We start from the raw sequence: 72,089 nt of genomic DNA, 5'->3' as shown, positions 1-72,089 counted from the left end.
TCATAGGCTGATAACTAATATTAAATCGAAACATGGTTCAACTGGAATGTGTTGAGCCTAATAAAGAAGCAAATATAAACTAAAGAGGCTGTAAAATTAACTTACAAGTACTGTCAGGAGTCAGGGAGTAACCTCCGGAGTGCCTTTTGGGAGTACTTGATGATTGGCCAGAATATAAGAGTGGATAAGGAAAAATTCTTCTGAGGACATAGGGATTTCACACTTAGACAAGGATACCAAGCATCCCAGGGAATAAAGCAAGTTCACTGCCCCAGAAGAATGAAGAAATTAATGTCCCATTAATTAATGTGTTGAGCAACACAGACATAGCTGAATTGCCAAGACAGGATAAAGAAGCTTCAGGAAGAGAGGATGCTGAGTAGCATGGGAGGACCCGCAGTACCCACCAAGGCCATCAAAAATGCATTGATGAGACACCAGCAACGCAAAAAGTTAAGTAGTGGCTCTCCTTTGTAAGGCTCGTCGGTGATAGGAAAGGAGGTAGCAAAGCTGGCATAGCTAATATCTATGCATATGATAGAGGGGACTAAAAATAAGAGGAATGAGCACTAATGTCAGAAAAACAGCCATGGTTCATGGCTTAAAGGTAGCAGTAGAGATAATTGAGTGTGCTATTCCTACAGGCAAAAGTTGACAGGCAGCCACTAAGGCCCTGTTTAACATCTACAATAAGAAAATGGCAAGAATGGAGGGACAGGACAATGAAGGCGGTCACTCCAGTAAAGAGCCATGATCCCTTGCTCAGTTCCCCAAAACTGTGCCAATTTTCAGATCTGTAGCCCATTTTCTGGTGAGATAGCCAGATCGCTAGGAGGAAGGTTTATTCTGACATCATAGTCAGTGCATATTGTAATAATTTCTCCAGTTCTTCCCAAGGGAACTATGGACATTTACTTAAGTGACAGCAAATTGAGGAGAGAGCTGCGGTTTGATTCTCAAGCCTGTCTGCTGGTCGAACTCTCTCGCCATTCAGGGAGAACATTTGTTTCTGATGAAGGCCTTTAATGGGTTGGGTGTGGCCCATCCATATTGTGAAGGATGATTTGCTTTCCATAGTCTACTGATTTAAATGTTGACCTCATCTAAAAACTACCTTCACAGAAATATCTAGAATAAGATCTGGCCAAATATGTGGTTACCATGGCCTAGCCAAGTTTACACGTAAAACTGACAATCACGCCATGTAATATATTTTCTTTCTTCATTTTCTTGTTCTTTTCTTTCACCTCCTCCTTCTCTTTCTTCTTCATATCTTTGTGCCTTTGTCTGGAAAGGATATTAAGAGGTGATGACAAGGAGAGTTATGTGCAAATCCTAGCCAACTGCATTTTTATGATAATCAATACAATTTAAGAAAACAGAAATCAGTTGCTGTCAACCAGGCTCACTAATCATGATAGAGATTTTGTGTGAAATAAACATTTGATTCTGTGTTTCGCACTTGTTTATTCTTAATGCACCTCCCAGTTCACTTAATGGAATCCAGTTTTTACTGGCAACAATGATAAAAATGAAAAAAAAAAAAAGAGCCTTAATCATAGTTTTCCTGACAGCAACATGTAAGAAAAATATTTTGTCTGATAAGTCTGAAACTTATTTAAAAGATACCAATCTTTGCTTCTGTGATCTATGTTAAATGTCAACTATGTTTGACCATTTATTGAGAGCTAAAATTAATGCTCAATTAATGTGATAAGATACAATTCACAGTCTATTTTTCAAGATGATCTGTGGGAGATACACGTAATGTAACCAAAGCAAGTTGTGCTTTTTATCATATGGTTTCACATATTGAGAACTGTTCCTTATGAAAAAAATAATAATCTATCATTCTTATTGTTTTTCTTTTTATCTAAATATGTAACAATGTTCCGAAGAGGGCTAATTTCTACTTTATGCACTTTGCAAAAGAGACAGTCTGGAAAGACAAGACCCTGGACTTTTAACCAATTGGCATAATTCACTCCTGGGGAAATTTTGATATATTCATCTAATCAAGAAATATTTATTATCTATCTGCATTATGCCAGGCGCTGTACTAGACATTGCAATTATTGTTATAAATGCCAGGTTATCTTGTCTGCTGTCTCTTCAAGCTTATAGACTATGGAAAGGAGGTAGTAATAAAATTGTAAAACCAGTTATTGTAGAAAGTAAAGTACAAGGTGCTATGTCTTGGGTCCCTTAAGAGTCAGGGAGCTTGGTTTATTCAGGTGTAAAGACATGTTTGGAAGATAGCAAAAAATATTTATGTCTTATTGGTAGAGAAGTTACTAGTATTTTAGAATATATGAAAAATGCAAACTGCCTTTGAATAATGTTTCTTTTTCATGGTCTGGCCCCTTCTCTGTGATTTAAGGAAGATCAGTTTTTTGTTTTTTGTTTTTGTTTTTTGTTTTTTGTTTTTTGTTTCTGCCCTAGGGAAAAATTCAACAGACTTGTAGCCTAACAAAAGTTACCGCTTCAGAGACCCTTTGTTTTATGAAATAGTTGCAAAGATAAGAGTAGAGAATATTGAGTAGTGTGGAAGATACTCCTTTTAGGGGTCGGAATGTATCACAGATCGTGACCCTGCTATATTTTCTTTGGAGGAGAAACATGATTAGAAGTTTCTTCATTTAGAATTCTTCTCACATTAAAGGTTCTGAGGACCACAGAGAGGCACTCACAAGGAAGAAAGGAGACATCTTGATTTAAGATCCAAACATAACTTCAGGATCTGTAGGTTTATCAAGACTATTGGAATGTTGTGAAGCCTTCAAGTCCTTGCAGGACCAGCCAGCCAGGCCCAGTGACCGTACTGCAGACTAGGGACTGGATGTGAATGTGCATGAGTTCTGACCTTGGACCATAAATAAGTATGGGCCTTTAAGGTATCCTATAGCATATCTCTAGTAATGTGGCTTGCCAGAAGGATCATCCAAATAGAGAACAAGATTCACTAGAGATAGACATTTTTTTTTTCTAATTAAGATTTATTGGAACTCTGTGGTCTAATTTACAATGTTCACATCTCTAGCAATCAAGGAAAATTGTGGCTGATGATTTGGGAATTTGGAGCTTCTGGCAAAAGGGTCCTGGGTCCCTTTAGGGCCACCTAAAAGTGCCCCTTGGGATTTGGGACTTCCCGGGGTTTTAACCACCCTGGCATAACTAGTAGGTGCATTGCATTTATTTTTTGCTTTATTTCTGTTTTGTTTTCTGTTACCTTTATTTTTAATAGTGATATGTTGCATTTCAAATAGAATCAATACTAGAAAATATATCTAATTTACCACCTCTATCTCTGCCAGGAGTATGCAAGCAGGAATGGTTCCTTTGGCCTATCTTTTCAGCAGAGTCCTGAAAATTTGTTTGGAGGTTATTGTAGAAACCACTATATCACTAAACCCCTTCTCATTCTTGAGAACACAGCTCAACTATGTTTGCCAGCCATGTCAATGCGGTTGATATTCCATGCGGCTCCATGGCCAAATTCTCTCAAATAAGAAAGGTACGTCAGCCATATGTTTTTCTTCCAGGTTGGGCACTTAAAAGCATCCCTTGTGTTTTGTTTTTTTTGTTTTTGTTTTTGTCCGCCTACCCCCAAAGTCTTTTAATTTCAGCTGGCTGTCGCCCTCTGGCCCTGCAAGATGGCAGAACCATGGGTGGAATAAACTCCATGTGGAAGAACAGCAACACAAATAACAGAACATCACTCTATAGTGTAAGAGTGATTCTATTGGAGGTTGTTTTGTTTTGTTTTGTTTTGTTTTGTTTTGCTTTTACAGTACTTTAGTCCAAAGTAAGGGTTACATGGTTGTAACGGTAAAGTGGCTTCTAGAAAGCAAATGTAATTTTCTTGCTGCTAACGCTGAGTGGGGACCTGATTAAATATTTTTTTAAATACATCTGAATTAATTTTTTATCTAAACTGGTGAGAAAATTCAAAATCGTTACACAATAACTAATTCCAAACTAAATCGCATTTTAAAAATTTAAGTAAACCAAAAGCTCCTCACAAAAGTTTGACTTTTCAAATTAGCTATGCACTCACAAACACGCATACATACCTACATAAGTAGGTAATAGTTAAGGTCATTTGTAACTTTGCTTTGCAAACCGTGTGCCATGGAAGTTGAATTTCATCACACTCCCTGCTATTTTATTAATTATGATAGTATTATCCATTTGCTGAAGATGGTTTTCAAAGTCAAACAAAAATGGATCAAATTACTGAAACTGCTGAAATCAGTGTGTTCTTCCTTAGATTTTGGAATAAACTAACATTTGCCATGATATACATTCTCTATAAGAAGAGATGACTTGGGGCACCTGGGGGGCTTTGTTGGTTAAGTGTTCAACTCTTGATTTCAGCTCAGGTTATGATCTCACAGTTTGTAAGCCTGCTTGGGATTCTCTTTCTGCCCTTCCCCTCCACATGAGCTCTCTCTCTGTCTCTCTCAAAACAAATAAACACAAAAAGAAGAAGAAGAAGAAGAAGAAGAAGAAGAAGAAGAAGAAGAAGAAGAAGAAGAAGAAGGAAGGGCACCTGGGTGACTCAGTTGGTTAAGCCTCCAACTTTGGCTCAGGTCATGATCTCGCAGTTCCTGAGTTCAAGCCCTGCCTCTGGCTCTGTGCTGACAGCTCAGAGTCTGGACCCTGCTGGGATTCTGTGTCTCCCTCGCTCTGCTCCTCCCCCCTCATAGTCTGTCTCTCTCTCCTCAAAATTGAATAAACATCAAAACTAAAAAAATTAAAAAAAAAAAAAGAAGAGGTGGCTTGAAGAAACACATGTAAGATGTTTTCTTAAAAATAAATTAATATTTTTCAGGACTTATGTTTAATTTTTCCCAAAACTATTACTTCTTAATTTTAACAATGGAAAACATGCACTCAAGTAAGTAATCCTAAAGGCACTAATTTTTTTGGCTCTAACTGTGTATTCAATATTCCATACAAATTGGACAAAATATATCTCTTAAATTAAGCAGAATTATAAACTTGATTATATCTCTTAGAAATATGATATTTAGAGGAGTCCAGGAAGACAAGACGTTAACATTATACGAATCTAGAGAAAGCACGTTTTTGAAAGCACAAACAATTCTGAATGCTTGTATTAAGAGGGTAAGATTGAACTGGGATGGAGGTATGCACCATCGTTTGGGTTAGAAAAATCACTTTAAAGATTTTTTTAAATATATAAGCATATGTATATTAATAATGCATTTGGGGGGATCTGATTAATTTTCATGGTAGCTTCCAAATATCTTGTCAAGCGTTTCAAACTGATTCGCTCAGTGTTCTGTTTACAATTGTAATTTGGGTTTTTCTTTATAAATTTAGATGCCCAGTAAATATTTTCTCTATGCTGGATTTAGAAAATATTGTTTTTGAAAAACAATTATACAAGTGTAGACCTGTACGTCTATGTTTTCTGAACAATCGATTACAGGATCTATTTGTACATTAATCCAGTCTTTGGGAAGACAGATAAGCTGTTCTGACATGTCTAATTCACAGCAAAGAAATAAAGTAAAATTCAATACCATTAATGACAGTACAAAAATATTGGTCACAATTTTTATTTTATAAATAATCATAGCTACAAATTAAAAAATCTTTTTAATATTTGGGGTTGTTTTTTTTAACATATTTGAATACATATCCAAGGACAGCAACAAATCTTCCATCTTTGTATTTCAACATTTTTATTGTGCTAGGGATGAATTTATTTTACAGGATAGTTACTTACCTTGGCTCTGTTAGATTCACCCGTTATTTTATAATAGGTTTGGTTCAGCTCAACATCTAAATTCTAAAGAATTAGTTCTGCTCATTTCCATTTAGATGAGTACATGATTAAAGTACAATGGCACTCTGACTTCTTAATATAAACCTTTATATTTTTAGATAGGAAAGTGTAATCTTTTTACATAGTTTAAAAGACTGAAATTTGGATGCCACTCAAATACTAAATATTTGTTGTAGTCCACATTTTCATTATGATGTCCTTATATTCTAGTTTGTGAAAGTGCTTAATGATTTCTAGTAACATTTTTTTAGCAGAATAGTATTTTAATTTTTATACAGAACTTGAAAATTAATAGCATATGACAAGAAACATGTGAAAGATAAAGGGGTAAATAAAACAATAAAATATAAGATGGGGTGCCTGGCTGGCTGAAACCATTGAGCTTCTGACTTCAGCTCAGGTCATATCTTACGGTTTGAGGTTCAAGCCCCGCATAGTTCTCTGTGCTGACAGCTTGGAACCTGGATTCTGCTTTGGATTCTGTGTCTCCCTGTCTCTCTGCCCCTTCCCCACTTGTGCTCTGTCTCTTTCTCAAAAATGAAAGCAAACATTTTTTTTTTTAAATCAGAATTGAGGATGTGAACTGAAATATTCGGAAAAAGGGGTGACTCATTCCGTTGAGCGTCTGATTTTGATTTAGGCTCATGTCATTATCTCAGGGTTCCCGGGTTTGAACCCCACATCAGGCTCTGCACTGGCAATGTGAAGCCTGCTTGGGATTCTCTCTCCGTCTCCCTCTCTCTGCCCCTCCCCCACTTCCTCCCTCTCTCTCTCTCTCTCTCTCTCTCTCTCTGTCTCAAAGTAAAAATAAAAATAAACTTTAAAAACTAATTTAAATAAAATAAAATAAAATATTGGGAAACTTCATCATTCTCTGAATAACTTTTCAACTTCCCTGAGTATATACATATTTTCTCGTTCATACCAACATTATAATGGATTTCCCTTTGTCAAAAATAAATAAATTTGGAAGTGCTCTTCTTATTCTCTATTAGTGACTAAGGAAAGAAATGGCCCCTTTGGTTGCTTGTTTTTTCTGTTTCAGTATTATTTTCCTGTGCATTGGATCACTACACCAGCATTCGAATATGCTATAGAATCTCTCACCGTAAATAGAAAAATCAAAGGAGGGGGTGAGGGGAAGACATCCAAATAATTAGCTAAGTCTTAATATCTGGTCCAGAAAATAACCTGATAGGCATTTTGAAACAGATATAGCCTTCTAAAATCCAGCAAAATTTCTTACTTCCCCTCTTTCTTTTATTCTTCCTCCCTTCCTTCCTTCCTTCCTTCCTTCCTTCCTTCCTTCTTCCTTCCCCCTAACCAATTGTTAGCCATTCTCTTCCTAGAACTGGATACTAAATCTCTTCAACCCTACAATTCCTCATTGAATTTATGATCTGCAAATTCCTATCCTTATAATGCTGATATAACTATTCCTTTAATCTTTAGTTTGATTTTATACAAAATAAGGATAATAGCTATGGTAGTCATAGTGATTGCCTACCCAACTTTCAATTTCTCTATTAGGTCATCAATTTTGTTCATGTTTTAATTCTCTTTCATTTGACTCACTGAAAAATCCTGCTTAGTCTAAGCTACTCACTAGAATCTCATTCTCCTTGCCAGTGATAGGGTAGAAAAGATTATGAGACCTTGATCCTGCATAAGAATTAAAATATATCTTACTCACCATTATATTATTATTCTTACTTATTCATATTTAGAAAACTGTGAAGGAAGAATTCTGGAGGAATTCCCCTCATTGAAAAAAGGAAGTCACACAAGAAAAGTTAGAGTTACATTTTCTACTATACATTCTCATGTTTACACACAATCAAAGCCATTTTACTCTCATGAAGAGAGGAAGCTTGGGAACAAAGCTGCTGAGAATTGCAGATCCAAAAGAAGAGAAAAAAATCTGGGTTCTTGATGATATCATTCAGCTACTGAATTAAACAACCCTAGGGGGCCCTGACTTCTAGAGCTTTTTATACAGGAAGTATAATATAATATAATATATATATATATATTATTTTATTTATTATTTATCTACTACATTACATATATTAAATATAATATATAATATAATATAATATAATATAATATAATATAATATAAATAATAAATTTTCCTTATTGAATTGGGATTTCTTTTTTTTCATGCAAAAGAATCATATCTTCTGTAGCACTTACCCACAATTCTAGTAGGATGATTCAGTAATTTAATTCACATACAGCACATAGCAGAGATCTTGAGATATAAAATGCTAAAAAATGTAAAATGTTAGTATTAAATTTCTTCTAATATTGTTGTTGTTATCAGTATTAACTTTACTACTTCATATGGTCTAAGTAAATGTAAATTCCATGATAGTGTTATCATGTACTTTTGTAAAACAAAACAAGAAATATAATAAAAAAATTATATAGCAGTTAAGATAAACACAAATCATCTTATGTAATTTAAGAAACATCTTCTGGCTTAGAAATTTTTAAATGCGGAGGATTTTAAATGCCTGCTCAGTTCTGTATCAGGTTATCCATGATCTGGATATATTCCTCATCCTTACGCTTCATGAATATTTTTAGTTAGGCCTGTATCTCGTCTTCATGCATTTTACTTAACAATGGCAGGTAATAATATAAAATTTAAGCAAGTAGTAAATATGACTATAAGATATTGATTATTTAAAATTTTATGTTTCTCACTCATAAAGGAATAAGCTTTTCAAAATAGGGAACCAGATGGAAAAAATGTGATATTCAAAACCAAATATTTTATTTCAGTTATATTAAGTGTTATATTAAGTCTCTACAGTGTTATAGTACCTTACTCACTCTTGTAAATATTCGATCCTAATTAATTTTACTTAACAATAAGTAATTTCTTATTGATTTGAATGCCAGTGTTATGACCAGAGTGATCAAAATTTCAAATAATATTTGGGTAACTGAGCAGGTATGGAGCGAATCTAAGGTGAGAATGTTAAGCTTAATATAAGGACTGTAAAGTCTAAATAACTCTAACAGAAAATCAGTGAAATAAAATCTACACCATATAAGTAGTGAAGTAATTGTTGCTTCAATCTTACTGTAAATTAAATATAAATATCACTGTTAAATAAATGTTGTTATGTGGTTTGAGTTGGGTAAAGATGTATATGATTTTATAACATCATGGTCGTTGAACAAAAAGCAAACAATTAAGTACATGACTACATTTGAGTCTAAGTATTTTGTTGTTATTGTGACAATAACTGGTAATTCTCCACATTTCAGAAATTATTGCCTAATTATAGTTTTCTTTGTTCCAATGAGATTTTTCAATGTAAAAATTTGACATAAATTTTGATCATTAGATCATTAGACAAAGCTAGCATCAACATAGAAAATCATTTGTTTCATGACCCTTTGTACTAAGAGATAGGCATTATCACTTAGGTTAATTGAGCTTCCATTAAAACTGGCTTTCTATAATTCACACTACAAAATATAGATAAAAATAAGATGGACTGTTCTCAAACTGGCAGAATTGTACTATGCAATTTTAATAAGCTTATTTATATTAATTGCTAAGAAATGTATAAGACAATGAATTTATTTTAATGGTGTCATTTATTCTCCTAACTAAAGAACTTGCATTATTGATAATAGGATGGAAACACCTTTCTACTTAAAAACAAGTAATAGTTAATTGAAAAAAAATACCTGAAGGTTAGTAAAAAGTAAGTGAAAAAAAAATGGAGGATGTTTTACCCATTCACAATTAATGAAATATTATATATATTTTTTTCTTTTCCATTGTTGCCCTCCTATTCTTATGTAATAAATAAAGTTATATTTCTACTAAGTACAATTTAGAACATCAAGAAGAAAATACACTCTACTTTTACTCTCCTTCTATGTTGAAAGTCTGTGTACTGGTACAACTTTCATTTATTTATTGTTAACTGATATTTTCTTTACATTTTTTTATCAGTCTTGCTGAGAGTTCCTCTCAGGTTCCCATTGCTGCTATAACAAATTAACACAATTTTAATGGCTTAAAACATCACAAATTGATTATTTTACAGTTCTGAAGATCAGAAGTTCCTAATGGATGTCGCAGGCTCACGTTAAAATGTTTGCAGGGTCACATTTGTTCTGCACATTCTAGGAAAAAAATCCATTTTCTTGCCTTTCTCAGCTTCTGAAGGCTCTCCGATCCTTGACTGATGGTTCCCTTTCATGATCAAAGCCTGAAATGAAATCATTCTGACTTTGCTTACGTTGTCACATCTCTTTCTGACAGACTTTTTGTCTCCCCCTTCTGCTCTCCCAACAAGGACCTTTGCGACTATGCTGGGCTCACTGTGGTATTCCAGATATTCTATCTCAAGATGGAAACGCTAAACTTAATCACATCTGCACTCTTTTGCCATGTAAGGTAACATGTTCACAGGTTCGGGGAATTAGCACATGTACATCTTTGGCAGAAATATTATTCAGCTGCTACAGAGTTTACCAATTTTATTAAACTTTTTGAAGATTAGTACTTATGGCTATGTTATTTTTCTCTATTTTATATCTTTGATCTCTCGTCATTAAAATGTTCATCTTTCTTCCTCAGGGTTTAATTTCCTTTTCTCTTTATAGAATCTTACGATTGAGACTTTATTTATTTATAAAACTTTTTTACTTAAATTATAAATTGCACCCATAACTTGCCTGAATTACATAAATGTGGGTGCGATTAATTTCTATGTTAATCTTGTTCCAATATATTTTTAATTCTTACTGAATTTCCTTTTAAAAACTGGTATTTAGACACATACTGCTAATTCTCGACGCATAAGGATTTTCTCATTCTTCTTTTTTTTTCCTTAAAGTTGTTTTATTTGTGTTATGGTCACAGAACATATAATCCTTTGTGATTTCATGAGACTTGTCTTACAACACTAAAGACTGTATCTTGTAGCTGTTAGATGTAATAGTCCACAAATTCCTTTTAGGTAAGTTAGATAATAATCTAGTTTAAAACTTCTGTATCATTGCTGATTTTGGCTTCCTTTTTTTTATCATGAGAAAGTGGTGTTTAATATCACCATAGTTGGGTGTATATTTTTCGGCATCTACTGCTAATTCTTCTGCTATGTCACATTTTGCTTTAATTACTGCTTGCTCCAGAAATTCAGCTTTTTGATCTTTAACTCTTCAAAATGACTTAAAACAATACAAATTGGCCATTGTAAAACAGGTGCCATCTGTTTTTGTTTTGGCTTCTTTTTACTTTCCATTCATTCTCCTTCTGTGTGTGTTATACATCCACAATATAGTTTTATTTATTTATTTTTTGCTTTAAAGAGTTAACAGTTAGCTAATACATTTTTCGAATATTACTATATATTTAACTTCACAATTTCCCTTTCTAGTGATCTTCACTTTTTTTCTGCAGGTACATACATGCATGACTAAGTTTATGCTCATTTTTTCCTTTGTTTTGCTTTGTTTTGCTGAACAAGCTGCAAATAGTATTGCTGTAGTCCAGCTCAGCTAGCAATACATTCTCTCTGTTCTTGTTTACCTGAAAATTTTATTAGTTAGCCTTAATTTTGAGACAAAATTATTATTAGATATAAAATTCTGGATTTACACATCTTTCCTATAAACTCATTCAATATTTACTTTTACTGTCTCTGGCTTCAATTGTTTTTGATGAAGGTAACGGTCATTCTTTATATCACTGTGCTAACATATAATGCATCTTTTTATTTTCTTGTTTTTCAGAACATTTCTTTATCTATAGTGTTTGACCATGATGTGATTCTTTCTAAATGTATTTTGTTTGTAGGTTGAAGAGCTTTTTTTTAAGTTTATTTATTTATTTGAGAGAGACAGAGACAGTGCAAGCGGGGAAGGGACTGAGAGAGAGTGAGAGAGAATCTCAAGCGGGCTGCATGCTGCCCGCTCAGAGACCAACATGGGCCCCGAATACTATACAGACTGAGCCACCCAGGCTCCCGGCTTGAGGAGCATTTTCTTGAATGCATTGTTTAGAACAATTTTAAGTTTACAGAAAAACTGAAAGATATTACAGTCAGTTCTCATAGACCAAGCCCCAAGTCACATTCTGCATCCATCCTGGATCCCGTGGACCTCTTAAATGATTTTTAAAATGTTTATATTAATATTTACTATTTGGGCTATAAAACTCTATGGGGATTTATAAATGCATTGTGTCATGTATGTAGAGTAAAAGTATTTTGCAGGATAGTTTTTTTTTTAACGTTTATTTTTGTTTTGGAGAGACAGAGAGAGAGAGAGAGAGAGAGAGAGAGAGAGAGAGAGAGAGAGAAAGCATGAGTGGGAGAGGGGCAGGGAGAGAGGGAGACACAGAATCCAAAGCAGGCTCCAGGTTCTGGACTGCCAGCACAGAGCCCAACTGGGGCTCTGTCCCACGAACCAGGAGCTCATGACCTGAGCTGAAGTCAGATGTCTAGCCAACTGAGCCACCCAGGCACCCCTGCAGGATAGTTTGAACACTCTAAACAAATCCCTGGTGCTTTGGATTACCTTTGCTTGTTTGTAAATATCAGTCGACTCAATTTGTGTGCTTCTATTCCTGGGCTGTTTATATGCTTCCACTGATCTACATTTCTGTCCTTGGGCCAAAACCATGCTTTTTTCATCACAGTGGCTTTACAATAAGTCTTAAAGTCATGAACTACAACTTTGAGGGCACCTGGATGGCTCTGTCACTTAAGTGTCCTACTTCGCACGTTTTGATCTCGCAGTTTGTGAGTTCCAGCCCCACATCTGGCTCTGTGCTAACAGCTGAGAGCCTGGATTCTACTTGAGATTCTGTGTCTCCCTCTCTCTCTACCTCTCTCCGCTCTCACTCTGTCTCTCAAAAATAAATAAACATTAAAAAAATTATAAACAAACACATATTTTGAACTACAACTTTGCTCTGAATCTTCTATTATTGTTTTGCCTTTTCTAGGTCTTTCTCCTTTCCACAGTAACTTTTTTATTTAAGTTTTTTTTAAATATTTATTTACTTTTGAGTGAAAGAGTGCAAGTGGGGGAGGAGCAGAGAGAGAGGGGGACCCAGAATCTGAAGCAGGCTCCAGGCTCAGATCTGGCAGCACAGAGCCTGAAACCAGGCTCGAACTCATGAACCATGAGATCATGACTTGAGCGAAAGTGAGATGCTTAACTGACTAACCACCCAGGTGCCCCCACAGTAACTTTTTATTAGCTTGTCAATATGATACCTTACTGGAATTTTGATTGGGGTTGCATGGAATCTGGAGATCCAGTTAGAAAGAGTAGACATCTTAGTGATACAGTTTCTTTCAATTCATAAAGACAGAATTACTCTTGATGTATTTAATTTTTTATTCATTTTACTAGCATTTTATACTTTTCTATATATGAATCCTATACATAGTTTATTAAATTTATACTTAGGCACTTAATTTTATGGTATAAGTGGTATTTTAATTTCAAACCTCATTTTTCACATATCTATATTTGTGAAATAGATTTATATTTATGAAATATATTTATTTATATATATTTATGAAATATATATTTATTCAGACATCTCTCTCATGAGAGAAAGAAGAGAGTGAGATAAACATTTATAGTATATTATACAAAATGCATATACTAAACCATATTTTCTGTGACCCTGTTATATTCCTTTATTATTTCTAGGATTTTACTAGAATTGTAGTTAGTCTTCTACATAGACAATCTTGCATGTGGATAAAGACAGTTTTATTTTATCTTTTCAGATTTGCACATAAACTTTTTCTTGTCTTAATTCACTGGCTAAAAATCCAATTAAAATGTAGAGTGGGAAGAGTGAGAGAAAATATCTTCCTTTTATTTGTATTTTAGTGGGAAAACATACAGTAACTCAATATTAAATATAAATATATCTCTTTGTGTTGCTTTTATTTGATTTTGCTATCGTGGTAATGTTAATGTCACAGAACAAGTTCCCTCCATTGCTATTTTCTGGAAGGGATGGTAGTAAGAAGTATCATTTCTTCTTTAATTGACTGGTGAAATTCTCTAGCAGAATTATTTGGGTTGAAAGTTTCCTTTTCGGAAGGCTGTTAATTATTGATTCAATTTCTTTAATAGATGTGAGCCTAATGAGATTATTTATTTCTCCTTCTTGTGGAAATTTTAACCATCTGTTGTCAGTCAAGAAATGTTCTATTTCATCAAAGTTATCATAAATCTCTTCATAAAGTTATATGTATATGTTCATAACATATGTATATGTTCATAAAGTCATCATAAAATTATCATAAAGTTGTTCCTTTATGATAAGTATGTCCCCTTCCCTTCCCTTCCCTTCCCTTCCCTTCCCTTCCTTCTTTCTTTGTTAGCCTGGCTAGAAATTTATAAATTTTGCTGGTCTTTTCAGAACACAACTCTTTAGTTTCATTGATTTTCTTTATCATTTTTCTGTTTTCAATTTCAATAACTTATGCTCAAATATTCATTCTTTCTTTTTTTATTTCTATGTAAACTAATCTTAAATTTCACTTCAGTCTTTAGTTTCTTGAGGTGGAGCTTAGGTTATTGATTACAGATCTTCCTTCTTTCCTAATATATGCACTTAATGTTATAAAATTTCCCCACAATACTGTTTCTCTATATAAATTTTGACATGTTTTATTATTAAATTTGATGTAATTTATTTTTTAAGTCCCTCTTGAGACTTTCCTTGACCCACGAGTTATATAGAATAGTGTTATTTAGTTTCCATATATTTGGAAAATTTTCCAACTATCTTTTGTCAGTTCCTTCTACTTTAATTCCACTGTAATCCAATAACATATTTTGGATTATTTCTATGTTTAAATTTGATAAATGTGTTTTGTGGCCCATGACGTGGTCTTACTAGTGAATGATACATTTGGGCTTGTGCATTTTGTTGCTGTTGGAGGAACATTCTATAAATATCCATTATATTAGAATGATTGATACTGTTCAGGTCCAACTATCTCCTTTTTTTGTGTCTGTTCAATCTATCAGCTTTACTTTGCATATGTTTACAGATTGAAGTCACATTTTACACTTTAGGGTTATAATGTCTTTTTGGAAAATTGGCACTTTGTTAATATGTAATGCCCCAATTTTTTCTTGGTAATTTTGTTTATTCTGAAGTTGGCTTTGTCAAAATGAATACAGCTACTCCAGTATCCTTTTGATTTGTGTTAGCTTGATATATCTTTCTCTTTCCCTTTACTTTTTTTTCTCTTAAGCTTTATTTTTAGAGCAGTTTTAAATTTATGGAAAAATTGAGTGTTCAGAGTACATATATATTCCCAATTCCTATATCCTTCAGTTTCCCCATTATTAACATTTTGCTTTGATGTGGTAAATTTGTTGTAATTGATAAACTTACAGTGACATGTTGTTATATACTAAAGTCCATATTTTATAGGATTCACTTTGTGATTCTATGAGTTTTGCCAAATACACAAAGCTATGTACCCATCATTACCATATCATGTAGAATAACTTAACTGTCATAAAAATTCCCTGTCCTCCAACTATTCAGACCTTGCCTCTTTCCTACCTAACCCATGGCATTCACCCATCACTCCAGTTTTCACTGTGATTATGAAAAATTCCAGATTTTCTCCAAACTTAAAATGGCATATCACACTTTAATACATGGAGGGAAAATGTCATTAACATAATTTATTTTTTTCAAATATCATCACTCTTGGTTTATGGCACTCCTAAATGTTTGATAATAATAAAGCATCTTGTCTCTGAGACTTGCTTGCCTGTGTTTAACTCACATAAGAACTTTTGAAAGAGACCACAGGCTTCCAACTCTTGTGCTGGACAGAGCCATTATTATTATTATCTTTTTGTCTAAAGTTATTTCCTTTCCCAATTATTCTTGTGACTTGTGCTCTGTGTGGCTGCATGATACCAATGCTGAGAGCTCATTACTTATTCATTCTCTGCTCATCACCACTGCCCCCATGGTGTGAGGCAGCATCTGTTATGCACTCCTTGCTCCGGTCACAGGATTACTCTGTATAGACACTTACTCTGGGCTAAGTGTGGTTCTTGAGTGCATCATAGGGGCTCTTTAGCCTTAGTTTGATGTTTTGGACTTATTGGTATTGTGGAAGTTTTGTGGAAATCTTGTAACCTAGAGGTGCTATGGTGTTTGCTTGTTTGTTCATTTATTGGTTTGAAACTTGAGTAACACAAAATCTTATTTTTCTGCTTAATTCACAAAGATTGACATATGGGTGAGTCAATTTGTCCTTTTAGTGTACTCAATATACTAACACATCAACATGCTTCTTCTTCCTTACTAGTCTTTGCTGTCTCCATTTAGTACCTACATGGCAAGAAAGATGTTCTATGAGTTTATCTCAAGCTTTACTTGAAAGAAGTTTAAAAAAAAAGCTAAATATTAGAACTATCCATAATGTCAACTACTTATAAGGGGTATAGATACAGACACAGATGTACAGGGTACCTGGGTGACTCAGTTGATTAAGCATCTGACTCTTTATTTTAGCTCAGATTATGTTCTCATGGTCTTGAGATTGAGCCTGGCATCAGGCACCACACAGGGTGTGCAGCATTCTTAAGATTCTCTCTCTCCCTCTCCCCGTTTCTCCCCCACTCACTTGCTTGCTCTCTCTCTCTCTCTCTCTCACTCAAAAAGAAAAAAGATACAGATATACATGTGCATATCTCTTTATATGGATTTATCTAAATGTTAAGATTATTTTTATAGTGAAATGTTAAGATTTCAAGTAACTTTTCCCTTATAAGGATTTCCTAATGTTCCCCAAAATATTCATTTAATTATAAAGGGGGATATATAATCTAACATCCTAAGCATTTATATCAATATTGACATCAAATTCCAACTCTTCATTGATCACTAAGTGTATAAACAATGAGATGTGCAAAATTTTACAATTATATTAATAGCTTTAGATACAGATATTGAAATCTACATGCAAGAAAATGCATGCAAGACAATAAACAGGTAAAAAAAATAAAGTGATAAAAATTATAATAATATCACAATGTGAAATGAATGTTTATATTGGATTAAGTTAAATTTTACTCACTAAATATGAACATCAAAGATCTTTAGTTTCTTTTAGTTGGACAGAATTGATCAGAGACTTGTATTGTTAGTAATGATTTTGTAGAAAGATGCCTTTAATTTTCTGTAAAGTAATCCATAAAGTAGGTAAATTCAATCAATTTTATGTAATTTGCCTCTTTGTAAATAACCTTCAAGCCTGAGAGAAAGGAATTTTTTTTAAATGAATTTTAAATGATCTGAGTGTCTCTTGTCAAGTATATAAAATTAATCCACACCATTTAACATAATAATTCATTTAGTTAGCAAGAATTTTTCTGACCCATTGAAATCCAAGACCATTATAGTGCTGTTGATGATTCATAATGCTAAGGCATTAAGAAATGAATTCTTTAACAGAAAATCTAGATGACAACGAGATTGCATGAATAACAACTGAAGACACTAATTCTAAAAGCAAAGTAGTATTTCTGGCTATAGTTTCTTATAGTTTGAAACATAAGATAGATATTTTCTTTCTCAATAGTGAAATTTATATATATAATTCCTGTTATTATATAACAAAGCTGCTTAACATTAGTTTTTGAACAATATTCTTGGATGTATGTTTGCTGATAAATTTCTGAATCACAATACCAAGTTTCATTTCCTCCTACAGAGGAATATTTTAATCTTCTGATGAGGCTGTATTCTTCCTAATGGCTTTTTAACCCAGTGAGAAATTGAACCGGGATCTGGAGAAGTTTTCTCCATCAGTTGGGCATGAATATTTGTGTAAGTTAACTCGTCCTCATCTGGGCATGATTTCCCCATTTTTATGTTTCTTATGTTTTGCTTAATCAAAGAAACAAGCCTTTGTTTCCTCCCTCACTTTAGAGAGGCCATTGTACTTTTGTCCACGTTGATACAGATTTTGTCAGCCTCTTAAGCAGACTTCAAAATAATACTTGTTTTCCGCCTCACTTTCACCTCCATGCCCTTTGATGACTGCTTCCCAAATGTATGAATCTTTCTGGAGTTCACTTATACAAATCAGAATTCCTCCAAGATTATTCCAAAAATTTTTAAACTTTCATGAAGTTTCTAAATCAATTAGAGCATATCTATTCTCTTTACAGACTTACTCATACCATTGCTGTTATCTTGTTTGCTTTCCTAATTCTTTGTTGGTTTATGCTTTTTTATTTTATAACTTTATTGTTATTATAGTGAGTCTTGAGGGGTAATGGAGGTAAACACATATGTTCAATCCAACTGTCTTTTCCAGATGTCTTTTATTGTTTTTTTTAATATATTCAGTTTCAAATTACTTTGTATATCTCTACAAAACTAATGTTCCATTACTTTCTCCATGTCTTGCTTAATGAATTTTAAAGCACCACTAGGATCTACAGGACAAGATGCAAATAACTTTCTTGTGGAACCACTTTCTGCCACAGTGCTTGATTCCTATTTTGTCAAACTTGACATTGACCATTTCCATCCACAATGGCTAATGCCACACCACCTTCCAGACCACTCTTACTTTTTTCTCACCATTGTCTGGACACATGTGCTTCTCCCACTTCCAATGTGGGTTTCTGGAGGGCTTAATTTATTTGTTCAAAGTCAAATAACGCTAAGTGCCAAAGTCATCATTTGTACCTAAAACCATTGATTTCAAAGCACAAGTTACACCACGATGCTCTGTAACTGTATGTTCAAGTCTGAAATCCTGTGGATTGCACCTCTACTACATTAATATGTTGTTTAACAGATAACCTATCAACTTGAGTTTTTCTCTACCAAAAATTCTCTGTCTTCCCATTTTGCAAGTAAACTTATATGTATAAGAGAAAGAAACATGGAGGGAGGGAGAATTGGCATGCCAAAAAATTATTTAGGGAGAAAAAAAAACCATACAACAGTAACAAAAACCCTTTGCTTATTCTCACTGTAGATTTTTGTCCCTCTTTATGACAAGCATTTTATTCTAAGAAAAATGTAGTATATAGCTGTCTATTTGGGTACAAAACAGTTCTAGTAAACAAACATAATAACATGGTTTTATTTGGCTTTCTGTGATGTAAGCAAATGTCTAAAGTTCTGCCTCTGACACTAAGGATGAAATTTTACAGGTAGAAATATTCAAAATTTTCTGTGTGGCTTGAGTATTTGAGTCTTTTTCAATTAATTAAACTCCTGAAAATGCTTCCCTTTTTAGGGTCGGGGATTCTACTCAAGCAACTGTGTCTCTACCACATGAAAATTAAAGAATGAAAGTTTGTTTATTTTTCTGGATTCAAACGCAAGGTCAAATGTCCCAGTTTTTTGCTTAAAAAGTCTTGCAGACAATATTGCAACCAGCTGGGCCATTCCAGTCTGGAGTGTGCACATTATATGGGGAATTTCTGAGAATGCTGGGTTGTGACAAGAGTAAATATAGAAAGTTGTATATATGATCAAATTATACATCACCAAAGTACAACTGTAAAATACATGAAAGTCTAATCATTGTGAAAGGTCTTCAATGTTTACGTCAAAGATTGTGTTTATGTTGAATATCTGTGTAGAGCAATAATAATCCTGGCATTTTTACTGACTATTTTGTCAAAATTATGTTTTGACAAATTCTTAAATATGTAATGACGGTTAGCTCATTTTATTATTTAACATATAGATATGTACTCAGAGATGTAAAGGACATCGTTCAAGTATGATTAGCTGTCTCTTGGAAGAAATCAGATTGCAACTGCACTGTTAGAGATCTGTATAGTTCAACATACCTACTCTGGGGAGAAGGATACCTCAACATCCTGAGATAGAAATAATCCATTCTGTTATTAAGGGACTTCAGAAAATATTTCAAAAGAGCCCAAATAACACCTTGTCAAATTTTTAACACTTCTTGAACTAAGAAAATATTTTCTATATAAAAATGCCCATTGTGTATATCTCTAAATGCTATTATTATGATCCTCAACAGAGAGGAAAATAGCAGAACTCAATTTTAAATATAATAATCACTGCTACCTGTGGCCTCTCACTGATTAACTAATAATTGTATATCATTAAGAATGCTAGTATTTTTTAATTGTTTTACATTTATTTATTTTTGAGAGACAGAGAGAGACAGAGTACAAGTTGGGGAGGGGCAGAGAGAGAAGGAGACCCTGAATCTGAAGCAGGCTCCAGGCCCTGAGCTATCAGCACAGGGCCCAATGTGGGGCTCGAACTCACAAACCATGAGATCATGACCTGAGTATAACAGCAAACAATATAAATCCACTCTCAAGAGTCAACTGCATCCTCCATTCATTCTACTGTGTGGTGTTTATGGCACGGGTCATGTTTTGATACATTTTTCTTGCGCACAGAAAAAGTGACGTTTTAATGATTAATGAAGCAGAGTCATATCATCTTTCCCAATCAAGAAATCTGATATATTTGTTAGATGACATGTAGGTAAAGGTCAAAGTACAACCCTTAAAGTTACCTCTTATCAAAAAACAATTATACATTTATGTTGAACCAAGATAATATCTCAATGGCAAATATTGGGAAAAAAAACTATTTTTACAGACATGCTGTCCTCAATATGTAGTAATATTTTCTACCCCATGTTGGTGGGCCACAAACTGGAGAAATTTGATCTCACATGATACCAATCATGTGAGTATGCTCACATGATATCAATTTTTACTACAGTGGAATATTTGGCCTACTTTGATTCCTTATTATATTATGTCGTGTTTATTACCCCATCTCTTCAGGGTAACAAATTGCCCTAGTGTGGGTGTGGTTTCCAATATTTGCCCTTGGCCTAAACAAGAAATCAAAGGAGTATCCAGTTGAGAAACTGCCACTGACATTCAAATGAACCATATGCCATTAGCGGGCATTATTTACTCATAAATTCCATATTTATTGGGAACATTTTGAAATTCCAGAAGGTGATCATAAAGTCATCTTGGCTAGGTATTGGAAGACTAGCAAACAGGAATTGCTATCATGAAATCATTAGACTGAAGCTCTATCTCTTGGCCCTGAAATATGGGGCCACCATATTGGGGCCACCATTCAATGGTGTTTGAAAACACCATCAAAGAGCATGGCACTAGGGGCGCCTGGGTGGCTCAGTCGGTTAAGCGTCCAACTTCAGCTCAGGTCAGGATTTCGCGGTCCCGAGTTCAAGCCCCGCGTTGGGCCCTGGGCTGATAATGGCTCAGAGCCTGGAGCCTGCTTCCGATTCTGTGTCTCCCTGGCTCTCTGCCCCTCCCCCATTCATGCTCTGTCTCTCTCTGTCTCAAAAATAAATAAACGTTAAAAAATTTTTTTTAAAAAAAGAGCATGGCACTCTACAAGCTACTAGATGCAAATATGGAAAATGGCTAAGTAGTTTGTCAAAATTTCATATTGATTTTACAGGTATATTGCAGTAAGAACACTTGGATTGTTTTACTTGCTTCATAAATGGATTTTGAGAATGTTACGTTCAAAATACCATTGGTATGTTATTCCAATTCTTTGGAAATCTGTTATTCCAAAGTCACTTGATAAAAACAGATATATCTCTTCTCGAACCATCTTTTATTGATTTTGAAGCTAAGTCTTTAATATCTCACTCATCCAAGCTGAGAGAGAGAGAGAGAGAGAGAGAGAGAGAGAAATAATACACACACACACACACACATTTCTCAAATTATTGAAGTGTTAAAGTATTCAATGAGAGACATCTGTAAAATGGCCCATTTTGCAAGTGGGAGTATAATCAATTATATGCAATGCAATATAATATTGCAATGGAAAGTGGGAGTATATTATGTATGAAAATTGAAAATCCTTTTCTTGGAGTCTGTTCAAACAAGATATTCTTTAAAAAAAGTGTATGATACAAAAATATTTACTACAGTGCTACCTATAGTAAATATAAACTAAAAGTACAATTGTAATAAGTTATTAAATTTATCTAGCTCTTATCTGGTCAACTCTTGTTTATACCTCGTCTTATTTAATCTTGTCAACCTAGTACAGTTAAGCCCAACTATTATGAGTGGTTTAAAAATGAAGTAATTGGGCACGTGGGTGGCTCAGTGGGTTAAGCGTCTGACTTCAGCTCAGGTCATGATCTCGCGGTCCGTGAGTTCGAGCCCCGCGTCGGACTCTGTGCTGACAGCTCAGAGCCTGGAGCCTGTTTCAGATTCTGTGTCTCCCTCTCTCTCTGACCCTCCCCCGTTCATGCTCTGTCTCTCTCTGTCTCAAAAATAAATAAACGTTAAAAAAATTAAAAAAAATTAAAAGCAAATAAAAATGAAGTAATTAAGTCTCAAAAACCTTATCTAAACTAAGCAAGTCTAGCATGTGAGACATAATTTGAACAGAAATCTGATGTTTTGATATTCATGAGTTCTAGAATGCTGTCATTAAACTACAATGTAAACGTCTTTAATAATAAAGTTTATTGGAAAACAACCACTGAGTGTGTTTCCTTGCATTTTGTATGAATTTTGCTTTACAATGAAAAGTGCAAGAAATGTTCATTATGCTATTAGAATCAGTCAGTTCTCTATCCTCAACTTCATCAAGAAATGTGTGTAATGAATTTATTCCCATTCTTGGGATTTCTTGCTATGGCAGGCAAGGCGAGAATGACCTTGGAGTCACAGAGCAAGAGTGTGGGGTCCCACCTCAGAACAGCCTGAACCCAAAGTTCAGTGCTCTACAGCTGCAGTCTTGAAATTCTTAGGAATATTCCCTTTGAATTTGTATTTTGTAAGTGAGTTCTGTTATAATAATGGTGCATGTGTTGGGAACTTGAAGACTCAACTTTTAGGGGCCTACCACTTGTTTCTTCATGGCCTGGGATTCTATATCCCATGGGCTCCAGCCTCACTGCCCTCATCCAGTGATCTCTCTCCTCCACTCCCTGTGTGTACCCGCACCCAGGGTAGGATATGGCATTGGCAGCCTCTGCCCTATGCTAGCATTGCCAAGGTGGGTTTGGTGGGTGACTCAGCCTAACGGAGCCTCTTTCCAGCTCCTAATCCAGTTACTGAGGGCACTGGAGCATGGAGGTCTTTGGCTATTATCATGCCAGAAGATGTAATTTTCAATGGTGTGACTACTGCAAATGCCCTGGCGAGGATCCATGGTTTTCTAACATATCCATACATGCTACAGCAGAAATTCACCATGGAGAAAGCATCACAGAGTGAAAAGAAAGGATCCCAAATGCTAAAGATGCTAACAAAGCAGAGCGAGGGGGGTTATGCCTTGCGACAGGCTTCCTTATCCACTTTTATAAGATTGGCCCCACCTCACCATTTCCTCATCCAAAAAATGAGGTTTTCCTCTTTAATATTTTGTGCTCCTTCCAGTTTCATTACTCTGTGATTATGTTTCTTAAGACATAGTAATAGGAGGAGAGAATGCGCTTAAGTTCAGTCTGCCTTTTCTGAAAATTCATATATGTGGATAGTATATGTGTACACATATTATATATATGTGTGTGTGTGTGTGTATATATATATATATATATATATATATATATATGGTGCTAGCCTATTTATTTTTGTTTCCATATACTCTCTATTACAGCAAAATTAGTTTCTGCAGTACTTCCCACAAAGTCTTGCTCTGTGGTCAAAAAATTCTTATCACTTTTAATTTTTTTCAAAATAAAATTAGATTCTCTCTCTCTCTCTCTCTCTCTCTCCCTCTCTCCCCTCCCTTCTCCACAATAAAATTACTGCTGTTTATTTCTCCCAATTAAAATTTTATTTCTTCCTTGTCTTTCAACTTACATTCACGATCCTCATATTTTATCACTTAAACATTTTTTTTCCAAATACATACACAAAGAGTCTTTAATACACTGGGGAGGGCTTGTGAAGAGAAGACTGGTAAAGGCTGGTTTAAGGTGAATATGCTTATGGCATATTCAAATGGAAAAGAAGAGATAGTTAGATTTTTTTTAAAAAAAAAACAGTCTAAAACTTAGGGGAGGAGATGGAGTTGGAGATAGAAATGAAAGTCTTCATAAAATACTTTATGTGACCTCAGCATTTAGATATTTTTTCTAGGGAGAGCATACAGATAAAGAAGAAGAGATGAGACCTTATGACATAGACCTATGGACATGTCCCTTAAGGACATAGCAGAGGAAACAAATGCATCAAGGGACACTGTAGGAGCACCTGGGTGGCTCAGTTGAGCATCTGACTCTTGACTTTGGCTTAGATCATGATCCCAGTGTTGTGGGATCAAGTCCCACATTGGGCTCTGTGCTGAGTGTGAAACCTGCTTAATATTCTCTCTCTCTCTCTCTCTCTCTCTCTCTCTCTCTCTCTCTCTGTTTTCTCATGCATGTGCTCTTTCTCTCTCTCTCTCTCCAAAAATAAAAAGACACTAAAAAAAAAATAAATTGAGCATTGTAGTGGGATACAAGAGGAAAGAAAGCAGAAATCACAGAAACAATACCCAAAAAAAACAAAAACAAAACAAAACAAAAACAGAAAACAAAGATGAGTGAGTAACAACAAAAACTTGAGAAAAAAATCAAGCAAAATGGGCTCATCAAGTGTATTAAATGCAACCATCAAGTCAAGGATAAAGGACAGTGTAATAATTACAGATTGTAGAAAAATGCTAATTATTTGTGACTTGGATAAAAATTATTTCAAAACTTTGTGGAACCAAATTTGTTGAGGCAGAGAATAGGAGATGTGATGAAGTATGGAGACAGTACATTTATACAATTCTTACTGTGAAGTTTTGTTGTGGAAATTAGCAGAAAAATAACCCAGAATATTATGTGCATTCAAGAGACTGTTGTTATTTTTTTATTTTATCACTGAAGGTAGGTGATATTACATATGTATATATGATGACAGGGAAAGAAGCTAATGACTGTAAGACAATGTCTGTAAATGTAAGAAGGAATGAACCCCAGACACAAGTTGAATGGCTGGGCTAAACACGGGAGTGCTACCTTTCCCAAGTAATAGCAGGCGTAGCAGAGTATGTGGATTCGGATCCTGTAGACTGGATGCACATACAGTAGTTCCCCCTTATCTGTGTTTTCACATTCCAAGGTCTCAGTCATTCACAGTCAATCATGGTCAGGAAAGAGATGATCGTCCTCTTGATGTATGGTCAGCAGGTCAGTAGGAGCCTAACCCTACATCACAATGTCTTTGTCACTCACCACACTTCATCTCATCATGTAGGCATTTTATCATCTCACATCTTCATTAAAGAAGACCAAGTTCAAGGGCACCTGGGTGGCTCAGTTGGGTAAGCATCCGACTTTTGGCTCAGATCATGATCTCACCGTGCATGGGTTCAAGCCCCCATGTTGTTCTCTGTGCTGACAGCTCAGAGCCTGGAGCCTGTTTCAGATTCTGTGTCTCCCTCTCTCTCTGCCCCTACCCTGCTTGCTCCTCTCTGTCTCTCTCTCTTAAAAATAAATAAAAACAGAACAAAACAAAAAAGAACAAGTATAGTACAACAAGATATTTTGAAAGAGAGACCACATTCACATAACTTTTATCGTGGTATACTGTTATAATTATTCTATTTTATTATTAATTATTATTGAAAACTCTTCCTGTATCTAACTTACAAATTTAAATTTATGATAAGTATGTATGTATAAACATAGTTTATATGGGTTTCGGTGCTGACAGTGGTCTCAGGTATCTCCTGGGGATCTTGGAATAGATCTCCAGGAGATAAGGAGGGACTACTTTACTCTTCACCCACTTTGTCTATGAACTATGGAAAAGAAGAGGTGGGAGTTAGCAATGTGAGAGTGAAACATTCCTCTTGGGGAACAGAAAATACCACATGCAAGATAATTGTCTGGATTTCTGGAGTTCAGATTTGAGAATGCTGTCATAAATTGGAAATGAATCCAGTCATCACAGTTGATCGGGCAATAGTCACCTGCTCAGATACAGATTCATACAATGGATAGCTGGGTTTTACCGGAGGGCCATGTTTTGCCAGAGAAAAACAGTAGAAGGGAGAAGATTCAGGGGTGGGAGAGGAATAAAAAGCAAAGAAATCAGTGCTTAGAGGGCTGCTCCATGCAACTGAAGCCAGGAAATAAGATGAAAATGTAACAGGGTGTTGAGGGTCCATCTCACATCCCAATTCTAATGTAACCTACAGGTGCAGTGACCAGGTCACGTGCATGCTGATGGTTTCCTATCCCAATGTCATTTGTTCTTAGTCCATTTGCCTCAAAGCTTTCTCTAATACTTAAGAAGTTTTCTCCACGTATCTTCAGCACCGTGTGACATCAAGTGACGAGAGTTGAGCCAACCAATGCAAACCTTATCAGTGAATATATGGAGTCAGTGGGTAAAATCACGCATTTGTACATCCTTCAATGAAAAAATTCTAAAGTGTGCCTTATGCAGTTTTGCAAAGTGTCCCATGTAAAACTGCGCTCCATTTGTAAAATTGTAAGCATCTCATTACTGCATACTCTATTGGCTCTTCTCCCTTCACTGATTGACATTCCCAACATCTTCAACTGTTCTTCCTGGGATCACCTCCCAAATAATCGACATATACACAAGCACTAGTCTCAATGTCTCCTTTAATGGAGCCCAAAGCAAGAGAATGTGGAGATGGAAAGTGAAGTGCAAGCACAATGAATGAGAAGTACTGCTGGGGTGGAGAATCCTTTAACTTTGTGTACTCAGTCGTATAAGCTGGAGCATCTGGGTTGCTCAGTCAGTTGAGCATCTGACTTCAGCTCAGGTCGTGATCTCATTCAGGTCATGACCTCATGATCTGTGGGTTCCAGGACTGCATCAGTCTCTGCGCTTGGCAGTAAGGAGGCTACTTTGGATCCCCTGTCTACCTCTCTCTCTGCCCCTCCTCTCTCTCTCTCTCTCCACTCTCTCTCTCTCTCCCATCTCTTTCAAAAATAAATGAATGAATGAATGAATGAATGAATGAATAGATAAACAAACAAGTAAAATTGTGTCAGCTGGAAAGGTGGGAATTAATGCTTGGAGAATTAGAGGTAGAAAAGTGATATTTAAGAGGTGATGGGACTCCAGATTTTTAACTCAAAGGTTTTGATTATAAACAGATGCGTGTTTTGCTAGGGGCTGGCTGGAAAATCCTGATGAGAAATATTGGTCAGATTCTCTATATGAATGCTGAAGCTACTAAGAATATAGCAGGGGTTTGGTAGTTAGAATGCAGAGATAAAAATATGATTATTGATGGAGATGACAAGGAAGTTGGTAGAAAATTTAGGCTGGTGACATTCGCTTCATAGAAGGTACCACCTAGGAAGGAAGTAGAAAGGCAAACTGTTTGAACACCACATGAGACTGTGAAGAACATCCAAACCAATGTATTGCCTTAAATTGTTTGAATGTGGATTTAAGAAAATGCTTCCACTGTGAATGTTGAAAGAGATCAACATCCCCTGGAGACAGTAGAATTCTTGGAGCACAGGGCTATTCAGGACACACAAGCACTGTTACTTGCCCCCAGGCACAGCCCATTGCTGGGAATGAAGGTCTGCTACAGATGGCATGCTCTTCTGTCAGGGACTTGGTGGGTAGCTAAGTCGGAGATGTAAGGACTCCAGGACCACCGGTCTTTTTGCAACAGGGATTATCAAAAACTCTGTACAAAGCTATAGGAATTACAAATAGCAAGAGTTCCCAATACCAACATGGCTTCAGGTTCATTTAGCAAAATAAATTAAGAGGTCAAAAACATTAATCTTTACCATGCAATAAATGTATTGTGACCCTGGGCTAGATTCTTAATCTTTATGTTTCCTGTTTTAGTTTCTTCAACTTGTAAAATGTAGATGAGATAATGTTGTGCGAGTTAATTAGTTAGTGTTCCTAAAAAATAGATCATTATTAAATGTAGTCAGAAGTGCTAATTACTCACACTGACGAAAGGGCAAGTTTGGGGCCAGAGGACACTGTGTTCGTGATAAGAGTAGCGAGTTCCCCTCAACTTCAAATTTCATGTAAGTATCTTACCTTTGTTACAAAGATATCTCTTGTTTTGATGAGCATAAATTGAAGCGATGCTTCTAGTTCGTGAACGTTAATATCAGCCAAGTAGATATTGTGAATGTTCTCCATTTAACCTAATACAATTAATCCCATGATAATAGACAAAGTGATGTAACAAATAGTGCTTCTGATCTGGGCTCAAAAGAAGTACATGTAGTGTTCCCTAATTATGTGACCTTGTGCTATTCACTCACATGGTCTGAAATTCAAATTTCTAATGGGTGAAATATGCATAATCATTTCTTCTTCAGGATACTTGTAAAGCTTTGGTGATATCTTAAAGAATTGTACAATTTTTTTTTGAAATTCAAGCAATAAACAAACATTAGTACAATCTACTTGTTCTGATTCTTTCAACCAAACATGAGAAGCGGATTGTTGTGCTGGCCTCTTCTTTCTAGGCACGTTACTTTCCTGAGCATCTCATTACCATGATAGAAAGGACTCCTTAATAAATGCATGTGGAAATTCATTCAATGATCATGTTGAATGCTTCAAAATGTTAATAACTTATTGGGGGATAGGGGCTGCCTGGGTGGCTCCGTCGGTTAAGTGGCCAACTTTGGCTCAGGTCATGATTTCATGGTTCATGAGTTTGAGCCCGCGTTGGGCTCTGTGCTGACAGTGAGGAGCCTGTTTGGGATAATCCCTCTCTCTCCCTCTCTCTGTCCCTCCCCCACTTGTGCTCTCTATCTAAATAAATAAATAAACTTAAAAAAATTGATCGGGGATAAACAAAAAATAATGGACAGGCATGTAAAAAAAGCAATTGTAGAACAATGCGCTATTTAAGAGAGGAAGGTATAAGAAAAAATATTAAAGTATGTTATGTTAGTGTTTTGCATAACAAATTTGTGTGTAACAAATTTCCACAATCTCAGCAGCTTAAAAAATATACATACGTTATCTCATAATTTCTGTGATTCAGGGCATAGCTTAAGCTGATTTTTTTGCTGTCTATCTCACAGAGTTGCAATCAAAGTATGGGCCAGGGTGCATTTATATCAAAATGGGAACAGTCTACTTTTTATATTTTTATTTTTTTTAATGTTTATTTTTGACACAGAGAGAGAGACACAGACCGTGAGCAGGGGAGGGGCAGAGAGGGAAGGAGACACAGAATCCAAAAGCAGGCTCCAGGCTCTGAGCTGTCAGCACAGTAGAACAAGGTGGAGCTTGAACTCAGGAGTTGTGAGATCATGACCTGAGCCGAAGTCGGACAGTTAACCAACTGAGCCACCCAGGCACCCCATGATCTCCTTTTTGATTCACTCAAAAGCAACTGATTCGTAAACTTAACAACACTTGCAAAATCTCTTCATGTTTTCCATATTGGCTGGAAGCAGTCCAGGTCTTGCCCACAACAAGGGCGGCGTGGATTCTATAGGATGTAAACATCCTGGGAACTTCCCTTAGGATCTGGCCACCGCAACCATGGAAGCAATAAATAAATAAATAAATAAATAAAGCAATAAATAAATAAATAAATAAATAAATAAATAAGCTTCAAATAAATTTAATATTAACAATAAAAATAACAACTAACATTATGAGCCCCTACACCCCCCAAGATAGATTCTATATTAATAAATAATTCAATTTTAAGTTCGTGTCATTGAATCTATATCACAATATGAAGTAATACTGTACAACAAACAGAGCAGGAAGCAGACAGGAAAGGGTGTGAGTGAGAGAAGCTCTTGTTTTATAGAACATGATCAGGGGAAGCCACTCTGACACAGTTATATTCAGGCAGAGACCTTAAGAAAGCCACCCATTCTAGGTTGAGTAGTATGCTTGCTGAGATGTCAGCTTTGGGTGAAGAGGTGTGTAAAACAATGGAAGTAGTAGGCGATTATGTGATAGAGGGGGTAGGTCATCCTGGGCTTGCAGGCCACCATTATGTCTTTAAATTTTACTCTAGAAGAGATCGGAAAGCATTAGAGATGACCATTTTAGAAGGATGGTTCAAATGGCATCACATATAAAGAGCGACCTTGGGAGTGGATGTGGAGGCAAGATGCTCAGTGAAGAGACCACCACAGAGATATGGTTGAAAGGTAAGGTCAATATTGGGGATTGAACATGTGTTAAAGAGTGCCTACATCCCCAATATTCAATATAGAGCTGGGAAGATTTGTCGTTGAATTGGATGTGGGTTGTAACTCCAAGGATCCTTACCAGAGAAACTGGAAGAATGGAGTTACAATTTACCTAAGTGGGGAAATCTGTGCCAGAAACTTTGCATGAGAAATACATGTTTAAGCCTCAATTCCTGGAGCTTAGAGAAAGCTGAAAGATTACGAGGACCACCAAGGGAAACTGCATAGAAATGGGTAATACATAGTAAAAGAGATGACCTAAGCGGAGTCCCAGAAACCAATAAAGAAAGTTTTTGTAAATCTAAAGATTGTTTAGTATATTTTTTGTTAATTTCTCCAGCCACCTTCAGGTGTTAGAACAGTTGGAAGAAGTGTTAGATTAATCAGAGTTGAAGTTCTGCAGGTAATTATTATGGGTAGAGTTATGTGATAAGGACAAAAGTTTTGAGGAGGTGTGTGAGACAGTGAGTATTATGGATCATGGATTGATAATTTGGAAGAAAAGGAAAGGAGAACAGAGATCGGGGGAAGGAGAGGAGAAGGACAAAATGTTGCTATGTACTGTAATGTGCCAAAGAGAACTGGAATGTGCATACAGAAATGCAGCTACTAGGAATGGTGAAAGTGGGACTTAAACCTGGCTGCTACTGGGGCTCCCACTTCCGCTCTAGCACAAGGCAGTGCTTGACATGTTTACATGGCACCAATGTATCAGGAGGACAAACTCCCAGAGGTTCCGTTACTTGGGATCCATGCATGGGAATTCAAGTCACTGTGACTCCTCTTGGGCATGCATCCAGCATCCATATTGTTCAGTTCAGTCCTTTCCCATCAGCCCAAGCCCATCCCCCACGGCACCCCCAGCAAACTGTGGAAGCCAGAGTCTTCAAGTCCTTCCAACCTATTTCAGCCTTGAGGAAACCAACCAGTTGCTCCCTGGCTTTTTGCAGGTATCATCCTCTTTGTTTCAACTTAAATGCCTATTTCTTACTCTGTTTATAATTTTGTAAAATATTTAAAGAGTCTTTGGCTTTCAGCAGCTTCTTTCTGCTTTCTTACGACAAATATCCATGAAGCAAGAAAACAGAAAACAATTATCTGCTAGAAACTGTAGTAGCAGATATATGTAAACAAATACGTATCTAAATACCACCCCCTTTGCGCATATACTTCTGATCAGAAAACTTTCATATTTGGGAGTTAAGTAGTGTGTGGTAATATTCTGTATCCTCAGAAAGGTTTTAAAAAAAGAGATCTTTGAATGCTTTGTCAAAATGGGCTGCATCTTGACTATGAATTGTTCATTCCTTTGGCGTAGCATGGAGTCCCTACTGAAATGCAAACATTTCCTGGGAAAATAGCACTGATGTTACTAGTTACTATGCCTTCATGTAAATGAATTTGTCAGCTTTGAGACTATGACCACTGACGGCGGTGGACTGCAGCTAGTTAAAGTTGGATATAAAGTAGCGTTTTTGCTAGAGGGTGGGAAAGAGGAAGTGTCTGAGCCTAATTGATATTCTTAGCCTGATTCACTATGTAGAAGAAGCCAGACTGAAGAAGTCTAGGAATATTTACCTCCTCTGCTCCTTTTATTAGTTCTAAATATAGCTCAATTTTTGAAATAAAGGGCCATATAATATTTTCAAGATTATCTTCATTAATAGTATCAGTAAAGGATTAATTATTTCAAATTAAAAGTTACCCTGTCACAAAGGGGAAATCATTTGTCTGGAATGAGGGAACAGCCTGGCTTTTAATATAAAATATTTTTTACAAAAAGAAAATTATGTTGAGTTGCACTCAGGGTAATTAACTTTTCAGATGCAAGAGCAATTTGTTGCAATTTTTTGAGCCACAGCCCAATTGCTATGGGTATTATAGAAGCAACAGTTGCTATTCAGGAGGGTGATGCTTTACACTCTGTCCTTTCATCAACTCCTGCTTGCAAATACAAGCACAAATTTAGAAAATTTGTACCTGCTTTGCTTTTAACATCATCACGGTGCCTATACGCTGTGGGAGTCAGGCCAAGTGTTTGAATCTGCACTACAAAATCTCTTAGATCTACCTCACGCAAATTATTTCTTTCCCTTGGTTTATAGAGAGCCATTTAGTGAAATGAAATAGATATCCCATGGATAAAGATGTAACAAATGTCTGTTACAGCCTGGGACGTTAAAGTTCTATCTTCTAGCCTTTCTCTCTTGGTGCCATGGGTTCAAGTTAGTGATGTGCACATCCATTCATAGTTTCTCATCCCAATACATGTAAGATCCCCGAAATTGAGGGCATGACTTAGCAAAACTTTCTTCAAGGACCAGACATTCAAAATATGAGTGGTAATTTTATTTCATAATTAAATTATTTTTTCTAATATAAGCCTTATGTTTCCCTTTAACCTTCATGCTAAGAAGACGTGATTCACATGATTTGACAAATACCTACCTGATTACGTGTTTACTCACATATGACTTTTTGACTGCTATTGTAGTGAACAGCTACAATTGTGCAAACAAAGGAGAAAAGGTACTTCTATCAAGGGATGCTGATAGCTGGAGGAAATACAAGAGGCAATTTAGGACAACTCAGTGGTTGAGCTGAGAAGGCTCTATATTCCAGTAACGTTTGTTGTTGTTCCATTTTTTTCTTCTTCAAAATGTGTCTGAGCAGCAACTCTATGATTGGTTAAGCATTAATTTATTAACTAGTAATTATCCAATAATTATTGATAAGTAATTGTTAATGCAACATATACATTTTGTAAAAAGTTATATACATTTTATAAAATATCTAACTTATTTCTTAAAATATTTTTGTACTCTGTAAAAAATATTATCAAGGGTTTGAATGATGATGTAATCTTTTTATACCAAATATAACCTGGACTTTTTGGGAAAAGAACCGTTTAAGGGTATGCAATTTTCCTGAATTGTGGATGTCAGGCTTGGCAAACTTGTTATTTCCATAAGTATATGAAAGCTACGATGTCGAAAAATGAGTCAAAATTATAATGGTGCAGATTGGAACCATTACCAGATGGAGTAGGGAAGAATGGCTCATTAGTTAAATATTAAATTTGTCTAGGGGCACCTGGGTGGCTCAGTCGGTTGAGTGTCTGACTTTGGTTCAGGGCATGATCTCATAGTTTGTGGGTTCGAGCCCCACATCAGGCTCTGTGCTGACAGCTCAGAGCGTGGAGCCTGCTTAGGATTCTGTGTCTCCCTCCCTCTCTGCCCCTCCCCAACTCGTGCTCTCCCTCTCTCTATCAAAAATAAATAAACATTAAACAAATTTTTTAATAAATTTGTCTAAAACGATCTAGAAGGCAACACCTTTAAACATGACATTCATACAGGTGACATAAAAAGGTGTAGTAATTTTATTTTTCTAAGTTTTATTTATTTATTTTGAGAGAGAGGGAGAGACAGAGCGAGAGGCTGAGAGCATCTCTCTGAGTATATAGCTTGCCCCATGCACAGCTTGATCCCAGGAACCATGAGATCATGACCTGAGCCCAAATGAAGATCTACCTGCTAACCCACTGAGCCACCCAGTAGCCCTAGGGGTAGTGTTTTTCAAATTTAGTTCAAGATAATAAATCAACTCCGGAATCATCTGTGAGCTACACCTAATCACTGCCTGTTGCTCATCCTTTTGGGCCTAACTCTGAGAAACATATTTTGGAAGGACAAAAGACAAAGAAGTTTGCAACACTAGGCTTATGAAGTAAGCCCTGCCTAGATTCTCCTCTTTAATTGTACTGTGTACTGAGATAGCATATTTGAAAACATTTCATATAATCTCCACACCAAACAATTCACACTGAAATGTAGTTATTGTATTAAAAATATCTTGCCAAAAGCAATCCTTTACAGAAGAGGAGGGAATGTGTGCTTTCAAACTTACAACTCAGAGTAATACCTTTTTAAAAGCCTTTGAATATTGGATGTGACCAGTGTGTAAACCAGTCTCCAATTCAAAGATGCTTCAGGGAATTTCCTCAAATAGATGTACTTATTTGGGTTTGCTATGTTTCTCACCATCCCATGTCTGGATTGCAGCAGTAGCCTCATAATTAGCCGGCCTGATTTGGCCCTTGTCCATCTCCAATGACTTCTCTACACAGTAGCCAGATTATCATTAAAAAACATAACCTTAGTCTTTCACTGTCACTAAAAATTTTGAATTAGGTCCACATTTCACTCCGAGTATAATCCAAACTCTTTAAAAAATTTAAAAAATATAAAATGACTTAGAACCTTGGGGCACATGGGTGACTCAATCTGTCAAGTGCCCGGCTCTTGATTTCAGCCCAGGTCATGATCTCATGGTTCATGAGTTTGAACCCCACATCAGGCTCTGTGCTGCCAGTGTGGACCCTGCTTGAGATTCTCTCCTTCTCCCCCCTCTCTCTCTTTCTCTCTCTCTCTCTCTCTGCCCCTCTCCTGCCCTCTCTCTCTCAAAAATAAATAAACATTGACAAAAAGATTAAAACTACTTAGAAGCCTGTATGATTCATCCCCTTTAGGGCTCAGACATCTGACATCACTCTCCCTCTCCTTCTGCAAGAGCATCAGAGTGCTCTCCAAGTATGCCATGCAAGTTCCACTTTTAGGATTTTGCTCTGACTCTTTTTGGGCCAGTTTCCCCCAATCATCTTCATGGTGAACTCCTTCACCTGTCAAATTTTTGGTCAAATATCACCAAAAAGGGGCCTACCCATATCAGCTGACATAAACATGTAACCCACCAACAACCCTTACTTTTTTATTATTTTTTTTTAATTTTCTTTTTTATTTTTTAAAATTTACATACAAATTAGTTAGCATATAGTGAAACAATGATTTAAGGAGTAGATTCCTCAATGCCCCTTACCCATTGAGCCCATCCACCCTCTCACAACCCCTCCAGCAACCCTCAGTTTGTTCTCCATATTTATGAGTCTCTTCTGTTTTGTCACCCTCCCTGTTTTTATATTATTTTTGTTTCCCTTCCCTTAAAGTCCTCATATGAGTGAAGTCACATGATTTTTGTCTTTCTCTGACTGAATAATTTCACTTAGCATAATACCCTCCAGTTCCATCCACATAGTTGCAAATGGCAAGATTTCATTCTTTTTGATTGCCAAGTAATATTCCATATATATATATATATATATATATATATATATATATATATATATACACCACATCTTCTTTACTCATTCATCCATCAATGGATATTTGGGCTCTTTCCATACTTTGGCTATTGTTGATAGTGCTGCTGTAAACATGAGAGTGCATGTGTCCCTTTAAATCAGCACACCTGTATTCGGTGGATAAATCGCTAGTAGTCAATTGCTAGGTTGTAGGGTACTTGTATTTTTAGTCTTTTGAGGAACCTTCTTACTATTTTCCAGAGTGGATGCACCAGCTTGCATTGCCACCAACAATGCAAAAGAGATACTCTTTCTCCGCATCCTCGCCAACATCTGTTGTTGCTTGAGTTGTTAATTTTAGCCATTCTGACAGGTGTAAGGTGGTATCTCACTGTGGTTTTGATTTGTATTTCCCTGATGATGAGTGATGTTGAGCATTTTTTCATGTGTCCATTGGCCATCTGGATGTCTTCCTTGGAGAAGTGTCTACTCATGCCTTTTGCCCATTTCTTCACTGGATTATTTGTTTTTTGGGTGTTTAGTTTGATAAGTTCTTTACAGATTTTGGATACTAACCCCTTATCTGATATGTCATTTGCAAATATCTTCTCCCATTCTGTCGGTTGCCTTTTAGTTTTGCTGATTGTTTCCTTCACTGTGCAGAAGCTTTGTATTTTGATGAGGTCTCAGGAGTTCATTTTTGCTTTTGTTTCCCTTGCCTCCAGAGACGTGTTGAGTAAAAAGTTGCTGCAGGCAAGATCAAAGAAGTTTTTCCTGCTTTCTCCTCAAGGATTTTGATACCTTCCTGTCTTATGTTTAGGTCTTTCATCCACTTTGAGTTTATTTTTGTGTATGGTGTAAGAAAGTGCTCCAGGTTCATTCTTCTGCATGTCGCTGTCCAGTTTTCCCAGCACCACTAGCTGAAGACTGCCTTTATTCCGTTGGATATTCTTTCCTGCTATATCAAAGATGAGTTGGCCATACGTTTGTGGGTCCATTTCTGGGTTCTCTATTCTGTTCCATTGATTTGAGTGTCTGTTCTTGTGCCAGTACCATACTGTCTTGATGATTACAGCTTTGTAGTATAGCTTGAAGTCTGCGATTGTGATGCCTCCTGCTTTGGTTTTCGTTTACAAGATTGCTTTGGCTATTCGGGGTCTTTTCTGGTTCCATACAAATTTTAGAATTATTTGTTCTAGCTCTGTGAACAATGCTGGTGTTACTTTGTTAGGGATTACATTGAATATGTAGATTGTTTTGGGTAGTATCAACATTTTAACAATATTTGTTCTTCCTATTCAGGAGCATGGAATCTTTTTCCATTTTTTTATGTCTTCTTCAATTTCTGTCATAAGCTTTCTATAGTTTTCAGTGTGTAGATTTTTCACCTCTTTGGTTAGATTTAATCCTAGGTATTTTATGGTTTTTTGTGCAACTGTAAATGGGATCGATTCCTTGATTTCTCTTTTTGCCACTTCATTGTTGGTGTATGGGAACGCAACTGATTTCTGGGCATTGATTTTATATCCTACAACTTTGCTGAATTCATGAATCAATTCTAGCAGTTTTTTGGTGGAATCTTTTGGGTTTTCCATATAGAGTATCATGTCATCTGCGAAGAGTGAAAGTTTGACTTCCTCCTGAGCCAATGTGGATGCCTTTTATTTCTTTGTGTTGTCTGATGCAGAGGCTAAGACTTATAATACTATGTTGAATAACAGTGGCAAGAGTGGACTTCCCTGTCTTGTTCCTGACCTTAGGGGGAAAGCTCTCAGTTTTTCTCCATTGAGGATGATACTAGCGTTGGGTCTCAAGGTATGATCTCGAGCTTTTATGATCTTGTGGTATTATCCTTCTATCCCTACTTTCTTGAGGGTTTTTTCAAGAAAGGATGCTGCATTTTGTCAAATTCTTTCTCTGCATCTACTGAGAGGATCATCTGGTTCCTGTCCTTTCTTTTATTGATGTGATGAATCACGTTAATTATTTTGCAGATATTAAACCAGCCCTACATCCCAGGTATAAATCCCATTTGGTCGTGGTGAATAATTTTTTTAATGTATCGTTGGATCTGGTAGGCTAATATCTTGTTGAGGATTTTTGCATCCATGTTCATCGGGGAAATTGGTCTATAATTCTCCTTTTTAGTGGGGTCTCAGTCTGGTTTTGGAATCAAGGTTTTGCTGGCTTCAGAGAAAGAGTTTGGAAGTTTTCCGTCCATTTCTATTTTTTGGAACAGTTTCAAGAGAACAGGTCTTAACTGTTCCTTACATGTTTGGAAGAATTCCCCTGGAAAGCCACCTGGCCCTGGACTCTTGTTTTTATTTTGCAGATTTTTGATTACTAATTTGATTTCCTTACTGGTTATGGGTCTGTTCAAATTTTCTATTTCTTCCTGTTTCAGTTTTGGTAGTGTATATGTTTCTAGGAATTTGTCCATTTCTTCCAGATTACCAATTTTATTGGCATATAATTGCTCATAATATTGTCTTATTATTGTTTTTATTTCTTATTATTGTTTTTATTGTTTTATTTTAATATTTCTTATTATTTTTATTGTTTTATAATTGCTTTTATTGTATATGTTTCTAGGAATTTGTCCATTTCTTCCAGATTACCAATTTTATTGGCTTATAATTGCTCATAATATTGTCTTATTATTGTTTTTATTTCTGTTGTGTTGGTTGTGATCTCTCCTCTTTCATTCTTGATTTTATTTATTTGGGTCCTTTTCTTTTTCTTCTTGATCAAACTGGCTAGTGGTTTATCAATTTGTTAATTCTTTCAAAGAAACAGCTTCTGGTTTCATTAATCTGTTCTACTGTTTTTTTTTTTTTTTTTGGTTTTGATAACATTAATTTCTGCTCTCCTCTTTATTATTTCCTGTCTTCTGCTGGTTTGGGGTTTTATTTGCTGTTCTTTTTCCAGCTCCTTAAGGCGTAAGGTTAGGTTGTATATCTGAGATCTTTCTTCCTTCTTTAGGAAGGCCTGGATTGCTATGTACTTTCCTCTTATGACCGCCTTTGCTGCGTCCCAGAGGTTTTGGGTTGTGGTGTTATCATTTTCATTGACTTCCATGTACTTTTAAATTTCCCGTTTAACTGCTTGGTTAGCCCATTCATTCTTTAGTAGGACGTTCTTCAGTCTCCAGTATTTGTTACCTTTCCAAATTTTTTCTTGTGGTTGATCTAAAGTTTCATAGTGCTGTGGTCTGAAAATATGCATGGTATGATCTTGATCTTTTTGTACTTACTTAGGGCTGATTTGTGTCCCAGTATATGGTCTATTCTGGAGAACATTCCATGTGCACTGGAGAAGAATGTGTATTCTGCTGCTTTAGGATGAAATGTTCTGAATATATCTGTTAAGTCCATCTGGTCCACTGTGTCATTCAAAGCCATTGTTTCCTTGTTGATTTTTTGATTAGATGATCTGTCCATTGCTGTGAGTGGGGTGTTGAAGTCTCCTACTATTATGGTATTACTATTGATGAGTTTCTTTATGTTTGTGATTAATTGATTTATATACTTGGGTGCTACAACATGTGGTGCCTAAGTGTTTACAAATGTTAGGTCTTCTTGGTCTACAGACCCCTTGATTATGACATAATTCTCTTCTGCATCTCTTGATACAGTCTTTATTTTAAAGTCTAGATGGTCTGATATAAGTATGGCTACTCCGGCTTTCTTTTGTTGAGCATTAGCATGATAGATGGTTCTCCATCCCTTATTTTCAATCTGAATGTGTCTTCAGGTCTAAAGTGGGTCTCTTGTAAACAGCATATAGATAGGTCTTGTTTTCTTGTCCATTCTGTTACCCTATATCTTTTGATTGGAGCATTGAGTCCATTGACATTTAGAGTGAGTACTGAAAGATATGAATTTATTGCCATTAGGATGCTTATAGAGTTGGAGTTTCTGGTGGTGTTCTCGGGTCCTTTCTGGTCTTTTTTTGCTTTTGGTATATATATATATATATATATATATATATATATAGTTTCATCTTTTCTCCCCTCAGAGAGTCCCCCTTAAAATTTCTTTCAGAGCTGGTTTAGTGGTCATAAACTTATTTAAATGTTGTTTGTCTGGGAAACTTTTATCTCTCCTATTTTGAATGACAGCCTTGCTGGATAAAGAATTCTTGGATGAATATTTTTCTGATTCAGCACATTGAATATATTCCGCCACTCCTTTCTGGCCTGCCAAGTTTCTATGGATAGGTCTGCTGCAAACCTGATCTGTCTTCCCTTGTAGGTGAAGGACTTTTTTTCCCTTTCTGCTTGCATGATTCTCTCCTTGCTTGAGTATTTTGTGAATTTGACTATGATATGCTTTGTTGATGGTCGGTCTTTATTGAATCTCATGCGTGTCTAATGTGCTTCCTGGATTTTGATGTCTGTGTCTTTCCCCAGGTTAGGAAAGTTTTCCGCTATGATTTGTTCACATAACCCTTCTACCCCTTTCTCTGTCTTCCTCTTCTGGGACACTATGATTCTGATGTTGCTCCTTTTTAACAAGCAACTGATTTCTCTAATTCTTAAATCGTGCCCTTTTGCGTTAATCTCCCTCTTTTTTTCTGCTTCGTTATTCTCTATAGGGCTGTCCTCTATATCGCTGATTCTCTGTTCTGCCTCATCCATCCTTGCCACCGCTGCATCCATCCGTGATTGCAGCTCAGTTATAGCATTTTTAATTTCTTTCTGGCTATTTTTTACTTCTTTCATCTCTGCAGAAAGGTATTCTAATCTATTTTCGACTCCAGCTAGTATTCTTATTATCGTGATTCTAAATTCTGGGTCAGACATCTTGCTTGTGCCTGTGTTGGTTAAATCTCTGGCTGTCATTTCTTCATGCTCTTTCTTTTAGGGTGAATTCCTTCGTTTTGACATTTTGAAGGCAGAAAAGGAATTAACGAGATAGAAAAATTGAAATTAAAAAAAATTAAATTAAAAATTAAACACACACATATACAAATTGAATAAATGATGGTAGATCCTAAGTGTGTTTTGGTCTGGGTGTTGAAAGTGGTTAAACAGATTAGAGAAAAAAAGGGGGGGGGGCAAAGGAAATTATTTGAGACTTTGAAAAAATGAATACACTGAAGTAGACTAAAATGAGATGATGGGGTAAAATAGAATTTTAAAAAATATACACAAAATTAAAGAATATAGTAGAAAAAATATTTTTAATAAAAATTGACAATAAAGATGAAGTTTTTCATTTTCTGTATTTAAGAAAAAAGAAATGAAAAGAGAAAAAGATAATAATGAAGAAAAAGAGAAATCATTGGAAAATTTTAAAAGTGAATACACTGTAGTAGACTAAAATAAAATGATGGAAGTAAAATAGAATTTGAAAACATTTATATAAAAGCAAAATATATAGTAATAAAAATTAAATAAAAATATTTTTAATAGAAATTGAAACTAAAAATTGTTTTTCTCTTTTGCATTCAAGAGAAAGAGAAGACATGAAAAAGAAAGAAAAAAAGGGAATTGTTTGAAAATTTTAAAAAGTGAGTACACTGAAGTAGACTAAAATAAAATGATAGAAGTAAAGTAGAATTTAAAAATATTTACATAAAAGTAAAAAATGTAGTAATAAAAAGTAAAGAAAGATATTTTTAAAAAAAATTGTAAATAAAAATGATTTTTTTCTCTTTCTGTGTTCAAGAAAAAGGAAAGAATTGTAAAAGAGAAAAAGGAAAAAGAAAAAAATTAAGAAAGAAAACTGAATAGATGAACCTGCTAACAGATTGAAATAGGACTGAAATTGCTTTGTTTTCCCCTAGAAGTCAATGTAGTTCTTTATAGTCCATAAATTAAGCCAGCGGTGAGGTTTGTGTTCTTGAAGAGCGAAGTTGGCTCAGTTGGGCAGAGCCCAGTGTAACAGTTCCACTCTCCACTAGATGGCGCTGCTAACTTACTGGGGTGGAGCTTTGTCGCGCTTGTAGGTGCCTGTGTGCACATGTGGGTGTGGTGAAAATGTCCTCACAGCTACCCAGTCTGTTCTCCTGGATCAGCAATCGCGCACCAGTCCTCTGTCTTCAGCTCTTGTCCACTCCCCGTTTTTTCATTCTCCGTGACCAGGCCCCAGGCCATACCTCTCTCCTAAGTTTTGTCTCAATGTGGCTGTTTTCCCTGGCCCCTTCCTTCAGAAGGACTGCGTCTTTGACCCGTTCCACCCCTCTGCAGGAGGGTCTCACTAGCAATGGCCGAATGAGCCATGTCTGAATATCGGCTGCACCCAGTTACACATGCTGGACCCTGTTGTTGCTGGTGCCGCAAGACTGTGGCCAGGTGCCAGATCATCCCAGAAAAGTTCGCGAGACAGCGTAGCAGCAGCGTTTCAGGGATTATGGAAAATCGCAACACACACCTGGTACCAGGTTTCACCCTTAACGACCTTGTTCCAGCACCAGCAAATGTGGCCGTTTTCTGGGGTCTGCTGGGACCAGGTGGCTTCAACAGTCTCTACCAAATGTCCTTCCAGCAGTGGAACCGCTTTTCCCCGTGTGGCCCGAGAACCTTCCTGACCCCACTCTGTTCCTGGGGATTCGCCCTTCCCACCAGAGCACCGCCAGGTATGGAGCTGCGGAGTTGCAGCCTTTGTGCTCCCCTTGTTTACAGTCTTAATGGAATTTAAACTCTCTCCTTTCTCCTTTCTCCCTGTTTAGTCCCTGTGGCTATCTCCAATTTTCCACTTTCTCTCCAGCTGTTTTTGAGGAAAGGTGATTTTCCTGTATTCTCCCCGCCTCCCCAGTCTCTGCCCTCTCTCTGCCCGCAAAAGTGGTTCCCTACTTTTCGCAGCTTCTCACTCCCCAAGTTCAACTCTCTGTGCTGCATACCTGCTGAATTCTGTGGTTCAGGTTGTGCAGGTTGTTGTGTTAATCTTCCGATCGGTTTTCTAGGTGTGTAGGATGGTTTAGTGTTGGTCTGGCGGTATTTCATGGACGTGAGACACACAAAAAGCCTCCATGCTGTTCTGCCATCTTGGCTCCTACCCCCACAACCCTTACTTTTAATCACAAACCCTTTCCTTGTTTTTTACTTTTAATATGTAAAAAATCACCTCTTAATGTAACATATCATTTATGGATTTATGTTTATCGCTGTCAGCCCATCACCTCTAAAATATAAGCTCCATGAAAATAGGTGTCTTTGGTTCACTGAAATATCTTTGCAAAATAGAACACGGCTCATTGTAATCTATCAATAACTTTCTTTATGTTGAATTACAGGAAAAAGGGACAAAAATATATATAATGCTTTGACCTAAATAGTGGTAGTAAACGCTCAATTGCCCTTGGAAACCTTTAAGACAAAAGTTAGACACTCTTTTCTTTTTCTTGAAAAATGAGCAAATTATAGAGAATTGAGAATTCACCTTGGGGCAATTTAGACTCCTTGTGTTGTTTGAATGTTGATGAAGCAATGTCTTTCTTTAAGTTCATCAAATCAATCAAGCAAGCAAATCTGAGTCTAAAGCCAGACATTCTTATGAAGTACATATTAAATGATCTTTGAAATTAAGCATTAATGATCATGAACAATGAAATAAGTTTCAAATACCATGTATCGGAAAGACCTTCATAAGAAAAAATGTCATTTGACTCATTTCAATAAGCATTATTATATTCCACAAATCAAGGGATAATATAATTTAATTTTTCATATTAAAGGTTTGCAGATTTCAACTAGTTTAACGTTCACAGACTCATAATTTTTGTTCACTTGGTATTTTTTAATTAAACACTTACATTGTAATATTATCCCTTTAAAGTAAAATAAAAGTAATATGCTGCAATATTCAAATAGCATATATTGTGAATCTGCTCCATCAACATATCAAACAGATCTTCTGCTGTAACATATCTTGTTGTTCAAGAAGTATGTGTTGTTTCTTCATTTAATCTCAAACCTTACTGAGTATTACATACAAAAAGTTGTAAGTAGTGATTTGGTAGAATCTTGTCACCATCCTCTTCCTGTCCTTTGCATTTCATTATAATGAGGAACTAAAGCATAACACTGAGCAAAAGCCCACTGCAAAATCATTCCTTTCCCTGTTGGTAATGGTCTTCTGAGAGTGAAAATGTGAAATGATGAAAAGGTTAGAATATGCTTTAATTCATTCTTACAAAGGTTATAATTTCATTATTTGGGTCAAAATCAAATCAATTCTTTCTTTCATTCTTCACGTTAGCCAGATTAGTGTCAAATAAATACGATACAATATTTGTTTCAACACTTAATGATGATATGTTATCATAAACCGTTAATCTTAATGACTTTCAAACTTACTTCATACTTGAATATTTATTACTTTAAGTGTCAATCTATCATTTAAACTATTGCCCGTGCAAAACAAAAAGTAGACTCTCTGATCTCAGGATATGTGTCTCATAAGACTGTGTGAACATTACAGTCAGGATATAAAGGGTTTGAAAATCAATCGCATGCTTTCCCAATGCACTCCGCAGCACTTGATCTGTGGTATTAACCCACAAGCACAGAAAAAGGAAATCATCTCAATAACATAAGTGATGTTTTGTAATATTTTGTATTTCAATACCAACAGCAATCTAAAAACTGTTGCTGAGATGTGATTCTTAAATGTTTCAACCTTTAAATGATCATTCATTGTTCAAACATTTTCAGTTCAATTAAAGCTAGTAAGGATGGATTATCATCATAGTAAATTGTTTTCAGTACGAATAGACAAATACACCTATGTCTCCTACCCTTGGGACAATTACTTTTTTTTTAATTTGGGACAATTGCTCTTTGTTTATAGATTTGTGGCATTGTATCTGAAATATGTCAGTAGCATACTGTCTCTTATGTACTTGAGACACTGACAATGCAAGTTACTTTCAAAACAGAACAGTGAAGAGATATGATCTTTTTAAATGTAAAAAAAAATAATAAGTCTAATAATTGCATGGAGAAACAAAAATCCCTAGCATATGCTAATCAAAATTTCCCATTCTAAGCACAATATATGCAGTGGTGCCTATATGGTACATTTTCAATTAAATTTTTGTTTGTTTTGAATTAAATTTTGTTAGCGTGTAATTTGAGAAATTTAAATAATCAAATTTCTTAAATGACCATTAAGTTCAATATACTTGAAAGTTAAATGTAGTCAACTCACAGTCCTGTTTAAAAATATAATGTATAGCTCATTATTAACTGTAAACATTTTTTTTAATTTTTAAAAACTAATTAATTGATAATTGATACTATTATTATTGTTATTTATCCTGGAGGAAGCTTCAAGAAACTGATCAAATCTCAGAGAATCTCTGTGTATTTCTAGATATATATATATACATAAGAATAGCCAATAATTGTAGATATAATATTCTAAAATATAATTTTCAGTGTCCTTTTATTTAAACAACCTTTTTATAGGTCTGTTTATTTAGGCCAATTATAACTCTTATTTTCATATTTATTCTCTCTTCCCACAAGAACATCAACTTCCACGCAATTTCTTATTATAGGAAATAGAAATTTCAACCTCCTTCAGCCTTTTTTCATGCAAACAATGGCAACAAAAGTCCTCCTCAATTGTTTTATTTTATTTAAATAGGCCTAAATATAACAAATTACAACTATATAATATCCTAGTGAGGTATGTTTCTTAGCATATGATATGTGAAATATTATTTTAATGATATATTTCAGTAATTTAAGCTGAATAAAGGAAAGAAGAGAAATATATTTTCTGGAAAAATAAATATATTTTAAAAAATACCCAGATACTGGAGGGGAGTTAAACCTTGGAAACAAGGAAAAACACATGAAGGTGAAGTTTCCTATTAACTTTGTATTTAGGTGTTAGCCTGAGACAAGTCCAGAGTTACACATGAATAGCAGTCTTTCAATAGAAAGACCTAGAGTCTCAATTTTTGAAGAACTAGACCACAGAGTTCATAGGAATTACAGATATTCGAAACTGAAGAGAAAAATGTCAGAAAGGAAAGAATCAAGGAGGGAGAGTATTCCATATATATTTTCTGCCCAAATATATGGCTGACCCCTGAACCAGACAAACATGGGACTGACTTCAAAAGGCCAGCTAAAGTTAAAAAAAAAATAAAATGAAAATTCGAGCTGCCTCTCACTACGAAGAAGAAAGAGTTTTATACTTGAACTGTCCCTGTAATTGCCTGCTAAAACAGAACAGAAAATATTAGCACTCTTAGGAAGAATATATCAGAACTCAGATTTTCTACATCATAACATTCAAAATATCCAGGATCCAATTTAAAATTTTAAATATATTAAGAAACAGGACAGGATATCCAATTCTCAAGAGAAAAAAAATTATCAGAATCAGAAGAGTCAAAACTCTAGATGATACAGAACTTGACATAGGAAGATAAGAATCTCAAAATAACTATTTGAATTATTCATTCTTGTAAAACCTTTGTCTTCTCACAAATTCAAGTTCTGAGGCGAGCAGAAGAGTCATGAGAAAGAACCCTACACAATTATATGGGTGTGTTAAAAGGAAGGGGGTAAACCATTGCATCAGCTTGTCGGTCACATCTTCCAGTTGGCTTACAATCAGCCTAAAGCTTACTGATATTCACCCAGTCTTTGTATCTTCAGCAGTAATAAGAATAATTCAAGATTTTTATATGTCGTTTCCTTGAAATTCCAAAAGCCTTACACTAAAGGAAATATTTTCTCCCAGATCTTATAGAGAGTAGCTCAACTGGATCATGTGATGACAAATGTCTGCTAAGTGGAATAGTTTCTATAGCCATTCTTCACCTTCAAGGCACTTGGCAAAAACTGCTTACTTTTTCTTGTTTATACTCACAGATTTTACCTTTCAGCTCAACACCTGAGTGGAAAACTCATCTCTTGGTAACCTACAGTATTTCTACCAGTGTGTGTGTTTGGGGAGGGGGGGGGGGCGGGGGGGCGGTTATGTCTTATAGGTGAGATATTCAGGCTTTTTTTTTTGTTTTTTTGTTTTTTTTCTTAAAACATGCTCAGATCTACTAGTATTTGTTTAATAAGCATGAGCCTTTTTGTAGCATCATTCACAATTTTGAAATTTACTCTCCAGGGGCACCTGGGTAGCTCAGGTCATGATCCCGCAATGTGTGAGTTCGAGCTCCGTGTCAGACTGCTGACAGCTCAGATCCTGGAGTTGACTTCAGATTCTGTGTCTCCTTCTCTCTCTCTCTCTCTCTGACCCTCCCCCACTTATGCTTTATGTCCGTCTCTCAAAATAAATAAACATTAAAAATTGAAAAAAAAATCTCCAAAGTTTTGGCCACAGCATTCCTCTACAAAGAAATCCATTTGTTGGGAATATACAAAATTTCTTCATTCTATAGGGGGTGCTATTTTATAGTTTAGTGTACTCTAAATTTTACTGGAGCCATTGCCACATTTACAAGTCGTTCCCCACATTACCCTCCAGACAACTTCCAATAGAATTCAAGAATTTGGATTATCAAAACACACATAAGCCTCACTGATAAAAAGATTTCCCTGGAAAGACAAATTGTGGGGGGATTCCTTGATTACGAGGGTAGCAAAATGACTCATAAGTCTGTAATCCTTCATCAGTAAGCACCTCAGATATGTCTATAGGCCTAGACACAAAAAACCCTCCTGTTTACCTAACATCTGACTTTAAATAAGACAAACTGTATTGTCAGACATGTCTGCAAAAGATGAACACTCACAGAATGTAAAAAAGAAGGGCACAAAAATAACAAAATTTTTAAGAGTCTCCAAATATGAAGACTTCCCAATGTAATTCACTTTTGATCAATATAACTCATAGACTTGCAGAGTTTGCTACAATAGCAAACTTGTGGGAGAGTGGTCGGTGAGACAGGAGCAAAAGTTATAGTGCATAAAAATTCCTTCTTTAAAAATAAAATTGTTCCACAATTTTCCATTACACTAATAAAGTCTCTTTGCCCTTGGAACTCAGTGGAAAGTGCATGGTGGAGGTTGGGAGAGGTAATTTGGGAGGGAGAGACCAATCGGCCTCCTATTTTCCCCTCTCAGCAAAACAACCTTCAGAATCTGAGACTATTTCAACCAAGCAGCACAATCTTACCATAAATTGCCCCCTGGGGATGAAATATCTACAAAAAATTACTAATGGGGTTGCTTGCTATCTCTCCATTGTAACTCATATTTTCTAATTTTGTGCCTCCATTCCAGTGATCTATATTGTTTGGGTTTCCGATGTCTCCTCCCGCATTCAGGATCTTAATTGTTCTAAACGGCCTATCAAAATATGTTCCATAAACACAGTTTCCTTCCTAAGATGAATTCTGATTTATTTGTGAGAGTGGTAACACATTCATCGCCCTACCTTACACAAGTTACATTAACTTCTCTATGCTAAGTGGGGCCTGTCAGGGCACATAACTCTGCAATGTCAGTATGGGGGAGAAGGTTTGCTACTGAAAAAGCCAAAATGTGAAACTTCTTGAACTTAACACATGGACCCAATTTTCAGAGATGTTCCTGTTTTCATAAAACCAAGCCAGGCATTTTTCTCTAAAACACAATGATAGAAATACAGGCTGAAGGCAAGCCAGTGTTTATATAAATATATCACTGGAGATAATATTTGGAATGATGGAAATCAGTATATAAAGTCATGTTAATATGTAATACAAACCACAAACAGCTAAAATCCAGGATAATCTCCCATTTTAAGGTTATCTGATTAGCAAACAATTCTGTGTGCACCCTTAGTTTCATTTTGCCATATAACTTTACATATTCACAAATTATGAAGATAAGGATATGGACATCTTTGGAGGGCTAGCTTTTGGATTGCCACAGCACATATTCTACATTCGGGAAATTAAATCTGTTAGTTTTATCTTGTGGAAATTTTAAGAACATATAGAGGAATCATTGTACAGGATGTTGAAGTTCATCCTCATTCAAGAAAATATTGCCTTAAACCTACATAATATTAAAAGCTAGAGGGGCACCTGAGTGACTCAGTTCGTTGAGCATCTGACTCTTAATTTTAGTTCAGGTCATGATCCCAGGGTCGTGAGATGGAGCCCTGCATCAAACTCCATGCTGAGTGTGGAGCCTGCTTAAGACTCTCTTTCTCTCTCTCTCTCTCTCTCTCTCTCTCTCTCTCTCTCTCTCTCCCCCTCTACCTCTCTCCAGCTTGTGCTTTCTCTCTAGAAAAAAGAAAAAAGAAAAAAGGAAAAAACAAAACTAGAGATAAATTCATTTTATTGAAAGAATATGTGAATTATAAGAAATATCTCTAAAGCTCATGCCAAGCTTAGTACTGTATGTTTATGAGAAGCACTTGTAAACTGTGAAAAAATATCTTTTTAATTCCTTATTCAAATCCTCAAAGTCATATACAAATATACATATATATTTCCATACACACATATTTAGCCACACATGCACAAACATGCTTACATATGTATTCGTAAACATATTTGTATGTGTTTATATATTCTGTATGTGCATTCATATTCAGTGTCTGCAAATACTCCTACTCTATATAATATGTATTCAACCTTCCTTTTTCCTCAGATTATAAATTTGGTAGTTTACCTGCTTGCTAAAATTGATTTGTAACCCCCAAGTCAACACTTGCAGGACTTTCATGGTCATTCATGAACATGTGCAGAACAACAAAGAAGTTGAGGTGTCTGATATGCACGGTCTCAGATGAGGTTGCACAAGGCACCACTTGGCCTTCTTATTTCAGCTTTTGAATTGCAAAGAAGTGTGCCTTCTTTTGCAGCCTATTTAATGCCATATTTTTAACATTTTAATGCTGCTTGTTGTTGATGTCCCTATTTAAAATGGCCCCTAGGGAATGCAGCTACTGTGAAAAACAGATGGAGATTCCTCAAAAATTAAAAATAGAATTACCATATGATCCAGTAGCTCCATTACTGGGGATTTACCTGAAGAATATGAAAACAGTTGAAAAAGATACACCTATGTTTATTGTAGCATTATTTACAATAGCCAAAATACGGAAGCAACCCAAATATCCATCCATAGATAAATGGATAAAGAAGATGTGATACACACTCATACACACACACACACACACACACACACACACACACACATACACACACACTGGAATATTACTCAACAATTAAAAGAATAAAATCTTACCCTTTGCAATAATGTGAATGGATCTAGAGGGTATAATCCTAAGTGAAATAAGTCAAAGACAAATATCATACAATTTGACTCACATGTGGAATTTAAAAAAACAAAACAAATGAAACAGTTAAAAAAGGGACAAACCAAAATCAAACTCTTAACTATAGAGAATAAACCAGTGGTTACCAGAGGAGAGGTGGATAGGTGGGGGATGGGTGAAATAGGTGATGAGGATTAAGAAGTACACTTACGTGATGAGCACTGAGTAACGGATAGAATTGTTGAAACACTATATTGTACACTTGAAATTAATATACCACTGTATGGTCATTCTACTGGAATTAAAAGTAAATACGTAAAGAAAAGAAAAAATAACCTGTAATGGCCGCCAGATGGAGGATTAAATTACTGTCTGGGGTTCCTTTGGGGCACCTGGGTGGCTCAGTCAATTGAGTGTCTGACTTCAGCTCAGGTCATGATCTCACATCCGTGAGTTCGAGCCCCGCATCAGGCTCTGTGCTGACAGCTCCGAGCCTGGAGCCTGCTTCGGATTCTGTGTGTGTGTGTGTCTCTCTCTCTGCCCCTCCCCTGCTCATGCTCTGTCTCTCTCGGTCTCAAAAATAAACAAAAACATAAAAAAATTGAAAATAAAATTAATGTCTGGGGTTCCTAAATGTGAGAAAGCTGTGATGTACCTTATAGAGAAGATAGGTGTGTAAAATAGGCTTTGTTCAGTTACATGTTGCAGTGTTCCTGGTAGTGAATTCAGTGTTAATGAATAAACAATATATATTGAATAGGGTGTCATTAAACAGAAGCATACATAAAACAAGGTTATGTTTTGATAAGTTAACAAAAATATTGCGACTTAAAGCTCATAGAAACCTCATCCTATATTTCCCCAAAGCAATAGTTTAGTGTTGGCTAATTTAATGTTTACAGTGACTTTATAAAACATAATTATTACAAATAATGTGATATGTGTATATACACACACACACACATTATGTCACATTATATCTAAATCTGTATCTATATCCATATCTATATCATCTATATAGAATCTATATTGAATCAATAGAATAATTAAAGACACATTTTGCTAACATGATTAGTACTCTCGATTTCCTAAGACAATTATAAAATGTAGCTAATCACCATGCATATGGAATAGTGAATGTGCTGGAAATTAAGGATGACACCAGTGAGGATATAGTTGACCCCTCTCCTTGACTTTTTTGCACCACCTAGAGTGAGGATTTGTGATAGCAAGAGAAGAATGGGCCAAGAGAGTATATGGCAAAATTTTATATCAAATATAACAGAATAAACATTCCACAATACATATATCCTAAAAGAATAATCCCAGTTTTCCTGGTTTGAATAACAGACTTATTTCTTTAAAAAAACAATCCTATGTAGTCATTGTTAATAATATAAAGAAGGAGGGGCACCTGGGTGGCTCAATCATTTGAACTTCTGACTCTTGATTTCAGCTCAGGTCATGATCTCCCAGTTCATGAGTTCTAGCCCCATGTTAGGCTCTGGGCTGACAGTGTGGATGGAGCCTGCTTGGGATTTTCTCTCTCCCTCTGTCTCTTCCTTTCTCTCTGCCCCCTCCTGCTCTTTCTCTCTCAAAATAAATAAGTAAATAAAAAAGAAGGAGACAGAATCTTCAAAACTTCACGCCCCCTTTTAATTTCAATAATGACTATTTCCGTGATTTGAACAATAGACATTTGACAAGGGAAAGCAACAGAAAAAATAAATGTTAACATGTAATTAATCTTGAATCTGTTTAATTTAACCTCATCCCTCTAACAGCAACTGGCTAAATATGTTTAGAATTCTTATTTATATTTAAATTGCATTGCCATGGTGTTTTGACCAAAAGTATATTTTCACAGTGAAAATTGCCTTATTTTAAGAGGAATTCACTTCCAGGGATTCCACCACTTAAGAAAAAACAAACAACAAACAAAACAATGCTGATTCTCATTATTGAAGATTTCATAAGAAGTAAAAAGAGGCAAATTAAAGAAATAATGTGGACATAAGTTGTTTCATTTTGTTATTTTCTTCCTTGGGTTGCAAATTCCATTTTGGAGTGAGTTTGATGATTTTATTTTAGAAAAAAGAGCTTAAGAACCAATTAAATATCTAGTTTGGGAACTTACTCCAGCCTGAGGAGATACAGCAATTTAAAGTTAATTCAAGTTACTTCTTTAAAAGCACATATCTATCTCCTTAGGGAAAAATTCATTGTCTTTTTCCTTGGTTAGATTTAATTTTTCTAAAGATGGGATTCACCAAAATTTTAAAAATTTGCATTAATTATTTTTTTTCATAAAAAATATTGCTAGAGGGAATAGTATTTCCCAGATTTAAAAGTGTCTATACAGTGATGTGACCACACAAAATCATATGATTCTAACTTGGAGGGTATGTTAGCAACAGGAGTGAGGGGGGCCTTCCCTCCACCTTTTGAATAACAGACTGAAAAGAGAATGAAAGAGTGTGGGGTATACAGTCTTTTATCTGCACATGGCCATATAGAAATTCTCAGATGTGAGAATAAGTGATTTATTTATGAATAACAATGAGCCTTCCCAAACAAAAGCATGCTAAGTAATGATTTTATCGGCAGGCGATTGATAGTACAGTTGTCCATCGTAAGAAGTGATTAATGGAAATTACACTTACAAATAAACATTGTTCCTGAAAAAAAAAATGCATTAGATTTGGAGCCCTTGGGAAAAGATTAAAGTGAGTATTTTACATTTAAAGTGATTCAGTCCTTGAGTGGAATAATAACAACATAACACCTAGAGCTGCATAATGTTTTTTGTCTAGTTTACTCAGTTCAATTTTATTGAACACTTGATTCTCTGTTGACCACTGAAAGGCTCCTAAATTGTGATGACACACACTGAATTCTGGGGTAAAGACGGGCAAACGGAACTAGTGAAGCACAATGGGGTAACGTTGATTGATTCAGGTTTGAGACATGGCTTCATGGAGGTGATGGCGTCCCTCGTGGCTTGACACATGAGCAGAGACAGACTGCTAAGGAAAGTTGAAAAAGATATTCCAGAGAGGAGGGAAACAGGAACAAGGAAACAAGGACTGAAGGGCAACTATTAATTGTCAAGTTTATAAAAAAAATAACATAAGGATGTAGTCAGAAACACTAACAAAATTAAGAAATTGTTTTCTAGATGAGAATAGAGGCCTTTCCCTGCCACCACCCCCCCCCCCCCCCGCACGCTTCTTGGTGCATCAAGATGGTAGGTTCATGACAATCAGATTTTTTTCAAAATATGTGATCTTGATATTTAACATGTTAACGGGTTAACCAAGTGAGGTATAACATAGGAAGAGCTGAGAATTTTAATTTGAGAGATATGAATCTCCAAGATAATTGACATGATGAGATCTAATTAGGACTTTAAGAAAAGGAGAAAATATGAATAAATACATAGATCAGGAGAGTGTAAGAAGCAGCCATTATATGCCTCTTACAAAAGCAGGTAGCATTTGGAACTGACAGAAATTATTTAAATTGAGTTAAAAATGTGAAATGATGTATTTCATTCAAAAGTACACATATCTAATTAATTTTCAGGTTTCACAAACGTTTCTGTGAACTTCTAACTTAAACAAAATCACTTATTGCATTTTCTACAAGCCTGGAGTACATTAGGTTTTCCATCCATTTCATCAGGTAATTCTCATAAAGGAAATATTCTGAATTAATGCAATGAAATATGTGATTCGGATATATTTGAAAAGCAAAGAATCAGACACATTGTCTTCTAATCCCACTTTAATCCATTCTGTCTACCTAAATATCAGAGAAGTGGTTAGAAATCACAGAGGTCACAGCAATAAAGTAATGAAAAAAGAGAAATGAAACTAATCGAATCCCAATTTTTGCACAGAACAATTCCTAAAGGTAATTAGTTCCAGCAAATTGCTCTCCTGTTTCTTTCCAGCCAATAGTCATAACCTTGATTCTACCAAACCTTAAAATGTATGCAGTATTTTAGAAAAGGTTTTTGATATGCAATTTGTCATCTAATTAAATAAACTGATCCTGCTCATTGTATTATTTTGAACCATTCTTTGATAATTTGGAAAACAAATCATAAGCCTCATTTGTATATAACAAATCAGTATTTTCTCAGATACAGCAAAATTGTAAAAAAACACATTATTTAATGGCAAGGTGTTTTATTTTGTGATACAAATATTGAGGGTGTCACCATTATTGTCTTATATCTATATTTCTTTACCTTTTAAAACAATTTTTTCAACATTTATTTTTGAGACAGAGAGAGACAGAGCAAGACAGAGCATGAACGGGGGAGGGTCAGAGAGAGAAGGAGACACAGAATCCCAAACAAGCTCCAGGTTCTGAGTGGTCAGCAGAGAGCCGGACGCGGGGCTCGAACACATGGACTACGAGATCATGACCTGAGCTGAAGTCGGATGCTCAACCAACTGAGCCACTCAGACGCCCCCCCCTTTTTTTAAGGTTTATTTATTTTTGAGACAGAGAGAGAGACACAACATGAATGGGGGAGGGTCAGAGAGAGAGGGAGACACAGAATCTGAAACAGGCTCCAGGCTCTGAACTGTCAGCACAGAGCCCAACGCGGGGCTCGAACTAATGGACCCCGAGATCATGACCTGAGCTAAAGTCGGACACTTAACCGACTGAGCCACTCAGGCGCCCCTATATTTCTTTACCTTTTAATTTAATTTGCTCTTGGTTGCATTTCAGTTGTTTGGTAAGATTTGACATTTGGAGGCTTTGTGTTTATTTGATTTATTTTTTTTAGGGGGACATAAATAATGTCAATACAAATCATATTAATTTACCAAAAACGGACAATTCAGAAGGCATTCCACAATTCTAGTGGCTTTGTATCTTTATTTTTCCACAAATATAACTCATCTAATCAGAAAAAAAAACCTGTCAACATTCTTACATGTACCATGTTAAATTATATAGTACACATTAAAATCAGCAATCTGTCCTTATAATTAAGTTATATTTTATCACATTTTTGAAATAAAATTCTCACATTCTTCAGCTATATCAGGATAGCTACACATATATATTAATATGTAAATATGTGTAAATAAATCAGAAAACAAGAGATGTGTGCTTTTGAAACAAAAAATGTATGTTTAAGGACTTTTCTTAACCCAAGTATCCTTTTCACTTTATGATCTCATTCACCGAGAAAATCGTTTTTAGTTGTTTTGTTTTCATCCATCTATAATGCTTTAAAGTAAGTGTTACTTTCTTTGAGCATATTTTTTTTAGCTGTCTTCCAATAATGTGATTTTATAAAAACTTTCTTTGTTCTTCTGGGGCACCTAAACTAGTATATTCATTTGACATTCTTCAACATCGATGTCTTTATTTGCCTAACAGAAAATCTAGAACAGTTTAGTTGATAGTGAAGTTTTTAGTAATAGATGGATTCAACGCCACTGTATGTTCAGTTGTTCAAATTTTGCTCTATAAAGTTATTAGGAAAGAGAAAATGGTTAAATAGGTGGATAATACAGAAAGTAATGCACAGAATAATAGGAACTGTGTTAATTAAAATACATAATCAGAATGTGAACCAAAGCAAAAATAGTCTAAGCCTAGCCTGAGTGATTCCAGCAAAATTTTTGTCATTAGGAAATAATATCAAATATGGTGTTGTCTGGAAATATACAATGACAATTTAACATCTTTGGTTACTAATTTGATCAAATTTCAAAAACTCTCCTTAATTTTGGGAAAAAATACTTTTTACTTAAATTATGAGGAATATGACTCTTAAAACATGGAGCTAAAGGCCAATATTTAGGTCAATCTATGTGTTCCTTTGATTAATACTTTCCTGAGATTGGCCTACTGTTATTTCCTGAACATGCGTAGATTGTTTCATATACACACGCGTGTGCGCCCACGCGCACCTATACACCCCCTCCACACCCCCCACACACAATCTCTTCATTTTCATTTACCTTGATAAAAAGAAATTTCTATTTGCACCAAGTAATACTCTGAATCGAATATAAAATAGTCCCGTAGTCTTAGTTTTCTTCTTTAGCGTTATAGATTTAAATAGAGTAGAATAAGAGCATTACTGTCTCAATGTTCATGGTTCTTATAGCTAGTTTTAAGCAAATATTTGTGTTTTTTATTTACAGTACTAGTCTATCTGAAAAAAAAAAACAAAAGAACTATTATCAGAGATATTTAAAAATACATACAGATGATGGTTGACTTAAATATGTTTTGATTTACAACTTTTCAACTTAATGATGGTGTAAAAGCAATACACCTTCAGTGGAAACAGTACTTTGATTTGGAATCTTTTCCTGGGCTAGGGATATGTGGTCAATGCTCTCTAATGATGCTGGACAAGGGCAGGGAGCCACAGTCCCCAGTCAGTCATGTGACAATGAGGGGAAGTAACCCTAACATTTATAACTATTCTGTATGCATACAACCATTCTTTTTTCCATTTTCAGTACAGTATACAATAAGTTACATGAGATAGTCAAAACTTGATTCCAAAATAGGTTTCATGTTAGAAGATTTTGCCCAACCGTAGTCTAGTGTTCTGAGCATGTTTAACGTAGGCTAGGCTAAGCTATAACGTTTGGTTGGCTAGGTATATTAAATGTATTTCTGACTTATGACATTTTTCATTTACAGCGGATGTATTGGACATAACCCCATTGTAAGTCAAGGAAGATATATACCTTAAAAACTTAATATATATTTCTTACATATAAGACAGGTACATACAGATTTCATAAGCCAATTGTGACCACATTTCTTACATTATCTTTTAAGCAAATATTTTAACGCTAGCTCCATTAGTTTTGTTGAATTTCGCATTATCTCTATAACATAAGATGAATAAAATCTGAATCCTCAATGGGTTAAAATGTTTGCAGTGATTTAGCATTTTAGTTTGAGTCAAGCTTGTAATAAATAGACAGAGATTGTAATAACTAAGGCTTACATCAGAATTTACAGATATTTTATACTGACAATTCAAAGGAAAAAATGGAAGAACAAAACTTGGGTTTACTGGGATATCTATGATAAATAGGTTTTATTTTTTTATGTCATCTATGCGAGCCAGGTTTTATGACATCCTACTTTTGACTGAAAGATTTTTTCATAAGGATTTACATTAATACAAGTAAAGTGATTTTTTAAAATTTCAGATTATTAGGGTAAAAGGTTTTATTAAATTACAAATAACTAAGACTTATACAATACTTTGTACATAGTCCTATTGCATTCACTCTATTTAATCCTCAAAATAATTATTTGAGTTAGGTAATGTCACTACACAATTTCACAGATGGGAAAACTGAGGTCCAGGTAGGATATTTTTCCAAGGTCACAAAACTCACAAGTGATAAGCATAGGATCTCAATCTGGATACTCTGGGTCCAAAGATTTTGCTTTTAGTCAGTACATAATGTGGCAAATTTGATGGTAAGATTTTTTTTTTTTTGTACTTCATGGATGTCAACAATCCAAATAAGATATGTAATTAATTAGTAATACACTGATGAATATTGTTAATTATAATTGTTTTGAGACTTTTTCACAATCTATTAAGCACTTACGTACTTTTACTTGATTTTCAGTGATTATATTTTATTTTTTTCACTTATTAAGCTAGTTCTTTTCATCACAGAGGCAGGTTTTTGTACATTTTCCTTTTTAAGAATGGACTCTATATTTCTGTCATAACCTAGGAACTCTCAAGCACTATTTGCATTGCAGAACATGTTCTGACTTTGGTTAAATAGACCTGCATGGAAATATTTAGTCACAAATGATAATCTTTATGATGTCAAGAGAATCAAGAGTAAATTTTATATGAAACAATGTAAATATTTGTTGTACAATTATCTCTGATTTTAGATCCCCATGGTATCACAATGCTTTTTGTTGGCATTTAGAAACATCTTTTGTTTTCAGTTAAGTGTTTCTTTAAGGACATAGTGTTTTGTTTTGTTTTGTTTTGTTTTGTTTTGTTTTGTTTTGTTTTTTAATGGAAACTAAATCTTTATTTATGTCTGGAACATATTGATGGGATATAATATACTGAAAGATGGTTATGTTTACATAGTAAACAAGTAAACAGTCCCTGCAAGTTTAAATAGTAAACTTAATTATGAACTAGACTTACTACCCAAAAATGGTTTTCTCTTACTATGCAAAATTTTACTGATATTGTCACATATACATTTTAAAAAGAAGGATAAAACAAACAAAAAGCATTCACTAGATGGCATGCTACTCTTACAATTTTATATTCACTGTCTGTGTAGTAAAGGGAGTGAGGGAGGGATGAAAAGACCATGTAAAACTACAAGTTTTTAAAATTTAGTTTTTATATATATAATACGAATTATATTTATATAAAACATATAACTACACATATAATTTAACAACATACAAGTTAGTAGCAAGTCAATTTATTTACTATAACCAACTGCTTGTATTTTGTACATATAAACGCAAGCTAAAATATGAAAAGCTGTAGAAAAAAAATTAAAAGCAAAATACATTAAGATAACTTAATAATCCTGGACGTCCCTTCCAGACTGAGGCCATAATTAGTTATTACAATGATTATATCACAACCTCAGGGAAATTATTTCAGTGGCCCATATTTTGAGAGAGCTTTAAACATGGAATGGGTTACTAGAAGAAAATGTGAAACATGGCTTAATGATCCGATCATTCAGGAGGAATTGCAGAAACAATTCACAAATGGGGTCACAAAAGGCATATGGGTCTACCAAACAATTTAACGTTTCTTTCAGCCTAGAGTATTTAGAATTTAAAGATAAAATAAGTACTTTGTAAGTGATTGTCAGTAAAGTAACATAACATGCAATCCAATTGTATAATAGATCAAAAGTAAAATAAAACCCAACAAGACAAAGATAAATGCCTCGTGTCTCCTTTTTCCCTAGTAAAAATGATTTAAGTTGGATCCATGGTTCTACATAGTACAGGCTTAGACTTTTGAATAAATTCCAGAGATTATGGAACAATACAAACAGAAGTGCCAATCTTAGAGCAATAATTTTCTAAGTGTATGGGAAAAATCCAGAGGGGGTGTTATGGGCTGGGAAAGAGTTGGAAAATTTTCTTTACCATGTTTTCCCTATATCAATACTTCAGAGAATAAAGACTAAAGTTAGGTCAAATTCTCTCCTTTCCACCATAGCAATCACACTTGTGATCAAAGGCACAGTCTTTAAATAGAATGGAATTGAAAACATGCAGAATTTTATGTTTTACTGACGTATTATTCAATGCATAAGATGGACATTGACGAAGGGTTTTGGTATTCCATCTATGGTATCATAAATGATTTAATTAATATTTTTGACAGGAAGTAAAGAACATAGAAGTGGAAACAGTACTGTCCAACAAGGGCAAATCTAATAGACAAGAAAGCAAAAGTTATTACATATGTTAATATGGATTTCTATTGCTTACTATGAAAATTGTTTACTGTCATCAGAGCCATGATAAGCAGTGCTATCAAAATAATGATAATTAAGCTTTGATATTCTATATGTATGAAGGCAATATGCCGACGAAGTGCTTCACTTAAGCTTTTCAATTATTTTCTTCTTGAAATTTCTAGACAACTTTTAACATTGGTTTCATTGAATTGCAATCAGAGTTGAAAGGATAAATTAAAATTATTGAAATACATGCATTTTGTTTATGTATACAAAACTTTAAAGGGAAAGTGATGCTTGTCAACAAAATTAGACAATAAATATTGTAACCTTGAATCAGACACTGCATTTTTAAAATATTACTTCACAAAAAAGTGAAATCCTTTTTCTTGTTTTTTGCAGAGGTATATCTTGTACTTCAAGTTCCACAAAAATAAACCATTTAATGAGTATCCACTATCTAACAAGCACATTTTCTATAAATAGAAACACTAATAATGTGCAAAAAGGTCACTATCTGTTTTTATCCCTTTTTTGGTTTGAGAGGTAGACTTGTAATTAAAAAAATAAAAATAAACAATGCTTAGGCTTTCCGGATATAATATAAAAATGTACATGATGAAGAATTAGGGAGAAGGAAGGAGAGTTTCTAACTCTTTGGAAAATTCAAGTGAGGATTTATTAAAGAGGTGAAACCTACTAAGTGGTTGTTGTAATGTTAGTGTGCTTATTTGAAAAGAAAAGAAAAAGAACTCTCCAGGATATACCAAAGGGAAAGAAAAAGTGTAGGCACAGAGCAGAAAATTGGGATTTATATGAAAAAATAAAGTTATGAATATCATGAATGAAGAAAAAAAAACCTTGCATGTAATATTCAGAAACTTAAGTCATTTTTGGAAGCATTGAATGACATTAAATAGGGAAAAATGGGTAGAATAGATAATACATTTTGTAGAAGATTCATTTTGGAGCCAGTGACCTGTAAGGATAAGATTAAAATATAATAAGACATTTTATTTATATCTATATCAAAAATTATATACAATATTGTCTATGTTAAAGATTATATTAAAATCTATGTTAAGACAATATAGATTTACATAAAAGTATTGACTCTCTTAAAGCTAATGGATTTGGTTGTTTTGTTTGTTTTGCTTTTTCTCAACACTAAATATTTTATTTTGCTTACATGGTTTCTGAGGAGAATTCTTATTGTTCATCAATAGGAAAGGTGTTTGTTTTTTCCTCTGAATTCTTTCAAGATTTTTGAACTTTGATCGTAACTTGAAAATAATATGGCAAGCTGAAGGTTTTATGTTTGTTTGTTTGTTTGTTTGTTTGTATTGACATTTATCCTTCTTGGTGTTCTCTGAGATTCCTGGATTTGTGGTTTGGGGCGTGATATCAATTTGGGGAATTCTTAGGCACGTTGTTTCAAATATGTCTTCTGTTCCTTTCTTCTAATTCAGAAATTCCTATTACATGTATGTTACACCTTTTGTAATTGTCTCACAATTCTTACATATTATGTTGCTTTTTTCCACTCTTTTTTTTTTCTTTTTGCTCAACAGAGAGAAGCTCAGAGATTTCTTCAGCTGTATCTAGTCTAAAATATTACCATCAAAGACATCCGTTTCTATTATAGTGTTTCTGATGTCCTGCATTTATTTTGGTTCTTAGAATTTCCATCTCTCTGCCTATATTGCCCACCTATTCTTGCATGCTGCTTACTTGATCCAATACAACCCTTAGCACATTCATCAAATTACTGTAAATTCCTGTTTTGGTTATTCCAATATCCCTGTCATATCTGAGTCTGGTTCCGATGATTTCTCTATGCTTTTTGCCTTTAGTATGTCTTGTGATTTTCTCTTGATAGTTTGATATGATGTATGAGGCAAAGGAACTACTGTAAATAATCTTTTAGTAATGTAGTAGTAATATGTGGGGAGTGGGGAAGCATTCTTTACTCCCTATGATTGGAGTAAACTTGTGCCTCTGGATTCTGCACTTCCCCAGTGCATCTCGGTATTACTTCCCACCTCCGTCCCGCCCCCCCCCCACCCCCCACCCCCCACACACAAATTATTTGGGACAATAGTGGGCTGGAGTCATTTATTTCTCTTCTTTCACATAGAAAGCCAGAAAAAAGCCAAGGTTGAGCATTTTACTGCCCCTGAGTCAATTAGGTTGTGATACAATGCCAGCAGGTTAAGTTCTGGTGAAATAGTTCCTCCTGAAAGGAACCCTTGTTTCGAACAATACTGTGTCTTATTTCAAAATGGTTTCTTTCTCCTACCTCTGCCAGAAGGTGGGTTTGACACCTTCCAAGTTCTCCTCACTCAGCTTGTCCTCTAAACTCCCACTAAGCTCTTAGAGACCTTCACTGTTCTGCATCATGCAGATATCCGCTTACCTTTCTCAACTGCAAAGGGTAGTTTTTGGCTTGAATTGTTTCAGAAGGGAAGGAAAGGGAACAATAGAGAGGGACAGATAAAAGTCAAGATTTTTATGTAGTTGCTGCTTCAAAATGATTCTGACATTTTATTTTTAATTTATTTTTAATTTTTTTATGTTTATTTATTTTTGAGAGGGAGGGAGACAGAGTGTCATCTGGGGAGGGGCAGAGAGAGATGGAGACACAGAATCCGAAGCAGGCTCCAGACTCTGAGCTGTCAGCACAGAGACCGATGTGAGGTTCAAACCCACGAACTGAGAGACCATGATCTGAGCTGAAGTTGGCCACTTAACCAACTGAGCCCCTGGCACCTCTAACTTACTTTTTTATTTATAAACATCCTGCAGTCATATGTCTGCTTCTGCCTGGTTGAATAATCTTGGCTTCCATTAGGGACTTCCTGCTCTTCTCCACTCCCTGTAAGGAAATAAATTCTAACCAAACTTGTTTCCCTGGCTGTTAATACCCATTGTAGATGGTGCAAGATCTCTCCCAGCAACAATGCACCTGTATATGAGGAGGGGGCAGGGTCCCTTACTGCTCTCCCAGGAAAACAGGCCTCCGGTATGTTTCAAGATCATATCCCACTCATGAAACTGCTGAGCAAGGGCAAACATGTCTCAGAGTACTATATCAATGTTGAGAAATTAAAGAAACCTCCATACAGGAAAAATTTGAGAGCTAAAAACTTTCAGTTAAGAAAAAAAAAACGGTTTCTCAATACTTTCAGTAGAATAGAATAATAACCTTTTAAAAGCCCTTCTCAATAAGCTGCTATGCAACATTGCACAAACTCAACCTGTGAAGACTCAGGGTCACTACTTTCGTCTTACCATCTATCTCATCGTTATCACTTTATTGACTTTCTCCTTTCAAATGTCTTAAATATTGAATTCCAATTTCCTCCTTAAAGACGAATTTCTCATAAAGATGTGCAAACAGCTACACAATGGTTGTTTGGGAAGAATTCATTATTGTCCATTATTGAATTCACAATGTGGGTACACTTTGGGATCAGCCAAGAAGGTCTATTATGTTGCTGCCATAGTTCCGATGTGGGAAGTTTCTAAATGCAAGGTATATTTCTGGGTAGTGTGTTTTGGTATGATATCATTAAAAGTTTCCCACTATTTTCGAACAATATCTTTGTAGTTTGTCATGTGTATATGAACTGTATTTTACAGGACACATAATGCTCGCATCAGAAAAACAGAGGATCACATGGCTTTGAGTAGGAAAAATGCAAGTAGGTACGTTTTCTTTCAATTTTTAAAAAAGTCTGTGTTCAGCTTTATTGAAAAATGCACATTACATAGTGCATGACATTTATGCTGAAATCAGGTCTGAGTAATGTAAGAGCAAAGATTGAGTTTTGACAGAATATTTTGCATTTATTACCTCTTTCTCAAGAAAGGTAATGAAGCAAGAAATAGTCACAAATAATAAGAAGCAGTTGAATACACAACAATCTCCACTATCCTCTAAACTTTCAACCTCGATAGAGAAATATGCAGTTCTTTCAATTTTGTGTAAATATATGTAAAGCAGTCTCTATTTTTTTCGAAGACTCTTTCTTACATGACCTTCAAATGTCACACATTTTCTATAACTTCAGATAATGAATATAATGTGAGCTTTGACTTAGCACTTGATGTTCATTCAGACTCACCTCTCATAAATGACTTATTCATTCTTAGATTTACCTAAAAATCTAGTTTCTTTAATTCAGAAACTGCATTGTAATAAGCTAATGGGAAATTCAATCCCAGTTATGATTAGAACTGTTTGCTTAAGGACTGTACAACCATATTGGATTCTTATAAATATCTCCAAAGTACTTTGGTGTTTCTTTGATCATGGTGATCAGTTCCTATAAATTACCACCAAGAAACACATTGGGTTATCCAGAAAGTTCCCATCAGGTTTCTGGAAATCTTCCATTTGGGGTCAACTCATGGGGCAAGGGAAACTTTGATGATTCTAGGGAATACCTACGGTCCTGTTATCTATATATTCACTATCTGGTAGAAAGACATGCAGATCTCTATCCCCTTCCCAGTCAGGTAAGAAAAAGATCTCATTTCATATTGTCCTCAAAGCCCTTAACACTCTCCCCATCCTTCCATCCCTAATCAAACCTACTGCATTCTATTTGTTATACCTGAAAATTTTAAAAGGTAGCAGCTGCTAATCTAATCAAGTTTGTTTGCTTTCTATATGGCGAATATCCCTGGAGTGAAGATTATGAAGTCTGGAAACTGCTTAGGATAGAAGTGGAATAATAGGGAGAGAGAAAAACAAAATGCATCACTCAACTAATGAGATTAAATTAATAAAAAATCTGATAGCACGTAGTTCAAAGAATTTTCATTACATGAACAACAATATCAATGGTTATTTATGTGAATTTACTACAAAAACAAATAATACATGATGGTAATTAAAGAAATGCATAATTATGTTATTCTTCACAGGAGAAATTTAAAAATGCATTAATGCTGCAGAAGGCAGTGCATATAATTGCTTCTTATTTATTTTTTTCTAAAATCAGTCCTTAGTGGCAATAATTGGAAGAGTTAAGTGGGGTGGGAAATATACAATCACAAAATATTCATAGCAACGTTCCCATAACAAATGTGATGGAGCAAAGCCAAACTTTAGGGGAAACATAGAAAACAGACATGGTTTCAGTGAACCTAGTTTTATTCATTATTCAATAACTTATTCTGAGGACAATATTTCAGAAAGTAAAATTAACTGATCTTAAGACAATTTGAAAGTTAAAACTGTACGCCACAAAGGTCTTACCTTCTTGTGGGGGAAGACAGACATTGAACGCATGGTGGATAAGGCACACTCTGCCTTGAAAGGCACATTTCTTTTTTTTTTTTTTTTAATTTTCTTTTTTTTTTTTTTTTGGAATGTTTATTTATTTTTGGGACAGAGAGAGACAGAGTATGAATGGGGGAGGGGCAGAGAGAGAGGGAGACACAGAATCGGAAACAGGCTCCAGGCTCTGAGCCATCAGCCCAGAGCCTGACGCGGGGCTCGAACTCACGGACCGCGAGATCGTGACCTGGCTGAAGTCGGACGCTTAACCGACTGCGCCACCCAGGCGCCCCAAAAGGCACATTTCTAAGAAAGGAAAGGGAGCGCCTAGTGATTCCTATAATTGAAGGTGTTTGGGAGACAGGTGTTATTTACCCAGGGTGTCTACGAAAAGCTGTTTTGAAAGGAAACTTTTGAGCTGTGACCTAATTGATGAGAAGGAGCCATCTATGTAAAGACCTCAGTTAACTTTCAGAATCAAAGTAATAAATGCAAACTACTTGCATAGAAGAAGGTAAGAGTACAGTTTCTGAAGGATGCTGTTGCAAATTACTACAAACTTAGTCTTTTGAAACAACAGAAATGTATTCTTACACAGTTCTGGGCACTAGGAATCTAAAGTCACTGGGCTAAAATAAAGGTGTCAGCTGGGTCACACTCCCTCCAGGGGCTTTAAGCAAGATCCCATTTCTTGGTATTGGCCTGCCTCTTCCAGTTCTGGTGGCTGCCAGTATTCTTTGGTTTATAGCCACAGCACTCAACATTCTGTCTCATGGTCATACTACCTTCTCTTCTGTGGTCTAATCTATATCTGCCTCTCTATTCTAAGGACATTTGAGATTGACCTGATGGACCATTCAGAGAATCCAGAATAATCACCCATCTTAAGATCTTTAATTATTGCTGCAACGTCTATTTTCCCTGTAAGGTAACATTCAAAGGTTGTAGGAATTAGGACAAACACAAATTTGGGGTCCATTACTTATATTACCACAGCACGTGTGGCTGAGGCAGAGAAACAGAAAGGACAGGATTGGAAGGTCCAGTAAATAATGATGAATCAGATTATTATGTTTTTTAAGTCAAGGTGAGAAATTTGCATTCTTTTAAATTCTTTTTATTTTTAATATTTACTTTTGAGAGAGAAAGAAGAGAGACAAGAGGGTGAGCAGGGGAGGGACAGAGAGGGAGACACAGCAGGCTGTGAGCTGTCAGCACAGAGCCCAACGTGGTCTTGAACTCATGAACAGCGGGATCATGACCTGAGCAGAAGTCAGACTCATAACTGACTGAGCCACCCAGGCGTCCCTGCATTGTATTCTGATATCAATCGTAAGCTACTAGGGGATCAGTGATGTCAGTAGATACTAATCAAAGAGTGACATAGTCACATGTGTTATTTGGAAAACTCAATCTCAACTATAAATGACTAGATACAAGTTTACTGTGGCTCAGGCTAGATTTTAGCAGTAGAGATGGTGCCATGTCCTCAGATCTGGAAGGCAATGTAGATGTGCTTAGAGGAGTCATTGAATGAGTAGACGTTGGGCATGAAGAAACAAAACAAGTAACACAAATCAACGCGTTACATTTCAATTTGTAGTTTGAGCAACTGAGCAGATGGTGAAGCTATCAACTAAATAGAAGACTGGTGAGAAATAGGTGGGTTTGTGGAGGACGATTACAAGTACTGACTGGGTGTTTTAAGTTTGATTTGATTATTATGCATCCAGGTAGATATCATAAGTTAAGTGTTCAACTTCCAACCACAGAAGAAGCCGTAGGGTGCAGATGTAGCTATGGAAGCATCTATAAGGATACAGAGAGAGGAGACTAAAAAAAAAGAGTGATTGGGCATAAAAAGAATGGGAAAGGGACATGGGAAAAGAACCTCAAACTTTCTGCCTTGGAACTTGGATTTGGCTACAATTTATTAAAATAGAGCCTATTGGGGCACCTGGGTGGCTCAGTCAGTTGAGCATCCAACTACATCTCGGATCACAATCTTGCACTTCGTGGGTTTGAGCCTCACATCAGGCTCTGTGCTGACAGCTCAGAGCCTGGATCCTGCTTCGGATTCTGTCTCCCTCTCTCTCTGCGCCTCCCCCCCCCGCCCCATGCTCTGTCTCACTCTGTCTCTCAAAGATGAATAAATGTTTAAAAATTAAAATTAATTAATAAAAAGAGACTATTGGGACAGGTCATGAACTGACAGCAAAAACAGAGGCTCACTATGGACAGGTGAGGTTTCGCATGTCTCTGAGATATTTCCAAAAGATAGAGTAAAATGAGGAAAAAAGTCCTTAAAAGTGGAATCAGGGCTGAAAACACATATTTGAAGTTCATTTCTCCATTTTTTCTGCATCATAAATATTTTAAATGGCAAAACAAGAAGCTAGAGAATGATTACATGTGATTAGATATGAATAATTAAATGTGAAGACTGTAGGAAGGAAACATAAAAGAAGATCGTAAGTCCCATTAAGGACACACACTTACTCATTATTAGTCATAAACACATAATATTCTTACATAACAAACCTAGTAAGATCTCGATGAGACATAGAAGAGAATAGAAAAAAAAGAAAGTTTTGTGGAAAAAATGCTAAGTATTTCCTAAAGCTGTCATAATTCATTCTTATTCAAATATAATTTTCTGATTTTATCAAATTATCCATCATAATTTTAACAGAAATTTTCTTGTCTGCTCCTCCCTATTAGTCTCAGAATTTTCTCTTGTTCTGTCTTTTTGCCTTTTTTTTTCCTTTTCAACTTTTCAGAGCATTGTATTAATAATGTGATATATAATAATTTAATAATTTGAACATATATAGCCAATTTAGTCAATATGCTTCTTTACTAAATCCAGGTATATTTAATCAGTCCCAAAGCAAAAGGGAAACAGTATTTCATAAACAGTTATATTTGAGCATTTTTTTAAAATCCTAAAATATCTGATATAATTGATTTAAAGTGATTAAAAATATATTTAATACAGGTAAGTGGTAACTATGTTCTAATATAACAGCTTATATTAAGACACGTTAACACATTTGGACTTACACATTGGATCTAAACGTTGGTTTGTTTCTGAAATCATCGACCCTAACTGTTACTTTAGAGGCCACTTTATTCAATGTACCAAGCAATACATAATCCTTGGCAAATCTAGCAATTTCCTCTACTTTACAATTAACTCACCGTATGCAGTTCTGGTGATTTCATCTAAGATTGATATTCTTTATTTTCTACCTTCTGTCTATAGTGTTCTGATTCTAGTGAATGAGGGCGCAGGAGATACTCTGCATCGATCACTTCTTTCACTTTTTAGTGGCGAGTAGATTCTCAGATGACCCTACTGGTCTCTGCATCCTGATATTCATACCCTTGTGTAATCCCGTATTTGAGCAGGGGGGAGACCTTTCACTTATTACTCCCAGAAATACATGTTAAATGTGATGAGATGCCACTCTATATTTGTTAGGTTATAAAAATGGTAACATGTTTAGCAGAACATTTCTACTGCCTTCTTGGCTTACAAGCTCTCATGAAGCAAGCAGCCATCTTGCAGAGAGTCAAGGGCAAGAATCTGAGGTCAGCCTCCTCCCAAAAGGAGGCTAGGGATTAAGAGTGGTCTCCAGCTGACCGCCCTCTGGAAGCTGAAGCCCTCAAGCCAAAAAACCCACAAAGAACGGAATTTAGCCAACAACAGTATGGGCTTAGAAGCAAATTCTTTTCCAGTTGAGCCTCAAGACCCACAGGCAAAACCTTCAATGCAACATTATGAAGACCCAGAAGCAGTGGACCAGGTGAGCTGTTTCCACCCCTGACCCACAGAAACTGTGAGACAACTTTTAGCTGCTAACTTTTCTAGAATGTGTTATGCAGCAATAGATAACTAATGGATTTCAGAACATAGTTTCTGTTCAAACAAATTTCGTAAATAGCCTTGATTTTGTGTTGGTTGTATATACATAAATCTTCTTAACTCTCTTCTTCAATCTCAGCCCCCGTTCTTTTAGAATTACAGATATGTAAACCTTTAAGACAGCAATCTTATCCCCAAAATTTCTTGACTCCAAGCATATAATTCTTACAAAAAGGCAGTCTTCTTATATGTTTAATGAGTAACAGGGTCCTTAAATTTTTAAATGTGTGGAACAGGCACTACTAACATTTGAGTCAAATTTCCTTGTTGGGGCTGTCCTCCACATACACATATGTGCATATATATTTATGTGGAAATAATATATAATGCAGGCATATATAGTGTATATAATACACAATACATACATATATTTGCGTACACACACATGATTTGTGTATATATATTTTAATTTTTTTAACGTTTATTTATTTTTGAGACAGAGAGAGGCAGAGCATGAACGGGGGAGGGTGAGAGAGAGAGGGAGACACAGAATCGGAAGCAGGCTCCAGGCTCTGGGCCATCATCAGCCCAGAGCCCGACGCGGGGCTTGAACTCACGGACCGTGAGATCATGACCTGAGCTGAAGTCGGACGCTTAACCGACTGAGCCACCCAGGCGCCCCTTGTGTATATATATTTTATACATGAACACATACATATTTATATATACATGTATATATGTATGTTTATCTCTAATTCTACCTAGATAAAATTATCCATTCATGATAAATGCATGCTAAAATTATGCTGTGTTAAAAATGAAAACCAGGGGCCCCTGGGTGGCTCAGTCAGTTGAGCGTCCGACTTTGGCTCAGGTCATGATCTCACGGTTTGTGAGTTCGAACCCTGCGTCGGGCTCTGTGCTGACGGCTCAGAGCCTGAGCCTGCTTCAATTCTGTGTCTCTCTCTCTCTCTCTCTGCCCCTTCCCCGCTCATGATCTGTCTCTCTCTGTCTCTCAAAAATGAATAAACATTAAAAAATATTTTTTAAAAAATGAAAACCATAGCCATGATAATTTTCTTAGAATTATTTAGCATTGCAAATGCTAACAAAAGTCACTATTACTGGACATTTTGTCATCCATGCCCAAAAAGAAAATTATGTTTCTATTTTAAGTCTGACATATGGTACTAGCCTTTGTGTGACAATCTTGCTCACATTCAGCATTTGTGACACCAGATTGTCGCTTTCTCTGGAATGTGAGATGACGGGAATAGTAATTTTGAATTAAATATAAGTCAGTGGACTGTCAATCCTGGGTAGGCCTTCTATTCACCTGCTTGAAAGTCCAGATGTCAATGCCATGATGTTTAATCCTGTTTTGTAGACTAGCATGGAAACTATTTTTTTTATTTTTCTTTTCCCTTCTCTCCTTTTCAAATTTTAATAACTCTATGGAAGCACAGAGGCTGTAATTCATGAGTTTCATGGAGTGTTTCAGCAAAAAGCTCTGTCATTTTCAAGCTTCTAAAATACCTTCCTTCCCCATTAAAGGCTAAAATAGGTATGTGTATGATTTGGCCCTTCCTCTCTGATTTGAAATATTAAAAGCAAGTAATGCTTGATTGTAATATACGTGGGGTGTGTGTGTGTGCGTGTGAATATTTTTTGTTCAGATTTTAAGTTTGAGAATTTGAGAAAATTTGAAAAGCTCTTTGTTGGAATATTGCAAATATATACTTTATATTTTGACCAAAGATATCAAAATGCAAGATTTTTCAGTAAACATCAGGATGCTCAAAATAACTGTCTTAAAAGCACTATGAACAATCAGAAATCTATAAAGCTGGCATGTGTTTCTACAAAGCTTTGGGTGGGAAATTTTCCCCAAAAATCGTAATGACATTTTCAAAGGTTGAAAACTAATACAATAAGCAACTCATATTGGGGGTGGGGGAGAGGGGAAAGTGGGTGATTGGTACTGAGGAAGGCCTGTGTTGGAATGAGCACTGGGTGTTGTATGGAAGCCAATTTGACAACAAATTATATTTAAAAAATAATAAGCACTCATGTTATCCTCCAGCTACTTTAAAGAATTTTAACAATTTTCTGCATAGTTAATTTTTTTATCTACATATCATTTGTTTTGCTATACCATCTGAAAATAAATAATAGCTGGCCAGAGGGGAGGGAGTGGGGGGATACACAAATGGGTGACAGGGAGTGAAGGATACAAGCTTCCAGTAATGGAATGAACAAGTCACGGAAATAAAAGGTACAGCATAGGGAATAGGGTCAATGGTATTGTAATAGCGTTTCGTGGTGACATATGGGAACTCCATCTGTGGTGAGCACAGCATGATGTATACAGTTGTTGAATCATTATGCTGTATACCTGAAACTAATGTAATATCATGTGCCAACTGGTTTCAAAAAGATAGATATAATAAATAAACTGTACATAACCACAGTTAAAAAATAAGAGTTTTTCAAAACATATTTTCGCACATCCTAAATAAAAACAATTTTCCACATAATTTATGAATCTACGTAACACCAATTAAACAAAAATTCCATCATGTCATATCCATATGATATTTGATATCCACAAAATTTCCATATAATATTTAAATTTTCCTAGTACGACAAAGAATTTTATTCTTCTCTGCATTAAGATCTAGTTAAGATTTATGCATTATATTTAGTGATTGTGTCCTAACGTAATGAACCAGCTATGAGAAATGTCAACTGCCAATTCTTCAAACTAACTATCAAAAAACCACTTATTAAAGCAAAGATAATTTGTTAGATTTATTGCAGTAATAAGCCACCTTGATAGATTTTGGTATTGTTTTAAAAAGAGAAAATTAGGGGAAGTTATTTATGGGTTTTTAGGACCTCATTGAAAAATCAAGATATTGGATGGGAGTTTCCAGTTTATGACTTGAATGCTTTATTTTTGATTGAAGAATAATTGGCATACAGTATCCTACTAGTTTCAGCTGTACAACATAGTGATGCAATATTTATATACATTACAAAATGGTCAGCACAATAAATCTAGTTATGTGTCATCCCATAAAATGGTTAGCGTATTATTCACTATATTCCATAAACTGTACATTACATCCCCGTGTCTTATGTCTTTTATAACTGAAAGGTTCTGGGGCGCCTGAGTGGCTCAGTTGGTTAAGCGTCTGACTTCAGCTCAGGTCGTGATCTCACAGTCTGTGAGTTTGAGCTCCACGTTGGGCTCTGTGCTGACAGCTCAGAGCCTGGAGCCTGCTTCGGATTCTGTGTCTCCCTCTTCTCTCTCTCTCCTCTCCCCCACTCGTGCTCTCTCTCTCTTTCTCTCAAAAATAAATAAATGTAAAAAAGATTTTTTTAACTGAACGTTTCTATCTCTTAATCCCCTTCACCTATTACACCCATCCCCCTACCTGCTTTTCCTTTTGCAACCATCAGTGTGTTCTCTGTATCTGTGACTCTATTTCTGTTGTATTTGTTTTGTTTTGTTTAGATTCTACATATAAGTGAATCGTATGGTATTTGTCTTTTCTGTCAGGCTTATTCTACTTAGCATGATATTCTCTAAGCCCATCCATGTTGTCACAAATGGCAAGATTTCATTCTTTTTCATGACTAATGTCTCATTTTATATATGGGGGTGGGGGGAAGCCTGTGCGCGCGCACACACACACACACACACACACACACATGCACATCTTTATCTATTCTTTTGTTGATAGACATTTGGATTGTTTCCAGACTTGGGCTATTATAAATAATGCTGCAATTAACATAGAGATGCATATATATATATATATATATATATATATATATATATTCAAATTAGTGTTTTTCTTTTCTTCAGTTAAATACCTAGAAATGGCATTGCTGAATTCTGTGGCAGTCCTATTTTTAATATGTTGATGAGTCTTCATATAGTCATATGTTTCCCTCGTGGCTGCACCAATTTATACATCCACCAACAGTGTGCAAATATTCACTTCTCTCCACATCTGCCAACACGTTTTTATTTCTTATCTTTG

This window comes from Acinonyx jubatus, chromosome A1, assembly GCF_027475565.1.
Source record: "Acinonyx jubatus isolate Ajub_Pintada_27869175 chromosome A1, VMU_Ajub_asm_v1.0, whole genome shotgun sequence".
NCBI classification, from domain to species: Eukaryota; Metazoa; Chordata; class Mammalia; order Carnivora; family Felidae; genus Acinonyx; species Acinonyx jubatus.
The sequence above is the reverse complement of the archived record's forward strand: the minus strand, read 5'-3'. Positions refer to the sequence as shown.